General features: G+C 37.1%; 6 protein-coding genes across 8 annotated transcripts in view; 4 read left to right on the top strand and 2 right to left on the bottom strand.

Annotated features, from left to right (window-relative positions):
* Positions 1-5,341: 5,341 nt before the first annotated feature.
* Positions 5,342-11,892, top strand: LOC145787715 (uncharacterized). The gene is made up of 7 exons (XM_082599518.1): positions 5,342-5,502; positions 6,758-6,818; positions 6,940-7,013; positions 7,963-8,043; positions 9,205-9,344; positions 10,221-10,281; positions 10,917-11,892. The coding sequence occupies exons 1-7, from the start codon at positions 5,422-5,424 to the stop codon at positions 11,037-11,039; spliced, it is 621 nt and encodes a 206-aa protein (XP_082455644.1). The 5' UTR covers positions 5,342-5,421; the 3' UTR covers positions 11,040-11,892.
* A 3,632-nt stretch (positions 11,893-15,524) lies between these two features.
* Positions 15,525-16,677, top strand: LOC145787141 (exosome complex component RRP40-like). Its single transcript, XM_082598867.1, has one exon. It carries the CDS (start codon positions 15,583-15,585, stop codon positions 16,303-16,305), a length of 723 nt encoding a protein of 240 aa, XP_082454993.1. The 5' UTR covers positions 15,525-15,582; the 3' UTR covers positions 16,306-16,677.
* Positions 16,678-16,685: 8 nt separating this feature from the next.
* Positions 16,686-31,681, top strand: LOC145787139 (uncharacterized). The gene is made up of 12 exons (XM_082598864.1): positions 16,686-16,848; positions 21,976-22,069; positions 24,373-24,490; positions 24,699-24,777; positions 26,378-26,454; positions 27,159-27,329; positions 27,828-27,982; positions 28,543-28,659; positions 28,914-29,000; positions 29,840-29,980; positions 30,637-30,780; positions 31,050-31,681. Exons 1-12 carry the CDS (start codon positions 16,718-16,720, stop codon positions 31,173-31,175), a joined length of 1,440 nt encoding a protein of 479 aa, XP_082454990.1. The 5' UTR covers positions 16,686-16,717; the 3' UTR covers positions 31,176-31,681.
* Positions 31,682-31,982: 301 nt separating this feature from the next.
* On the bottom strand, positions 31,983-35,663 carry LOC145787140 (uncharacterized). Its single transcript, XM_082598866.1, has 2 exons — positions 35,452-35,663; positions 31,983-32,536 (listed from the first exon to the last, which is right to left on the bottom strand). Exons 1-2 carry the CDS (start codon positions 35,548-35,550, stop codon positions 32,129-32,131), a joined length of 507 nt encoding a protein of 168 aa, XP_082454992.1. The 5' UTR covers positions 35,551-35,663; the 3' UTR covers positions 31,983-32,128.
* Positions 35,664-49,600: 13,937 nt separating this feature from the next.
* On the top strand, positions 49,601-60,778 carry LOC145787454 (putative sodium-coupled neutral amino acid transporter 6). The gene is made up of 12 exons (XM_082599198.1): positions 49,601-49,722; positions 52,188-52,373; positions 54,051-54,217; positions 54,557-54,638; positions 55,308-55,449; positions 56,012-56,102; positions 56,575-56,756; positions 57,897-58,077; positions 58,477-58,601; positions 58,885-58,975; positions 59,616-59,764; positions 60,243-60,778. The coding sequence occupies exons 1-12, from the start codon at positions 49,691-49,693 to the stop codon at positions 60,321-60,323; spliced, it is 1,509 nt and encodes a 502-aa protein (XP_082455324.1). The 5' UTR covers positions 49,601-49,690; the 3' UTR covers positions 60,324-60,778.
* Positions 60,779-65,645: 4,867 nt separating this feature from the next.
* The window catches only part of LOC145787636 (ankyrin repeat domain-containing protein 40-like), an 8,870-nt gene continuing 8,493 nt past the window's right edge, over positions 65,646-66,022 (bottom strand). For all 3 annotated transcript variants that reach the window (XM_082599418.1, XM_082599417.1, XM_082599419.1), the window contains one exon: positions 65,646-66,022. This exon is cut by the window's right edge and continues 819 nt beyond it. The gene's annotated coding sequence lies outside the window, so the exon portion shown is untranslated.

Raw genomic sequence — 66,022 nt, 5'->3', positions numbered from 1 at the left:
GACATCTCCAATGTTTTCATGTATTGATGGTGTAATTCGGTCTTGGACCAGTGTTAGACGCATAGTGGATACAGCAGCTTATCACCGGTTCTTTGTGGCAAGTTTAAGCATGGGACGGCACCAAACTTCAAAGATTTAGCCTACTGCTACTTTTGGAATTTATTATTATGTCCTCTGCATTAAAGTGTTTCTCACAAATTCCAGCATTTCCTTTGTGAAGAACTTGTTTAATATTATCTCTTGGATCACGTTCATTTCTGTACTTAAGTATGACATTCTTCAAAACTTCATTATGCCACACTGTACTTCCCTTTCGCATAAACATTGACAGTTTAAATATGGAAAAACCTTTTACTTCTATCCGTGTGATACTGAGGGATTGGGCGATTCGAAGCTGGCATTTATAATCTAATAAATAACTGCAAATAAATAGCATAATGATAACATTCCTGAAATTATAAAACAAATATGAATGATTATAACAACAGAATTCATAACTGTAAAATACACCACAATTCATAACCTAATCTTGCAAATGGTGATAAGAACTACCATGCCCATGATTAAGTATTTAGCTAGTTAGTTTAAAAACTGAAACTCTTGCTAAACCTGCATGTTGCTTCCTACATATAGCCTACTCGCAAAATAATCAATAAATCCAAAAGGGCTACCGTAATCTGCTAGGTTTATTGCCGACTGGTCAATAATACATACGGTAACTTAGCTTGATAGCAATTAAGTTATCTACCATATTTAATTTTCCAATAGACGAATATTAATGCAAGCTCTACAAAACTGAATTGGAACCATCAAATTCCATGAAACTTCCTCACTAAACCTGTAATCCTCTGGTAAACTGCTTGAAATTATCACGTTTTGCAGTTTGCGGGCATCGAGAGCTGCCGCTTGATCCCTATCCAATCAACCGTGACCGCTTTTCAACATCGCCGCCTGTTTAAAGCGCACGCAGATTCTATTGCCTATCTCTTGTATTTATATCTCTGCTTCCACCTTGTGTACTAACGTTTTGTTGGCCCTACCCCAATTAATTATCGAATATTGAAGATTTGATTTAAATAATGAAAAGTAAATTAATCGTAATGTGGATAATGGGACATAGTATCTGATTTTGTAAGCAATGCCACATACTTTACTCAATTTTGTGCAAAGGTCAGAGATATGGGCGTTCCAGTTCAATCTGTGGTCCATCGTTACTCCAAGATATTTTACTTGATCAGTTTTGTTAATGCTTTGGCCGTTTAAGGTGAGAGAGAACGATTTTGCAACAGGAAGATTTCTACAAATGATCATAAAATTAGTTTTAGTGTAATTAATCGATAATTTATTGGTTCTCATCCATACATCAATCTTTTTTATTTCTTCATTGGCTTGTTGTTCTAGGCAAGTCAAATTATGGTGTGTCATGTTTAGGCTGGTGTCATCCGCAAAAAGAGTGGTCATGAAAGAGGACGCAGTAGGTAGATCGTTCACATATAATAAAAATAACAAAGGACCAAGGACTGACCCTTGGGGGATGCCGCATTTGACCGTCGAAAAGTTTGATGATAATGAGTTAAGTTTGGTGTATTGTTGTCTGTTGGTTAAATAAGACTTCATCAAGTTCCATATTTTTCCACGTAAACCATAACAATATAATTTGTTCAATAAAATTCCATGATCAACAGTGTCAAATGCTTTACTCAGGTCAAGAAAAATGGAGCACGTATAGTTATTGTTATTTAAGTTTTTGAGTAAATGATCATATATGTGAGTTATACTGAGTTCTGTCGAATCGTTTGTCCTAAAACCATGTTGACTGGGAGTTAATATATTATTTTTATCCAGAAATTTAATCATTCGTTCGTACAAAAGCTTTTCAAGAATTTTAGAGAAAGTGGGCAAAAGAGATATTGGCCTGAGATCGGTTAAAGCGGTGGGATTGGATACCTTTGGTATTGGGATGATTTTAGACAGCTTCAGTGGATCTGGATAGGTCTCTTGAGCAAAGCAGTTGTTGTATAATCGAGCAAGAATGGGTGAAATAATACAGTTTGCAAGTTTGATGAATTTTGTCGGGATATCGTGTATTCCAGGAGAAGTTTTTGTTTTCAATGTCATTATGATGTTTGAAACCTCACTGGGATTGATGTCTTCAAGTAAAAAACTGGATTGGCATGTTGTTGTTAAAAAATCTGAAGAGGATACGCCAGTTGGTTTAATTTTACTTGCCATATTAGTACCAATATTGGTGAAGTGCTCATTCAATAGGTTTGCAAAGTGGGTTGATTCAGTTTTGTGTAAAATGTTATTTATTACCATATTGGTGGGAAGCGATGACGTTGACTTGGATTTGCTAGTGATCAATTCGTTAATTACTTTCCATGTTTTCATTGCATCAGCTTTGTTTGTTTCAAATAAATAAGTGTAGTGTTGTCTTTTAGCTATTCTTTTTATATGCACCAAGCGGTTATTGTAAGCTTTATATTTCTTTATTTTCATGTCATCTTTGTGCTTATAGCACGCTCGATATAGTCTATTTTTTGTCTTTATGGATTTAAGAATTCCTTTTGTGATCCAGGGTTTGTTTTGCAATTTAACTTCTTTACGGGATAATTTCCTTACAGGTGCGTGTTTATTGAGTGTTTTTTGGAACGCATCTATGAATTTACAGAATTGTGTGTTGACGTTGTTTTTTGTGAAATCAAGGGAGTTCATAGCAACATGCATTTCAGATAAAAAGTTTTCATTGTCAAAATGCCGCATACATCGTGTCAATTTCGGAACTTTGGTTTTAAGGAAATTTAAATTAGTTACGCTCAAGAACACTGGTAAATGATCAGAAACATCATATAAACAGATACCGCTGGTTTTGTGTTGTTTTTCAATGTTTGTGTAAATATGGTCCAATAAAGATGGTTCACTAATTTTAGAAAATCTAGTTAGATGGCTTATTACGGAATTACAACCTATGGCCACAAGTGAGTCCAAATATTCTTTTACTTTAGGGGTTTTATTTTCATGCATAAGGTTGATGTTGATGTCTCCGCAAATGATATATTGTGATTTCGTCTTCTCAATTTCCGCAATAGTTGATATTATCCTGTTTTGAAAACTATCAATGTTTGGTCCAGGATGCCTGTAGATGACACCCACGACTGCGCTGTCTTGAGAATTACTTTTTATCTCGATCCAGAGGTCTTCACAATTTGGTACATTTAAGCTAATATCATTACGTATAGAATATGCAATATTATTTTTAATGTAAAGTGCAACGCCACCAGCATTTGTAGGAGAGTTTTTGTGTAAAAATTTGTATTCGATGAGGTTAAAGTTATCAACACAATTGGGTTTTATTTTAGTTTCAGAAATTGCAATAATATCTGGTTGGTGATTAATTTCGGCCAAAAATTCTTCGAGTTTGTCTTTGTTTTTACTTAGACTGCGGGTATTGAAGTGGAACAAGGAGAGCTTTGTTTTTTTACTTTCTTGAAAGAATTTTTTAGTATCTGATGTAGAGAGGTAGTTTTTGGAATCGAAATTGATGTTAGTAGTGGACATTACAACAAACACAATAAAAATGACTGACATATACATGTGCAATGAATAATTACAATATGACTGGTTAGCCTACGGAGTGACTTTCAGTTGATAGACGAAAAACTTTGAAAAATAAACACTATTATTGCGTTATGAAATATTTAATTTAGCAAGGATTTTACTACTAAACAAATAAGTAAATAAACCACCAACACGTGCATTTATATCTTATATATAGTCAAAATAACAGAACTGAGAAATTACTTATGGATGACAAGAGAAACAATTCAACGGAAGAACTTGTAATTAATTAAGACTAAATAAAACATATAACAAATCAAGTCGAAGTGGTGTGAGCAAAACCTGGAAATAAAAGCATTATTATTACGTCACAATAAAAATGTTTTACAAGAAAGTTGAAGATTAGCCTTGCACCGCACGCATTAAGTTAATTTTTTTTAAGTAGAAATTTACAACAAAAAGTTAGTGCAGAACTACAAACAATTGGCCAACAAAAGAAAATTAAATCAAAAGTGGAGTTGTAACATACAGTACTATGAACAGTCCAAATTCAATCCTTCTTTAGAAATTTGATTTAATAGTCATAAGAACCTTTTTCTGAGTCAATGGTTACTGTACCAAGCCTGGACAGGGTTTTATCTTGTTCGGGGTGGAAATGAAGGTTGACTACGGTTAGGTGGAATATAAAGAAGTCCAAAAAGATATCTTGTGACTTTTCTTCACTTTGTCTTCAAAATTCAATTATCTATGAGCGATCCAACTGAGAAATGCAAATTGCAAAATGGCTGTCAAATTCAATGAATAGCTTCTAGCTGGCCTAAATCAAGATTTCTTCGAATTGTTCTGTCTCTGCGAGTTTTTAATCAATTTTGAAAATTTTTGGACTGAAATGACCGCAATTAAATTTCTTTCTTAATTTGTCAAAATCTAGCTATTCTCCAGGCCTAAGTTTTTTTTCAGTCCAATTTATATATTTAGACCTGGAGAGCAAAATCTTTGCTGCTAACTTTTTCCCGCGCTTTTTTCGTGAGCGTCAGAGACTTAGCTTTATTTCCGAAAAATGCCGAAGAAAACATGATCTTATCCTTTTGCTATGCTACCAGACAGCACCATTTTACAGGAATATTCGTACCCACATTTTTGTTGAAAATGCTCTCAGAATGCACCAAATTCAAAGTAATTTTTCAAAATTTTCTGGGTGAGGCCCCCCAGACCCCCCACCGCTGGGTGGTCAAAACCCCTCCCTTTCAAAATTCCTGGCTACGCTACTGCCCCCTGCCATTAAATTTTATGTGGAGGAGGGGAAATGGTGCCCTTTTGAGGTCATGTATAGTAAGTTACTGTATATTTTGCAATATAACAATTTCTGCTATTCCATTTTAACCTAATTATAGGCCTAATCTTTTATTTGGCCTCAAAACAATATTCACGACACAAAATTCTATATCACAGTAGGCCTATAGGGGTTAGGCTACATCATTATAACATAGCATGATGCCCTTCCGTGCCATTGTTTTTTGTACATTACGTATGTAAATGATTGTGTATTTAGCCTATCATACTAGTGTTTTTTTTGTGAATCTAGTGTTTTTTTCAGTCAAATCTAGTACTTTTCCATAACAAGAGAGTGGCAACATTGCTTGCGGACTTTACTTCAGTTGCAATCTGTAATTTTATTATTAATTATTCACCGCTTCAAATTAAGAAAAAAGTCCTTAATCACTGTCCTAAAAGTAAATTTTTTGAGCCACCATACGTCTCATTCGTTTTCCTTTTTAGGTAGATCAGCAAGTAACCTATTGTAAACATTAGATCTGGTTAAACACTGCTGTGTGTCTGTTTGCTAATCTCAGCGATATCAATATGGCTGTTCATCCTATTCCTGCTGAAGTGGAAGATGGTGAACAGTTTTCTAATGTTGCTGTTCAAATCTTGCAACGAGAAGTATGTTAGATGTATATAATCGACTAACTGATCGTTTTACTTAGTATTTGATATGATGTAGAATTTTGGATTTTGACGCAACAAAGCAATATTGATGCATTTAAGCTGTATGTAGTTAACCGGTTTTATCTGTGCTTCTAGATAATTCTTGCCTATCTAAGTGTGTCAACAAATAAGGTGACAAGATTTCAATGTGTCAGTTGTTGATGTGTTATATTGTACTGTGTAAATCTTGTAACAAACCCACTTGGTCAGTTTCTTTTATGTTAACAATGATTTATGTCTTTCCTTTACTACTATACAATGCAAGTGGCAGCTAACAGTAACATGGCAGTCATGTTTGACTTTTTGTGATAATAATAAATTTTCTCCATTTGGCCAAATACCCAAAATTGAATTCCTAGTACACCCGAATGGATGATAACGATGAAAATCAATTTAATCACTTGAGGACGGTGGCTATTTTTATTTCGCTTAGCCTACGGGATGGGATTAATTTCAGAGAAATTTTCATTTTTACTGTAATTTTGTTTGTGAATAGTTTTTTGGCAGTGGCTATTTGACCGGCTCCGGTCTTTTAATCTGAAACACTATTTGACTGGTCATGACGTCACAATATAGGCAGTTAGGCACCTTTTTCTCTTTCAAAGCAATAATGTGCGTATAATACTCCATCCGTGCACGAGTGGTTAAGCACTAAGAAAATCTGCAATGAAAAGATAAACAACAATAACATTATTATTAGTGTGTTTATATGCAGCACAGTATTCATGGCAGATATGCATTGCCCTCAATGCCTCACAAAGCATACAGTGTTGAGTGCATGGAGGTGCAGTTTTGCTGAACATTAATTCTTTTGCAGAGTTTCAAGTAGGAATAAAATTAAGTATCAGCACCACTTTTAAAAGTCTTTGGTATGACCTAACAAGATGTTCAACTGATGCTTACCTGCACTCTCTAACCCCTAAGTTAATAACCCGACCAATATAAAATTGCTGTGTATAAAGCAACTTTAAATAAAACTATTCTGAATGTTAGTTAGGCTATTACCTGAAACTACTTTTTTGTGGAATGGCCCGTTTCGGTGAGTCCGATTCGGTGAGTCCGATCTCTTAACGGGGGATTTTTTCAATTTTTTTTTTAATTATTGGGTACCGTAGCCTAATTATCATTGCCATTTTAGGGTTAGGGTTAGAGGTTAGGAACTCACCGAATCGGACTCACCGAATAGTAGCAGACCCACTTTTTTGTGCAGAATATTAGAGCTACAATGGAAATATCCGAAATGGAGAAGCAATTGGCAGAGTTGATTGCAGGTATGTCCCTTTTTATTGGATCTTTTTGTGGTATACTGGTATAGCCTATGTTTTTAATTACTTGAAACTTTTAGTTTATTATCATGACTTGTTGTAAGATATTTTTGTATTATATTTGCAGAAGATGAAGCAAGTGGGAGCAATGCTGCTTTGATGTATAACGAACAAACCATGTTAAAGAAAGAAATTGATAAAGTAATCTACTGCCATGTTAAAATTTTTCAGTGTTGATAAGACTTCTTAACAAGCAGTATTTTAACTTTCAGAAATCTAAACAGTTATCTTATTTGATCAATTAGTTTAAACTATACTGCTGCTATGATATTCCAAGATTGTGTATGCAACTTATTATAATTTTTGATCCACAAGTAATAAAACGCTTGTTCGATCGTTTGTTATTTTAATCGATTGACATGCATGACCAATAATAATTTCTTGATGCTTGGGTGAGCTGTATAATCTACATTGTACTTTTTGCAAACTTTTTCACTGTATTAAGTGTACTGTATAACAATCTTTAATAGTGTAGCAAAGTCATTAGGTTAAATATAATATATATATTTTCCTGAAGAGGGCAGAAAGTTTTGCCGAAAACGTTTGAAATTATGTATCTATTTCATTTCTGTATTAATTTTGAATTATGCAATTCAATGTTATTAAGTTGTTATCGATTGTCTGTCTATGGTTTTTAAAAAGTACCTCTCTACCAAAGCTATACTAATATAATTATACAGTAAAGAATTTAACAAACACATTTTCATTTATAAATAGCCTTATTTAGAAATATAATCTTTTAGGCTAGATTTCTCACAAAACTACCTCAATTGAAAAAAGGTGAAAACTATAAGTTACATACTGTGTTTATTTTTTTATTTCACAAATTTTATATGATATTAGTTTTGTATGAGATGCCAAAGTTGATGTGGTCGTGCCATGTTTGGAAAAAAGCAATAGTCATTGAATTGCATGTATTTATTTAATTTATAGTCATACTCATATAAACATATTTTGGAATGGTAGAAATGTATAATGTCTCAATTCTAGTTGGAGAACTCATCTTGCTTGCATGCATGAAAATGCGAATGAAATGTGTCAAAAAAAATGTTTTCTTTCTCATTATTGTTGCTTTTTTTGTGCTTAAAAGATGAAAGCCGCCACAGGGACATTGACAGAGGAGCTCAATGGGTGGGATGGTTCTTTGCAAAAACCTTTGCATCATTACAAGGTAGAGTATCCAACGCATTAGGTTCTGAACTTTGTAAGCTGCACTGCAATACTAAATCTGTTTACTTTCGTGGACCTGCTTATCTTTATGCAATTAATTTCTTCTTGTGCTGTTTTATCATCATCATCATGTGCCGTCTCCGAGCCGAAGGTTGGCTGTCATTTGCTTCCACATGTCACGTTTCTCCTCTGTTATATAGTTTCACAATAATAAGATGCAATTGTACAATTTTTTTATGTACAACATTCATTTCACCTCCCATTGATATCAGCAGGTTTTTAAGTTTACATAAATGCAATGTAAGACATTTTTTATAATAACAGTAATTCTTTTGAGAAGGAGCGATCTTCCTGGCGTTAGCTCTACCTGACTACTCACTATAGAACAGCGAGCATTGTGTTTCGCTAACCATGCCTGTGTAGCCTCCCGGAATGGCCCGTTTCGGCGAGTCCGATTCGGCGAGTCCTATTCGGCTAGTCCGATTCGGCGAGTGCCCTATTCGGCGAGAGCCCTTTTCGGCGAGTTCCCTATTCAGCAATTTTTTGCATTTTTCTTTTAAATTATCGGGTACCGTAGCCTAATTATCATTGCCATTTTAGGGGTTAGGGTTGGAGTTAGGGGGTTAAGGGTTAGGGGGTTAAAGATTAGGGGGTTAAGGGTTAGGGGGTTAAGGATTAAGGGGTTAAGGATTAGGGGGTTAGAGGGTTAAGGGTTGGGGGTTAAGGGTTAGGGGGTTAAGGATTAGGGGGTTAAGGCCCAAGGGTTAGGGGGTTAAGGATTAGGGGGTTTAGGCCTAAGGGTTAGGGGGTTAAGGATTAGGGGGTTAAGGGTTAGGGGGTTATTTGAACGTTTAGCGACGTTAAAACGCTGTAAAAGCGGCAATGATAATTAGGCTACGGTACCCAATAATTTAAAAAAAAAATTCGAAAAATCGCCGAAAAGGGCTCTCGCCGAACAGGGCACTCGCTGAATCGCACTAGCCGAATTGGACTCGCCGAATAGTAGCAGACCCGTAGCCTCCACACTAATCATCAAGACTTTTCTGAGAAACAGTAATCCTTTTCTTAATGTTTATGTGACGTTAGTTTCATACCTCAAAAATGTATAGTTAGGTTTGGTCACATAGGTCTATGGTTTTACCACATTGTTGAATCATTGCAGGAAATGAAAACGGCCATTGAATGTTATTCTGCAGTTCGAGGAAACATTCAAAAAGTAACCTCCGAAGTTGACGCCGCTTTGGGTGAAATCGACAAATCAATGGATGCAGTTAAGAGGTCAATGGAAACAGCTTTGTCAACGTGAGTATTAGTGATATTGGTGTGCTGATGCTAATAATAAGCATCAATATCTTTCTTAGCCGGTAAAAATTGTCATTTTTATTCATTTCAGAATTTAGTGACGTTGAAAAGATGTAAAATAGCAGTTTTTGGTTTACTGGGTAGAACAATGTTATAGCCTACAACACTGCAAAGATAAAAATATTATTTCAAGTGCTACTTAGTGAAAAACTTTTGCTTACTTTGCTCCTCACTTTCGTTTTTGCATTCATCTTTTATATCTTATCATGCAATCACTTTATCAAAGTCATTGATGTCTTGATGATGATCACAATCATGATGATCACGATCATGTCAATGATGATGATCACGATCATGCAAATCACTTCGTTTTCAACTAAAATCACTGTCTTCCTCTTTGGTAAGATATCCAAATTGGAGCAAAGAAAAGTCAAATATCACATTGAATGTTTTGAGAAAAGACGTGACAAGATACTGACCTTGATGCAGCTCTGCTATGTAATGCTAATAAATCTCAAATGAGTCCGGTATTTATGAACTTGCTTAATTTTACAGTTACTTACAAGCACAATTACTTCGAATTGTCAGCCACACGTCACTCCCCAGACAACAAATTTACCGTTTTTATACATTGATTCAACGTCTGCAGACGTTGATGTAAAATGCAATGCAATATGATGGCAATATAAAAAAATGATTGATTTGTTGTCTGAATCTTGAATCTTTGCATGACAAGTTTTTGGTGTGAAAAGCTTTGAGATGCTGAAAATGAACTTTGATTTGTTTAGCGTCATAAAAGAATTGTTTTTCACTCTTCTGTATATATAAGTTATGCATACGCTTCAGGGGAGTTTTATCTTTTCTTTTATTTCTCAGGACACAAGAAGACCTGAAACAAGTGATGGTAGATTCAAAAACAGGAGTTTCAGGATTACAGGTAACGAAAGTGTTTTGTTTGTTTTCCAAACTTTTCCGAAACGGGTTCATCGCGAGAGAACGCCCTTGGTTTCTTTCGATTGATCGATATCGGTTTTAAATAAATTAACCACAAGCAAGCCACGGTATTTATTATGATACAAGGAATTATAAAATGCAAACATTTTCGGCGATGCATCTAGCCCTTTTCAGCTGGTTGAACAAGTGATTTGTATTCCACTAGAATAAAAATTGCCTGAAAATGAAATAAATGAAGCACGACGCGTTACATTGCTTGTTTCGTTTTTTTTTTATTCCAACAAGCTCATTTCTGCACTACCAATATTGATTTAATCCAAAAATATAGACTTAAATTGGAGATACTAAATTCATATTCAACAAACGCTTTGAACCATAGTTTTCGTTTTCAGTACTATACTGACTGAAAATGAAAACATGAAAATGAACATGAAAAAGTCTGGGTTTCGACACATTTCCTGACTTTAGTATCTACATTTTAGGCTCTTTATGTTTTGATTAGATTGACCAAGCGTTCTAACCATTTTGCTTCTACATATCAATTAGTTTGAGGCTTTCCTGACCGTTCAGAATGTATCAAGATAAATCTTAAAAGCTTTTTTTTTAAATTACTTCCAGACACAGCTGAAGATTGTTGAGACGAAAAAGAAAACATTGGAATCACAGCTGAGTCAAAAGACTGACGAAAACAAAGAACTGACTAAAATATGCGAAGAGCTTTTAACCCAACGCGGCCAGTGACAGATTTTTCCGGTATCAATAGATTTTCGTCTTTTAATTTAGAGCTATTGTGGTTAACATTTCTTTTAACTTTGTCGTGACCCTTTTACCAAATTGCTCCCATTTTTTTTCTTTGGTTTGTGTTAGTGTTACTCAGACTTTGTTCTTTTTTGTTTAGCAGATGTTGATTTGAAGTGTCGTGTAGCTGGTTCTTAAACTTTTTCTTATAGCCTCAAAATAAGTTCCAGTTTTCTATTTACACTTAGATTTAGAAAATGAAAACAGTAATGTCAAACTTATCAGATTAAAATATCACAGTTAATGCTTTTCAACTATTTAACAACTTGGTAAACATGCCAATAGCACCCAAGATAGCATCATAAAACCTTGTAGCTACACTTGTTAGCCGTCGTGTAGCGCTTGATGCGGCTATGCCAAGCCCCATTACTTTCCAAGTGTGTAGCTTGCGCGCCTATTGTACTGTATTAGTATTCCGTAGTGCGTCATAAGAACAATGACATCATTTGGTAACTTGTCATCTCTGATGCATGTCGTCAAATACGCAGTGCTGGGTCAATTGTAAAGTTTTAATTTTTGGTCTCGATTTTAAGGCACAGTAGCAAAGGTACATTTCAAGGCACAATAATAGGCTACTGCATTTGGTAGGTCATCTTAGAAGTGTGCTGCTTTGTTACGTGTAGTAAAAACATGCGCTAGCTACTGCACAAAGGCCCGTAACGCTTCCTCAACATATATGAACTTTTTGTTTATATTTTTACGTTTCTTATACTACACTGTGTAAGTAGGTTCATAGACTTTGATGCATTTTGATTTGATTTTTTATTATCACAATAAAGAGCCTGTGGAAATACACCACGAGCCAAACAAGGCAGAGCATGGTAGATAGCCTACAAGCAACCACATTACCACACGCAAACATTAAACAAATCTAAGTTACGAAACTCTCGCTGATGCTGTTACTACCATATTCGTCGTTTGAGTCTCTGGGATGTGGACTCCATCTCATGGGCTACCACTAAGACAATTACCTCCAATATTTTAACAAATTTTTTCAAGATTAAAATTAGTTGGGATCTGTTGCGAATCCAGATCTGAGATATCTAGAAATTGTCAGATCAGTATCTCAAAAATTCGGATTCGGGATCCTAAAAATCTTGGATCCGTGGTATAGCCTACTACACCAATCAATCGAGAGTGTATCTAGACTGGCTATCAAGACTTCGGTAGAGTAGGCTACTCGCGTTTTGTAATATAGTAACCTACACGGCATTTAAACAAAGCGGAATAGGTTCTAATAAGTAACCTGTGTCTTCAAAATATTATATTTTGGACGAGAAAACATAATGAAATTGTTTAAAACTAGACTGATGCAAAATAAGCACCAAGAAAGTTTGCCTCTAACTTAAACTTTGGATGCAAGGAATTTTATTTCGATTACTAGAAGCATATAAAAGTAAACTTAATACTTGAAGAACTAGATGAGTAAAAGAGCACTTGAGATGAGAACTTTGACCAAGGAAGGGAACCGGAAAGAGGGGAATAAAGACGTTCTTTATAGCTACCTTCGCAGAGAGAGTGTCGGTCTATTGGTGGTCGCACCTGGTAGCTTGGTTTTCTACAGCGTTACTCTCGCTGTGAGTGTTCCAGACAATTGTTCACCTAATCAAACGTCATAAAAAAAACCGTTCAAGTCTACTGAATATTACGTCATGGAAATTCCTAAAACATAAGCCAAAATTGCACCATCGTTTGTAAGACTTGTGTCAAACCTGTTTAAACCTGTTTCAGTTGAAACCTGTTTAAACATGAAATGTTGCGTCGCGCTAACTGCTGACGTGCCTTTGAGTTATCACAAATTTTTCTGACTCATTCTTGAAGTTGTTTGTTGGAAGTCGGTCGCACATTTAACTGGTTTATTTAGTGCTTGCTAGCTGGACAAATTCTCCGTCTTTTATCCAAGTAATCTGTATCGTAGTGACAGTTTTTAGAGGTGTAAGGCGTTGCATCTTGATTTCGATAGCCGCGGGCTAATTTTACAGGAATACACTTATTGAATAGACGTTTCAAGGAGTGTTTCTTTTTCGGTCACTACATGCAGACAAACGGATCCGGGAACTTTATGTTACAATTTTCCCACGAAGAGATTATGGTTTACCGCTGTGACCAGTGAGAGATCGAACAAAAATGATAAAATTGTTCCAAAGTAAACTGTACAGGGGATTGAACCGGATACCTTCGAATTGGAAGATTAATGAGCTTTCTACATCATCTTCCCAGTGAGCAGACTACAGTTGGAATAGGAACGACAAGTTGTTCATGTCAATTTCTTTTTGGTGCAGTTATTAAACGTTTATTTCAGACCTTGCGATCCATATGAAGCGAAGAGAACAATTAAAAAAATTCAGTTGGATACAACATGCACTACGAGACATAGGCCAGCCATGCCAGTATAAACAAGCAGACACATTTAAAGTAAGGTAAAACGAGATACATTGTTTGCTTGCACTGTTCATGAAGTAACGACAATACGATAGAATCCGATTTCATGAGCGAAGAAATTAAACTATAAGCTGAGATTTCGCAACGTTTGATAAACTAAAAAGAACCTTTCTCATCAGGCCCTCAAATTTGCTTATAGACCCACCACAAGAGATTTGAAGCTCACTGATGTTGATGTGACGAAGCAGTCCATATAAAATACGAAACAAATTGTTACACGCCACTCGAAACGACTACCAAAACACAAAATTTACTCCATAATTGGTTTCCGTAGCTTACATAATGCATACAATTCAATCGAAATAAGGTATTTTTGACCAGTTGAGAACAGCTAGAAAATCTAGTTCTTAATTTATTTGCAGAGCAATGAAAGGAACGAACTTGTTATGTCGGCTCTGGTCCATGCACAAATTTCGTTTCTCAAAAATATACGCCTGAGCGCGTAACGTCATGCTCGAGTGATGAAATATCACCACAGCCTCAGCAGCGCCTCACTGCTCCAGGCTTGCCAGATTGGCCCTTTTTAAAGGTAGTTGACCCCCAAAAAAATTGTTTGGCCCCTTGGCCCTTTGTTTTCAATATTTGGCTCTTTTTGGAAGCAGTTGGCACATACTATCAAACTAGCTATTTAAATAAATGTCTTTCGGAAATTGAGACTGAAAAGTGTTATTACGATTTTTTAGACAGTGTTTAGCTGACAATGTTTATGCCAATGCCAAAGATTCGAGTGGAAACACTGTAAAAGATGAAGATTTGGAATTGTTCTTGTAGTGTAGAATGTAGACTGTGTTGTTGCAATGTTGTAACGTTATTGACGTTGTTAACGTTATTATGTTTTATTAGCAACGTTATTAACATTATTGAACAATTTGGCTCTTTTTTACCCAGTTTGGCCATTTTTTCGACATTGTTTGGTTCTTTTTCTCAAAACCTGTCTGACAACCCTGCACTGCTCACTCAGTGATTCAAGTCAGCCTCAGAGTCGAGAACTTAGAGCCAAGTCAATTTAGATCGGTTTGTTTTTATATATTTCATACCATCACATCGAAAAACAATAATGCCGAACATAGCAGAGGTCAAAAAAGGTAGAAGTGACAAAACGCGGATGTAACGTGCATGATAGCAAAGCAGGAATGAAGGAATAATAATAGAAGGAATAGAATAGCAGGAATGAAGGAAAAGCAGGAATAGTTTAAAATATGGCACGGTCTTATCACCTTAAAGTCAATCTACAATAATAGTTGGTAGAAACTCATACAAGAATGATAAGAATTAAGAAGGACAGGTCACATGAATTGCAATAGATGAGGTGTAACTTGTGAATTAAAGTGAGTAAGGTGTAACCTCATGGAATTGGTAGGCCTAGATGATTTAACGAGATAGAAATACAGGAGAAATGTCGCCGACCATTGGACGTGGGCTGTTTAAACCTACAAGCAATTGTTATCATTACTAGGCTACTCCTGATGAGGGAACAGTGGTGTTTTAAACACATTTGATGTTTTATTACTGGTTCACGTGAAGTTTTTCATGTGAATACCGTAAGTATAATACTGTGTAGTATGTTTAAACTATTGATGTTACCGGTACTATAATCCTAACCTTCAATTGTAAATCTGTAGGATATTTCTAAGTAAATCCAAGACATTTTTCTTATTGAAATAAAATAAATTTGGTTTAATTTTAAATGTCTATGTGTGTTCTTTGAAATAAGAATCCGTAGCAAGGCAGGTTTACATTTTTGATGATTCTTATTTGGTCTATGTTGCTGCTCAATGTAATAATTAACTTTGCTTGATCACATTACAACAACTAGGGTCGATGTGTGTATTTACGACTGTGTTCAAGTTAAAAAGTATGATTTTCAGAACACCTTGAAAAAAATGGTCGCACATAATGCATTACGCACATAGACTATACCACTACCTAACTTTACCAATTTCATGATTGCAGAGCTTAAAGTAAACCTTATTTCTATTTAGGCTTACAAAATCTGACCATTAGTGAAGCTGGTTTTGTTTCATATTGTTGTAATAATTAAAACATGAATGCACAAGAAACAATCGAAACTGAAGGAATTGATGGCAAAGTTGTTATTCCTGGAGACATTATCACGTCTAAAATTGAAAATTTGAATAAAAAACAGCAAGTAAAGTTGGGTCCTGGACTACAGTACAATAAAAAACTTGACGTCACTGTAACCAAGTCTGGTATTTTAAGACATAAAAATCCAGATACTTATTGGGTTGATTGTCACCAAAAACGATATGTACCTTGTAGAGGTGAAAATGTTATTGGAGTTGTAACTGCTCGGCAAGGGGACTTTTACAAGGTTGACATTGGTTCTAGTGATCAAGCAGTTCTCAGCTATCTCTCCTTTGAAGGAGCTTCCAAAAGAAACAGACCTAATGTTTCAATTGGTGATGTTATATTTGCGAAAGTCATAGCCGCGAATAAAGATATGGAGCCCGAAATAAGTTGTGTTGATCCATCCAATAACAAAGCTAATGGAATGGGAGTTTTAACAGAGGATGGATTTCTTTTCACTGTTTCACTAAACTTAGGAAGAAAACTGCTATCATCTAACTGTGTTATACTTCCAGAGTTAGGTTCTCGTCATGCATTTGAAATTGTGGTTGGATTAAATGGAAAAATTGCATTGTTTTGTCGATCTATAAAGCTTTTAATCGCAATAATGAACATGATAACAGCATCAGAATTTATGACTAATCAAGAAATGTTAGATTCCATCAATAGTGTTTTTTAATGTTTGTAACTCAATTGTTTCCAAACTGCTGCTACTGTATTATCGTATTATAGTTTGTATTTTTACTGTAAAACTCAAATTTTATGTTTTTTAATATTAAAAACAGCTTTTGGATTTTGTTTTGCCAAATGGTATTGTATTCAAACATAACTCATTATTACGAAACACCGAAATAAACATAAGAATTATTCTTCTTTTTTGTTCTGACCATAAATTGTCTTGTCATCACGCAACAAGTCATATGCTTTTAACAAAATAGCTTGAACTACTGCCGCAAATCGTTGACACTGTCATGCATGCTTGTAGAATAATTCTGGATTACTTGGCAAATTTATCAATTTTGAAATTACAATGAATTTCTTAACTTTTTAGGGTTAAATTTTAAGTTTTTTCCACAAGTTATGTTCTAATCATGGAATTAAAAGGCAGAATAGTGATATTTTCAATCACTGGATGTCCGCATTGTAAAGCTGCAAAATCAAAGTTGGAATCACTAAATCTACCATACAATGACATTAACCTTGATGATCACCCCGATCAAAGGTGAGAAGTGGTTTACTTTGAATATTGGCGTTTTTTTTATTGATGACATATTTTTGTACTATGCAATATGCAATTATGCATGAATTCATTTTCAGATTAGCTAGATTAATCATGAACAGCTAAAAATCGATTTCGATCAGCTAGCTGCTAGATCATCTTTATTACAAAATATGTAGGCTAATGAGTCATTCATATCAAGCATTGTTGTGGGTTTGACACCTGTCAAAAGATATTTCATTTTTTTGATTTTTCTAATATGTTGTATACCAGTGCAGTGAAGTGGGGTTCAGTGAATTTTAAGGGTTCCGTGAGGGTTCCTCGTTTATTTAGGGAAATTGATTTCTTGCTTCAGCATTTTGATGCGTTATTCCAATTTCTTTAGATCACTTCTGTGTCAATTTCCAAATACATATTTGTGTGAAACAGCATTTTCTGCTTTAACCATTATTAAAAACAAAAACAGAAGTTGCTTGAAGGGTGTCGATATGTGTATGAGAATTGTATTAAGCAACGTTGAGCCTCAATTTAAGAAAATTGTAAAAGAAAAGCAACAACTACAGAGTCATTAAATGTCTGACTTTATAGCTTTTATAATAACTGTTTATGTTTTGAAACGTCTAATTATTTTTTGAAGTGTACCAGTGTAATAACGAAATATTTAATTTTTTGACCAAGCAATTTGTAATTTCTAAATTTTTGTTAGTGGGGTTCCGTGACAAAGGCGAAAGTACATGAGGGATTTCGTGTTGACAAAAAGGTTGAAGAGCACTGCCGTATATAGTATATATATACAATACATCCACTGGATCCAGAACATTATTCACAATTCATCTTTGTGATGGTTCTAATTTTAAGACATGCACTCCAACAGACGGGTCTGCTACTATTCGGCGAATCCGATTCGGCGAGTCCAATTCGGCTAATCCGATTCGGCGAGTTCCTTATTCGGCGAGAGCCTTTTTCGGCGAGTGCCCTTCTCGGCGAGTTTTTGAAATTTTATTTTTAAAGGGAATTATCGGGTACCGTAGCCTACCTAATTATAATTGCCATTTTTACATCGTTAAACGTTGATATCGTGCAGAAAGGAATAAAAATAAAATGTTTGAACTATTAAATTAAAATTCGTTATGTCAGTTCAGTTGAGTTGTTTTTATTTCTGACCATCATATGAAAAACAATACACGTCAACATAGCAAAGGTAGAAGCGACAAAACGCGAACGTTAAAATGTGCTTGTGACCGAAGTAAGTTATTGAGTTGAAAGAAATTTGGCATGGTCGCAACACCTTCAGAAAAATTTAAGAAATGAACGGAAAATAAAAAAAAGACAATGTTACAAAAAAAAATCATGTTTAATGTCTATAAGTTAGTACTTTTGAATAGTTAAAATGATTAGTTTGGATCAACAAATGTGTGGCCTACAGCTTGGATTGAAAGGAAATTATCGGGTACCGTAGCCTGGTTATCCCAACCAGCAGAAATTGCCGTTTTTACATCGTTTTAACGTCGCTAAACGTTGAAATCGTCTAGAAAAGATAACTTTGCTGACTAGGATACGTTGAAACTGGGAAACATTCACAGAAGCCCTTCGATTTGTTCCAAGAACCCATTTAGCCTAACAGTTCATTTGTACATTGATTCAACGTCTGAATACATTATGTATCTTAAAAATGCATAATCTTAAAAATGCAACGTAGCCTATCGAAGGGGTTCTGTGAATGTTTCTCAGTTTCAACGCAGGCCTTAAAACTCGTGTTTGTTTTTTCGGCAGCCATCGTGGCCTACCGAGAGCTCCTTCTCGGCGGCCAAATCTGCGTGCTTGGAGGCCAAAATACAATAACGATAGCACAAGTAAATAGCATTAAACTTGCAACAATGTTAAAATGATCACTTAGCGTTGTTGAAGTCTGGGCGGCATCCTGCAATAGAATCGTTGTGCCACGCATTAAATGCTTTATCAGGATTGTAATCTGGTATTGTGGGACCATCTAACGACCCTAAATTGTTTTAACTGCTCGCAGCTCAGTAAATTGTTTTAACTGCATACCGCCTTTCATAAAACCTGACCATTTATTCCGTTATGATGTTACCATTGAGGGTGTGAAGTCACTAACCCACAGCGTTCTCAACTATGAAGACACGTGTTTTACCCACGGATGTCAACTAACCTAGTTCTCCTTTTTAACAACGATTTAATATCCGACAACATTGAATCGATATAAAAACGACAATATTGCCAGCCGATGTAAATTAACACTTCGTTAAAATAAACATCGGGAATTGCAAACAAGACTTACAGCGCTGGTGATCGCAGCTGGATATATTCAATACAACAGTAGTGACTATGATGCGCTGACCTAATTCTGCGTCACTCTTTGATACTACATATTTTCGACATTTAATCCACGATCTTTCTATTGCGAAATTAAATAATTGGCTAGAAGAAACCGGAGGCCAAACTTGGCCGACGGAGGAGGTAGCACAGGCGGTCATTCAAGCACTACTTAGCGGCGATGGCCGCCGGCTGCTTTAAGGCTTGCAACGTATCCTAGTCATCAAAGTTCTCTATTCTACACGATTTCAACATTTAGCGACGTTAAAACGATAGGCCACACATTTGGTTAGCCTTTTCATTCTGTTACTACAATGCAAAAATGAACTGTTAGGCTAACTGGGTTCTTGGAACAAATTTTTGCTGGTAGGGATAACTAGGCTACAGTACCCGATAATTTCCTTTCAATCCAAGCTGTAGGCCACACATTTGTTGATCCAAACTAATCATTTTAACTATTCAAAAGTACTAACTTATAGATATAAACATGATTTTTTTTTTTGTAACATTTTCTTTTTTTCTATTTTCCCTTCACATCTTAAATTTTTCTGAAGGTGTTGCGACCATGCCAAATTTCTTTCAACTCAATAACTTACTTCGGTCACAAGCACGTTTTAACGTTCGCGTTTTGTCGCTTCTAACTTAAAAACAACTGAACGGACATGACGAATTCAAGCACGTTTCAGCGTTCGCGTTTTGTCGCTTCTACCTTTGCTATGTTGACGTGTATTGTTTTTCATATGATGGTCAGAAATAAAAACAACTGATCTGACATGACGAATTTTAATTTAATAGTTCAAACATTTTATTTTAATTCCTTTCTGCATGTTCAGCGACATTAAAACGATGTGAAAACAGTTAGGCTACGGTACCCGATAATTCCCTTTCAAAAATAAAATTTCAAAAACTCGCCGAAAAGGGCACTCGCCGAAAAAGGCTCTCGCCGAATAGGGAACTCGCTGAATCGGACTAGCCGAATCGGATTAGCCGAATCGGACTCGCCGAAACGGGCCATTCCGCCAACAGACAGTACCATTTTAAAATTTAAATCTTACAAAATATCAACAAAATAATAGCATAGCTTTTAATACTTTACAAATGGCATAGGCTACCGTACATGTTTGCTTCTTGGTTGCAGATGCATATGGTTTAAAGGCCTACTAAATGAAATTTTGAAATGGGAATTAAGCATTAAAATGCGTAAACTAAACATTCAAGAATATAATACATTTCAAAAAAAATTACCGAATAAAATTTGTTTTCAATGGCACTGGCAAAGTCCAATGTTTCATTTATTTTTTATTTTTTTAAAATGACCAAAAAGTGGAAAACTGCTCGAGAATACGTCACTATCGACAGCAATAACAAAAGCCACGTTACCATATCTGATGTTTTGAGCAAACTGTGTGATGTTTTGATGTTGAAATCTGATGTTTTGATGTACATACATACATAGCCTACAGTTAAATCGCCCGCAGTAACAACTATTGCGCGATCAGTTGATTACTAGTCTATAATAACGTAGACTGTACAGTCGCATGCTTCGCTGCTCACGCCCATTCCCGTTTTGAAAACTCTAACAAAAGCACGCGCGGAATGCTGATCAGACCGCAATGGGGCCAAATTTTATTGATATCGTTTTATGGTAGCATGTTAAACACAAAGAACGTGGAAAATCGCCGAGTCAGGTTTTTCCTTTAGTATGTATCCCTTTAAAGGCTCAATTTCTACTGGATATTACCTTCTTCTTCTTCGTTTGAACCTTGTTCTTCGCCACTTCAAGGGTCGAGGGGCTCTGCCTTTTACCACCCTTGGGCAGTGGCGGCGACGCGGTCTAGATGTTTGGGCAGGTGTCGAGCAGCCATTGAATTGATTCGTCATCCAATTCACGCAGACCACGCACACCATTTGGCGCATGGTAGATGGCGCAGTTACAGATGGTGTGGTCTACGGTTTGTTCCTCCATGCCACACTCACAGATCGCGGATGGAGCCATCCCCCATTTGTGCATGTTGAAGCGAAATAGTCCGACGCCAGTACGCAGGCGGTTGAGCCGCACCCAGGCCTTCCTTGGCAAATGCATTCCGGTTGGATGGTGGCTGGTATCGGAGATGAAACTTTGGAGTCTTGAGGAGTTCTTCTTCCACTCCGAGCTCCATTGGTGATCCGCCCACGTAGCCGCACTGATGGATTGGTCTTCAGCACTTTTCATCAGGAGTTGTGCGGCACGTACAAATGGGTGTCTCGATTTCAGTCGCTGAGGTTTGTCGTTCACAGACTCGTAGAGACTTGAGTAGAGCAAGTGGTTGGGGTTCGTAGCGCGACGAGAGAGAGACAGGATGGCTTCTTCGCGACGAAGCTCAGCTGGTTGGATGCCTGCAAGGACAGGGAGATTTTCCGATGGTGTAGGTCGCAGGCATCCTGTCACGATACGCAAGGCGTCGTTTATGGCAGTGTCGATTTGATGGCAGTGGGCACTGCGGCTCCAGACAGGTGCACAGTATTCTGCTGGAGCGTGAACTAGCGCGATGGTGGCAATGCGCAGGGTATCAACTGTATGTATCAACTGTATGTATGTATCAACTGTATCAACCTCATGAAATATTTAGTAAACTATATCACACTTCAATATTATAAAAACTTTATTTTTTATGTGTTGTTTTTCTAGAATATAACTTTTAGTTTGTATATAATATGTTTGTATTATATTAACTCTTGTACTCTGAGATCATGTGTATGCTCAGTTAAGATACTACAGTATTTGGCATTGTACTTCATACCAATTTTCATCTACAGAGCTGTAATGAACAAGCTGACAAACAGACTCACTGTCCCACAAATATTTTTTAATGAAAAGCATGTTGGAGGAAATGATGATTTTCAAGCATTGGTATGTGTGCTATTAGGGTTGGAAACCTACTTACATTTGAAGCCTGTGCAAGCGCTGTATGAAACCAGCCACGTATGAAATGCATTGGTCAGATTTTATAATAATATTTACAGATCTTTTCTGTATCTGCTATGTATTTGTGAGTTGATTTTAACATGGTATAATTGGTATATATATGGTTAAAAACGTTTTTTTTAATTGTTTTTTTGTACGTTTTTTTGTTTTGTTTTTTATTCATTTTATTTTTATTTTTTATACTATATCCCCAATCGTTTCATGCATTTTTTTAAGTAACAACTGTTTTCATTTATCATAACAAAGAACTGCAAAAGAAAGTGTTGAATTAAAGCTGCTCAATGACTTATTATTAGGGCAACCAAAAGTCAATAAAGTCAAAATTTTTCTGCCTTGCTCAAAGTTCATAAAACGTCCACAAACTAAATTTCAGGCTGACACGAAGAGAAGTTTCAAAGTTATTAAGTAAAAAAAAAGTCAAAATTCATGGTTAGGTCAAAATTTTCTTTTAATGTAGTTTTTTTTCTCTCTATTGATATTTTATTAAAAGCTACACAGATACTGATTTTTTGTTGCTATTCTGACGTAATAATCGATTTGTTGCAATTTCTGAGGTAATAATCTTGTTTCGCCCGCTACTGACGATTAAATATTATCCAACTACCCTGCTGTTGATCAGTTGGTTGCCAGGGTTAAAGCAGTGACCATTAAAAACAGGTCAAGAAGAGCTAGTTTTACTTCCATTGGCCAACCTCCACAGCCAAATGTAACTAGATGGGTTACTTGGTTGAAAGCTGCTTACTATTATTCAAGAAGTCTACCAGAAGTAAGGAATATTGCGGAAGACTTCCATGATGGTGGTGTCTTGCTGCGGCGTGCTTAAGATGCTGTAAAAGCTCCCAACTTAGCTACTCACCTTGTAGAAATAGAGGAGCAGTACAGCGCACTGTTCGATTCAATTCAGAAGATGGAAGACAGCCGATACACCATTCAAGAAGCTTACCAGAAAATGAGGTCCCTTAACTTTGGTGTTGATGACTGCCGAATTGGAAAATATATTCAAGCAAGAATCTCAAGGAATGACATCAAGTGCATTGTGAAAATGGGACAAGATGATATTTCACTACATTTTTATAGCCTACTGAGGAACTCCCAAGCAACTTCTGTAGCCTATTTCTCTACTTTAGGAAAAATTTTGGCGAGAGACAGGTACTTCAAAGGCGATAATGTGAAACATTAGTTGATGTTGAAGTATAATAGTGCAAAACCCTCTCAGTAATTTCGGGATATTTAAAGACACTCCATATTTATCTTTTGCAGTTTTTCGAGTGACTTTCTTTATACCTGTTCGCTGTTCGATAGATGTGGTGTCCTTGAGTCTTCCACATTTTTCTCATATTTCATTAGAAAAGAAAATATCCTTACCTAACGGTTTGATTTCTAATATGCTTTGTATTTCGCATTTGGGTTGCAAACGCAGAAAGCTATTGGTCAAAATTAGGTCAAAATTTGTAAATTATAAAGTCAAAATTTCAAGTTTTTAGGTCAAAAAATTGGTTGCCCTACTTATTATGAATTAGTTTGCTACAGTTTTTAAGTTCTGTAAGTCAGAAGTGTGGTCGCATGCTCAGCATATGGCACCAGTGAACCACCCAACTTCAAGTGCTACCAATGATGAGGATGAGGACTGTTCGATCCCAGCGGTGACCATGTCAATCTCCTTTGTTGTTTGTTTTAATCTTTTTTATTAGTTTGTTTATTTTTTTTTTATTCCTGTTATTTTCTTCATTCCATATAAGCCTATTATGATGAGTATTATAAGGAGTATTACGATGTTGTTTAAAGTCTATTGGCTGAATCTACAGTCTAGTCGACTGATACAGGTTAAAGGTTAACTTATTAATAAAAAAGTAGACACTGCCACACTAAATCGACAAATTTAAGTTTTTTCAATTTAAATGTAATAAACGTGAATTTGCCAATTATAGTGTGATACATTTTACTTTTTTTGATTATTTTATCACACTACGCATCTTTTCGGATCATTGGTGAAGTCAAAAGAAGATTTTAATGAAAAGTTTAGTGGCAAAGTTTTATTTTGGTAACTTACCGATGTCTTGATTATTTTTAAAAAACAAATATTTCAAAGAAGTAAAAGTACAAATTTTGTTCCAACATTTAAATTTTAAACAGATTGTTGGTGCAAAAAAAAGGCAATCGGTTTTTATTTTGGTTTCAAAAAAACGAGCACAAAAAAACGATTCACATCTCTAGGACTTCATTTTTAGAGCGAGGACGAATTATCAGAATTGATCAAATATGTTTCCGAAAATGCTGCTCCAGACAATGCACCTGAGCCACTTCAGTCTAATGGAGCTGCCGAAAGTAACAAAGACCATGACAATGGTATGTTCTTCCTGTTTGTGTGTTGAGGCATTTTGCATTGTCGAGGCATGGGTTATAAAAGTTTTTTATAAATCAATTTTTCCAAAACTTTACTTGATGGAAAAACTAGCTGCACAGAGCACAGTTCCATTATTTCAGTTCGTCGTAAATTTATTTTGGTTTTGTCTCATGACATGACATGTGATATTTTTTTCTCGTTTTGCTACAGGCGCTTGGGAGAAAATGGACGAACTGGCGACGTTTGTACAAGATTTGAAAGCAAAAAGTGGAATCATCGTAAATCATCGGTTAGTGGTTCAGCCATGGTCACCTGGAGATGCGGCCTGATTTGTCACATTTTCCAGATTTTGGTTACCGCTACTGCTAATGTTCGACTTACATTTTCTGAGATGTTTTTACTTTTTGAGTCTACTAATGATATAAAAGCTTTTTGTTGCCTTGGGGAAGCAGTAGCAAATGAGTAAAATAAGTTGAGAAACGCTCAATCAAACTGTCACTGAAAAATAAACAGTCTTACTAAAATCTTCGAAACCAAATTGTCTTTGTTTTTCAATATCTGATGATGTTAAAACATATTGTGTCATCTGGGCAAAAACAGTAAAGAAGGCGAAAAAATATAATTTTTAGAAAAATTGCTTTGAACAGTCGCCGAAACTTGGCAAAATCTGGAAATTTGTGCAAAATGTGACAAATCAGGCCGTATCTTTTGGCGGGTCTGCTACTATTCGGTGAGTCCGATTCGGTGAGTCCGATTCGGTGAGAGCCTTTTTCGGTGAGAGCCCTATTCGGTGATTTTTTTGAATTTTTTTTTGAAAATTATCGGGTACCGTAGCCTAATTAAAACCCTTAACCCCAAACCCCCTAACCCCTAACCCAAAAACCCAAACCCCCAAAAAAAAACCCCAAACCCCCAAAAAACCCCAACCCCTCAAAAAAACTCAAACCCCCAAAAAACCCCAAACCCCCAAAAAACCCCAAAACCCCAAACCCCCAAAAAACCCCAAAACCCCCCAAAAAAAAAAAAACCCTCCAAACCCCAAAAACCCCAAAACCGCAAACCTCAACCCTCAAACCCCCAAAAAATCCCAACTCCAAAAACCTCCAACCCCAAAAACCCCCAACCCCAAAACCGCAAACCCCAACCCCAAAAACCCCCCAACCCCCATACCCCCTAACCCCAAAAACCCCCAACCCCAAAAACCCCCTAACCCCCAACCCCAAAAACCCCCAACCCCCTAACCCCTATCCCCTAACCCCTATCCCCTAACCCTATAACGGCAATGATAATTAGGCTACGGCGCGCAATAATTTAAAAAAAAAAACTCACCGAATAGGGCTCTCACCGAAAAAGGCTCTCACCGAAAAAGGCTCTCACCGAATCGGACTCACCAAATCGGACTCACCGAATCGGGCCATTCCGTCTTTTGGCAGCTATAATTCAGCCTGTTTTTTATTCGTACCCTAGATCTGCAAGCTTATGCCCATACAGCAAATCAACAATTTTTACAATGATTCAACGTCTGCAGACGTTGAATTGTAAAAAAAGGTTAATTTGCTGTCTGCGTGGTTAGATCTTCAACATCAATTGTCGATTTATTTTTTTCATGTTTATTGAAACACCATTGCTCCTTAGCATTTAATCGCCAGCTTTTAGATTAGCTTTGTTTTAGTTCTGTTAAAATGTTCTTTTTTCCCTCCTAGTAGTTACAAACTGTATAACATGCGTGTACGCATGTATATCATACGCGCTGCGCACCCAACACAAAGCATCGACACAGCAACAAGATTGGCTTAAAGATGTTTAATCAATGGCGTCTTCACTTGCTTATTGCATTTGCTTATTAGTTTTCATTTATACGTTTATTAATACGACTAATGAATTTCCAGACAACTGTTTCATTCAAATCCGGATACTTTCACTGGAGAAGACGTCATAACATACGTCGCTCATAAGGATGGCACAGGTTGGTCCATACGCCGAGCTAAAGAATTACCACTTTTGACATTGATTTGACGTCCGTATAATTATCGTGTTATTGCGAGGAAAAGTGTTGTACTGCTGCATTTTAATTTCGATGGCCGGTTAATCAATGACAAGACTAAATCTAATTGCAACATCCTAGGACAGTAAACTATCCATATGTAATTATGTATATTTCTGCTTGCACCCGTAGGAAAAAAATTATGCCGCAGTATCTCGTCACCCGCCCTAAGCGACAGTGAGTTAGCAACCTTTACCCGGTACTCATCGCTGTGTCTTGTTGGTTTTGTGCCTTTGAAAGTGCCGTGCTTTATACCTTATTTATCAGAACATCGATTGCATAGATTGACATTATCGAACACAAATTGGCTTTAAAAGCTTTCAGCTTTTTTTCGATGTTAGACACATAACCTCGCTAAGCCGACCTTTCTCAAAATATGTACTCGATGTTATTCGGATTAATGGGTCTCGGTGTATGTACAGTAGATTCGAACTTGTATTTTTTGGTCGGTGATTAAAGTATAATCTCTTTTTGTCACCACTATTTTGAAGTGTATTCAGAGTCATTTAGCTTTTAATTCACATTCGGTTGTAACCTGCATTGCTTGTGCGACATCTAATTAATTCATTGAATCCCACCGTCAAGAACCGATTTGTCAAAAATGCACATATTATGTTCACTTCAAGACAGAACAGAAGCGACCGCCCGAGCCCAGCTGCTGATTGACAAGAAATTCGCCGTTTCGTTGAAAGGCGATCAACCCATCAAAGATGATAAGACTCTTTACCGCCTCCTGCAAGACATACCGTCAAAGGCACTTAACGCCGGCTTGCCTGCTTACAGATCTGTCACTACAGGTGGATTCTTGCAAATAAATTATTTGCATCTGATTACGTTACTCGGCTTCGTGTACTTCTGATACAACAAGACAAACTCTCCACCGAAATTCAATAAATTATGTACAAGCACAGCTGGCATTAAAAGGTCTACGTTTAGTGACTACGTGCAACAACTCATAGGCTGTTTTAATATTCTGTATTTTTAGTCAAGACTATTGGGCGCCTGAGCTGCGCTGTTGCATTGGATATTTAAAAGTTGGTTTAACATTTTTAAAATCTTGTATTTTCTTTAAAAAAAATTATAATTAAAATTAAAAAGATCAAATCATGGCATTCATGTATCTCGTACTTTTAGTCATAACATGCATTTGTTAAACAAAATGAGCAAATTAACCATTTTTTACATTGATTCAACGTCAGTAGACGTTTGAATCAACGTAAAAAATGGCTGATTTGCCGTTTGGGATAGCAAGAAGCTAAATTTAGGCAAAACTTTTCGCTTTTTGTCATCTGCAGCTTCGGAAGTATCCACTTTGCTACGAAAAAGCATCTTACAGTTGTACGGTAAGTACCTGTCATCTGACGGGAAATCTGTGGACTACACTGGTCTTGGGAAAAGCAACGAATTCGAAAGCTATGTGGAATTGACCGCTCAGCTTCAACGAGTAGAGGTGACGACATGATTTTATTGAAGTGTCACCAGACCTCTGAATCGTTTAGTGTTCATTGAGCATTACCTAACCGTTAAGTGCTGTCTGAGTACAAACTTAAACAACAAAATCCATTATTTTTACATTGATTCCACGTCTGCAGACATTGAATCAATGAAAAATAAGGGATTTTGCTGTCTGCTAATGAGTGTGAAGCAAGGAACTAAACTTAGACATGAATAGAAAAATTTTCCACGATAATCTATCTGTTGTACAAAATTAAAATTTTCTCCTTGTTTGCATATGTAAAGTTCAAGTGGCACTTGCCAAACCTCCTTATTCTACAGAAGCATAGCGACCAATATAGACAGTCCTCGCCAACTTGTGAACCTACAATAATGACCGGAGGCCGGTATAATCCGAGTTTCCATGTCTGAGCTACTTCTCTTTGAAATGATCTTCGTCTGCGGGTGTGATTCTTAATACTCCATTTTTAATTGTAACTGCATTGCTGTAACTAAACAGATGAAAATTGCAGTTTTTCTAAAAAGTCATTGGTTCTTAGATTTTTGTATTTTAAGTTGGAGAACTTATCCCGTGAAGAAAAGTTGGCGTTTTTCATCAACATCTACAACGCATTGGTGGTCCATGGAAATATTAAACTTGGCTTTCCAAAATCAACATTCCAGCGCTACAAGGTACCAGAGTTACTTGACTGATTTGGTTTGTTGGGCACTAAATTCTTACCGAAGGCCTAGAATCCTAGATTGGCGCCTTAAAATACCGTGATCTTGGTTTGCTATGTTCTGGCCACGCTTGCTTGTGTCTAAATTTTAAATACAGAGACATTCTGCAGATTCCTTTGACTGTTCAGTTTATTGTGTTCTGTTGGCTAATAAGCAAAAAAATACAATTTTAACAAAATCCTGTTTTAAATGTATGTATGTTCCAGTTCTTCAACAATGCAAAGTATATCATTGGCGGCCATTCGTATTCTCTGCAAGACATTGAAAACGGAGTTCTCCGCTCAAACAGACAGGCGAGTATGAGACTTTGCAATGAAGACGTTTACTTCCAGAGTGGAAGCTGTTACATTGGTGGCATAGTTCTCGCAGGAGCTATCTTCTTGTGGTTTAAATCATAGGCTACATGTCGTTCGTGACGTCATAATGATTGAAACAATTCTTTTCTACTTCCATTCTTGCCACATTTCACTGCTGTTATGCTCACTATGGTCAATTGGTCATGTATTAGTATTGCTCATAGTTGAGAGCTGGCCTTTTCGAAACTAATCTTAAGAATTACGTAACCCAATTTTAAGAACCAGTCTACAATAAAATCAAAAACTAATCTAAAACAAAACTTGATTTGAAGTCTCTGAAATACCGTCGAACGTAAAAATTCTCTAAATAAACCAAGTTCACTTCAAGCTTCCGAAGCAGCTCATTGCAAAGGGTTTAACATCCCCCCCCCCCCCCCCCGCATGTACATTTTCCCTTGCATGTAAAGAAATCCGACCTATTGGTTTAAGTAGCCCCAAAACACAAAGGACTAAAAACTTTGCACGAATCACTTCATGAAATATTTAACCCGTAGGGTAGATTATACGTTACAGCACAGAGAAGTATATGTTTTGTGTGCTTCCATAACTCTTACTACGTGCAATTGTGCACTTCAAGTTTCCAGCTTTGTTTGACATTATTTTAACCGGATAATTTTTCCACGCGAATCAAAAGTTTTGGTGCGCACATTTCGTTGAACTGTTGCTGGAAGACAAGTTATGCAATTACATAAAGTGGTCATTCACGTTTTCTGAAGATTTATTGCAAAACGTATTAATTGCGTAACATTACGTTGTTTCTTTGTTGATTGTTTCAGGGTGTAGGAATGCTAACGAAACCTTTCTCGAAATCAGACCCGAGGATAAAATATATCCTCTCTCCTCATGAGCCTCTCATCCACATGGCTCTTGTATGCGGAGCAAAGAGCTGTCCTCCAATAAAGACGTACTCAGCAAAAGTAATTTATATTGAGAATTACACTTATAGAATTCTTGTTTATAGCACTTATACTGTAAAATTCTTGTTTTAAAGCAAATCAAACGTTTGCTCTTTGTGGCAAAGTAATTAAATTGATTGATTGATTGAATCTTTATCCTCGGACTGGAAAAGCTTCTTGCAGAGCTTAATCCTGGCAGTTTCACATATTTGTAGCTGGCTTTGAATCACTGACGCAGGCCCGGTCACCGAGATTGACAGAGTGAAGTATCCGATTGTTGTTGAAGTCTTGTTGCCGGGGAATTATTCCATCCATTAGATGCCGCTGAATGGAGAGCAGTCCTTAACGTGCGTTGCTCAAGCGCACACCCAGAGAGTCGAACCAGCGCCGCTTGATCTTTAAGCTTCTTCGTTCCAGAAGTGATGCGCTAACCAACTGAGCTATCGGGGCGATTCACAATAAACTACTTTTAGTTTTATTTCCTACAATTGCTCACAAGCCATTGTTTTTTTTTCTGACGTATTTTTATTGCGTTTTGTTTTTTCGTTTGCTTTAAGTTCAGATCCTACTTTTAAATTGATGTCACGAGCAATGAATGATCATGCAAATTTTAATTGGAAAATAAAACTTTATAAACATCTTTGTGAAGATGGTTGTAAGGTCCTCATCTGTTTAAGGATATCATGGAGGAGCTCAAACTTTCAGCTGCATCCTTTTTGGAGAGCGATGACGGATGCTGTATTGATGCTGAGGACAACTTGATCGGGTTGAGCATGATATTCAAGTGGTATAAGGAGGATTTCGGCGCAACCCCGTACGAGGTGATCGTCTGTCTTGAAAGCCAAACCAACATAACACAGTGAAAGCATTTTAACTCGTTAGGAGAAGCTTCACAATTTCACATAGAAAAAGCTGATTTCTTAAATAATAATCAAAATCCGATCAAAAAATTATCATCGATAAAAAAAAAACAAACACTGGCAAAATAATTTAATCTTTCAGAACGATATGCCTGATAGGTAAAGACGGTCATCAGAAAGTTAACGTAAGTCAGTTCCACCAGTCACAGTTACTTTTTTTACTCATGCAGGTTTTGAAATGGGTGAGGAATCATATGAGCGAAGGCACGAAGAAGCAGCAATTGACAACCTTGATAGAGTCAAAGGTCTACAACCTTATCCATTTATCCTATGACTGGGGAACTAATGGTAAATAAGTCAGAGACTTTCCACCCAGCAAATCAGATTTGCAAACCTTGAATCAATGTAAAAAGGGACTAATTTACTGGCTGGACAAGCGACTTAACCTTTTTGATTACTGCCGTTTATGTCTACTGACTCCACACTGAATTGCTAGAAAATAATGTAGGCCTGCAAGATTTCTCAAAACGCGCATATGACCTAATGTCGATATTGCATTTCCAATCGCAACAATGTTTGAAAGTATATATTCCTGTGTTTGAGCAAAGCACTCCAGTGTTATCTTTTTGAGCTCCGTTTTTTCACCTTTGAGATCTTCGATGTTCAACTTTGTCTCTGTACCAACTGTTACTGACGTTCATTATGGGACTCGAAACCCGCTTATCCGGCCACATTAGAAGGGTCATTTCTCCCGTTGACAATTTTTTTACGCCTTGCTACAATCTTGCTTTTAATAAGAAGTCTTGAATTATTTTGAAATTAGCTTCCCTACTTATAAACAGTACAAACTAGAAACAAGCAACCCTCCTAGTGTGGTAGATAAATCAAAAACCGGTATGCTTTCACATCCCCTTGGTCTGAAATCTCTAAACTACTGTGCATGATTGGCATATTGTGGAAGTCGCACGATACATATCTAATCGGCTTGCTATTAGATACAGTTGCACTTGGTAAAAATCGACTGAAAATTATGTTTGAATGGCAGCGGTTATACCTGCGCCCTTACAGTGCACCCAGGGGCGCCGGAAGCGGGTGGGGGCGGATGCCCCCTGCCCTCAATTTTTCTGTGGATGGAGGGGCAATGGTGCCCTTTTAAGGCCATGTAGGCTACTGCATGTTTTGCAATATAACAATTTCTGCTATTCGCTTTTAGCCTAATTATAATCTTTCATTTTTGCCTCAAAATTGTATTCACGACACAAAATTCTGTATCACAGTAGGTTACATCATTATAAGATAGCAATTCACTTTACAATTCTCCCGGAGCGAGTCTTTCTAGACTGTGGCGAGAACGTCGGCTGTGGACTTGCATTAGCCGGGAGCTGTGTTGGCTCGGAGGAAGGATCGTCATTGCTGGAGTGTTCGCGAAGGTGCACGCGGTTACGCACAATCTCGTTGCCGTTTTCTGTAGCAACTCGGTACGATCGCTCACCCTCTTTGCGACAACTTGTGCTGGTTGCCATTCATTTGATCGATTGATGACTCGGACCGGTTGACCTTCATAAAGCATTGGCAATGGTTTCGTTCGCTTATCGGCATACTCCTTTTGCTTTTCTGACGATTTTGTCATTTGGTCCCGGTACATTTCCCCTTTTTCGTAGGTGCTATGGCTGGGCAAAGCTGTAGGGATCGGACGACCGAAGATGAGCTCTGCGGACTAGGTAGAACATTATCAAGTGGGGTAGCACGAATATTTAAAAGAGCACATGAAGCGTTTAGAACGAAAAGTGACTAGGTCACAAAATACTACTAAGGAGATATTGACATATACAGTTTTCAATTGCATTGTAAAATCAAGATTTAAAAGATTTTTTTCTTTTTACCATATGTCAGTGTCTACAACCCCAACCTAGTTCTGATTGCACTATTAATTGATTTTTTAGTTGAACTTGTCAAAAAATATTGATAATATTCTTTTTTGGACTTATGCACTTTTCTTCAAAATTGGGACTTAGGCACTTTTAAACACAAATGATGGACTTAAGCACTTTTGCAAAGAGCGACTGTACAAAATTTAGCAAATAAGCAAATAGCACTGCCCTTGAACAATATCATTGTTTAACCCTATTCGGACTAACGGGTGGATGGGTTCCGTCCATACTTAAAACTTTCATCGATTACATAAAAGTTACTGGCTCAAATTAGCTAAAGTTTTATGACTTTTCCTAAAAATTATTCATCTTTGTTTTAGTAATAAAATGACATTTTTATGTGGTATATTTTTTTAGTTATCAGCAGTTTTTGACACCCTACTCCTAAAATTGCCTGGTCATCTGAAAAACTTTATCATTTTGTACAAGCAAGTTAGCAAACATTTGTATTGTTTTGTGCCTTCCAAGATTTACTGCGTGACCTACATGACCACTGAAGTACAGGTAAAGTACAGAGACTTCCCCACCTTCATTGGCAATGTACAGTAGAATAATAATTGGGTTAGGCCTACTAGCCTACATAATAATAATTGGGTACACTTTCAAAACCTTCTTCTCTTCATTGGTAGTGTAGTATAGAAGTAAAGAAGACTGGTAGATAGGCTAGGACCTTTACAGAATAAGTTCTAAAAATAATAGTCCAATCTAATAGGCTACTTAATCTTCGGTTAAGTGTACTTCATTTCGTTATCTGCTGGCACCAACACTCCATCGAATAGCTTAATCTGTAATCATGTCCCATGAATATTGAAGTCTGCACTGCTAAACTTCTTGCAAACTGGACCTGTGGACTGCTGAATTTAATTCGAAAGCAGTAGGTCTATAAATACTATCGGTATTTGATCACATATTTGCAAATATCTACAATTAAAAGCTGATAAAAACGGTACCGTTTTTAACACTACCAATGATCCCAATCCTTCACCTACCCTACCTAAACCAGAGGCAGTGTCCCAGTCTAAATAACCGGTAACCAGCCAATGACTTTATATCAGGGTTACCAGATACTCAAGCTATAGTAAGGCCAAATTCATTATAAAATAAGACTAAATAAACGCTAACAACTTAATCAAAATATTTTTTTGTAAATGCCATTTAACGATCAAGCATAACAAAAAATAATTTAACTGTCAGAGCATAATGACCGGTTCGTTTGGTACAATATATTTGTACCGTATACTATTTTTCTCAGCAGACAAAATAAAAGGTTTCTCTCTCTCGTTTGCATAATCTGTTTAATAAAAAATTACTGTAGTAGCAGAAAAACTAGAAACCATTATCACTTTAATTTATCATCAGTATGTCTTACTTACTGTATACTTACTCATTTTCAATACTTGGGAATAGGCTATACCTTAACCTTTCAAAAAAATGATTAAAATAAAACTGTTTCTGATAAAATTGGTTCTTTAACCGGTCAAAATTTGCAGCCATAAAAAGGGCCAAATAAGGCCAGATTTTCTGGCCTTATTTGCATCAATTTTTTTAAGCCAACTGCAATTTAAAAAGGCCAGTTTTTTTGAATTTGGCCTAAAAAAAGCCATCTGGCAACTCTGCTTTATGTCCTCTAAAATGAAACCCGATCAAAAAGCAATATAAAAATCATGTCACGTGGTTAAATGACTCGACGCTATTGGTCAGAACTGACTTAGTTACTTTTAGAAGAAAAAATGACCTTTCCGCTCAAAACCTGTATTCGAAAATGATGACCTAGCAAACTTCATACCAAAATATTTTTGTGTCTGGTGACAAAGGACAATGAAAACAATACGTTTTTGTACTTAACTCAATTCGAGTGAAAATGTGACTTAGTCACTTTTCGTTCTAAACGCTTCACATTTTCTTGGAGCATCTGTAAATGGGGTTGCTCCAAACTTTAAGTAAAGGTTTTCCTCATCCTTGAAACAGCCAATCCCATCAAAGCATTCTGGAAATTCTTTGGTGAGTTGCTCTAATGATGTGACTTTGTGAAGGAATCTTCATGTCCGTTTCATCAATATTAAGTTTGACTAGATCTAACAACTGACTTGTAGGGAGACCAACAATTATAGGGCCTAAAACATCAACTACATAGAACTTTTGAAGGTTCAAAAGTATATAGAGCCTAAACAAGGTATGTTGTTACCGGAATATCCTGTGAGCTGAGCAGTAGGTTCAGGGTTTGCAATACTGTCTACTCTACAATTTCCAAACATTTTCCTAAATTCTTTAAATTCTTTACATTCTAAATTTTATAATACTTTACATTTTAAATTCTAAATTCCCTAAATTCTTTACTACTCCCTTGTTCATTTTTAATTCATTTTTAATATAAAATTTTCATTATGACATCATTATTGAAATGCATTTTTACTTTTAACCTATCGTTGCTATGCCAATGTCATTGCATCTCAATCTCAACATTCATCATAATTTTCCTAAATGTCTGCATTGGCAATGTGTTATCTCCAGCACCGGTATCAACTTTTATTCGCATTTTACCAAAAACATTAGGCTGTGAATGTTGAATACATAGGGTGGTAAATGCTTCTTTTGAAACAGCTACTGTACAATGTACATGTGATTTTAAATCATTGATGCAAAGTGGGTGAAATACGGGAGTAGTTTCTTCTAAGAACAACTCATTTTGCTTATTTCTAACCTTTGGGTATTTTTCCTTGTCATAAGGTCTTCTTCCCTGGTATGTTTGCTTCGGGGCTGGACATGACTGGATTGACTGTTGGGACTTCTTTCTACACATGTTTTTCCAGTGATTTCGTCCCCCACATGCATGACAGGTCGCTCCGTAGGCTGGATAGGCATTCTTTTGGTGGTTCCGTCCACAGCGCTGACATTTTCTGTTTGCTCTAATTACTAGGGCAACCAATTTTTTGACCTAAAAACTTGAAATTTTGACTTTATAATTTACAAAATTTGACCTAATTTTGACCAATCACTTTCTGCGTTTGCAACCCAAATGCGAAATACAAAGCACATTAGAAATCAAACCGTTAGGTAAGGATATCTTCTTTTTCTAATGAAATAAAAGAAAAATGTGGGAGACTCAACGACACCACAGCTAACGAACAGTTAAAAACTGCAAAAGATAAATATGGAGTGTCTTTAAATATCCCGAAATTACTAAGAGGGTTCTGCAGTATTATACTTCAACATCAAGTAATGTTTCACATTATCGCCTTTGAAGTTCCTGTCTCTCCCCAAAACAATGAAGAAGCTTCTCTCTGCTGATACAGAGGTTGCTTGGGAGTTCCCCAGCAGGCTATAGAAATGTGGTGAAATATCATCTCGTCCAATTTTCACAATGCACTTGATGTCATTCCTTCAGATTCTTGCTTTAATATATTGTTTAACTTTAGGCATAATTATAGGCTAGCTAAAGACAAATTTCAGAACATCAGGAAGCTAAAACTTCAATACTATATGTATAATAGTTTGAACATTCACCTAAGCAAGAACAAAGACCACGTTACCTGCCTTCCACGCCTAGCCTACTTAATATTCAATCGTCAGTAGTGGGCGAAACAAGGTTATTACCTCAGAAATTGCAACAAATGAATTATTACGTCAGAATAACAACAGAAATTGCAACAAAAAATCAGTATCTGTGTAGCTTTAATAAAATATCAATAGAGAGAATAAAAACTACGCTAAAAGAAGATTTTGACCTAACCATGAAATTTGACTTTTTTTTTACTTAATAACTTTGAAACCTCTCTTCGTGTCAGCCTGAAATTTAGTTTGTGAACGTTTTATAAACTTTGAACAAGGCAGAAAAATTTTGACTTTATTGACTTTTGGTTGCCCTACTAATTACATCAATGTTATTCATTTGTGAGCTTTTCATCTTTTGCAGGGAGGCATTGGAGGCTTCTACTGCTTCATATTGCAAGCTTCTTTGCTGAACTTCAACTATTGAATGTCCCTTGGGTTTGGTCATAAGTTCCTTTCTGAACTCTTCATACATGGTTGAGACAATGACCATTTCTATAAATTTTTCATCTAGTTCGTCATCGTTAAACTCACAACTTTTGGCTTTTTCTCTTAGGTGAGATAGATATGAGGTAATTGATTCATCTCTTTGTTGATGAAGCTGAGAGAATTCGAGCCTGTGAAATTCTGAAATTCACTTTGCTTGATACGTCGATTTGTGATTCGATTAGATTCCCAATGTGAGTTGGATCTCTCTGTTGCGCTGCTGTAAGTCCTGATGAAAGTATTCACCTCATACCTTCATCTCCTAGGGCTATGCGGATCTTCGTAGCTTTTCTATAAGGGTCGGTTATGTCATTATCTTAAAAAAACAGTTCGATTCTTGCTTTGAAAGCATTGTAAGACTAAGAGTCTATCAGTGGCTGGTGCTGCCAGTCCATCATTGGCATTTTTGAAGCCATGTTTAATGATAGCCCAGTTCTATGCCTTAATTCCAACAGGCTGCTTGAATGCAGGTTATTTGGTCTTCTTGACTTCTTATCTTGCTTTTACCGCTGCCACCATGTGGTATTTCCTGACCTCGTGTGGTCAGTAATTTAAACTAAAACGCAACATAAAACACTAACTTATAACAACTAAATGGTTTATTACATAACATCAGAATGGAGTAGTTCTGCTGTGCTGCTATCAGTTGTACCGCTGTAGCCTACCAGCAAATATATCATAATAGCAAGCAGTGTTGCCACTTGATTACAAATAGAATATATAATTCATATTACTACAGATGCCCTTCCATGCCATTGGTTTTTGTATACCGGACACTTGTATAATTACTCGATAATGAGCTGATAGAAGAGCATTATCGCTATATCTTATCTTAAAACTGCCAACCACGGTCGACCTGTTCGACCTGCCAACCACGGTCTCCGCAAAATACGCTTATGCGGACGATCTGGCAATTCTCCACTCCACAAAGTCGTGGGAAAATCTAGAAGACACCTTGAGCCAGGACATGCAAATCATCTCAGCTTATCTCCAGAACTGGCGACTGAAACTCAGCGAAACCAAAACTGTGGCGGCAGCTTTCCACCTATACAATCGGTAAGCTGATCGTGAGCTACATGTCCACAACAACGGAAAACCTCTGTCCTTCTGCCCCGAGCCATGGTATCTTGGGGTGACACTAGACAGATCGCTCACATACCGCCACCATTTGGTGTCACTGCGCAAGAAACTCACATCCCGCGCTGCACTACTGAAGCGCCTGGCAGGCTCTAGCTGGGGGGCGAGGGCTGACACTTTGCGAATAGCAGCCTTAGCCCTTGTCTACTCTTCTGCAGAGTACTGTGCACCTGTCTGGTGCCGCAGTGCTCACTGCCACAACATCGACACTGCCATAAACTGCGCACAGTGACCGGATGCCTGCGTCCCACACCATTGAACAATCTCCCCATTCTCGCTGGCATCCAACCTGCTGAGCTTCGTCGCGAAGAAGCCACTCTGTCCCTCGGTCGACGGGCACTGGAGCCTAACCATCTTCTCCACCACAAGATCTTTGCCTTCCCAAACGGGCACCCCCGCCGACTGAAATCAAGACACCCATTTGTGCCAGCCGCTCGGCTTCTGATCAACGAAGCTGATGAACAAGACATCTCTGCGGCTACTTGGGCGGACCATAAATGGAATTCTGAATGGAGGTCAAGCACCACCAGACTCCATTCATTCATCCCCGACGCCGACACACGCCCCATCGGCCTGACACTACAGAGACAGGCATGGGTGCGCCTCAACCGTCTCCGTACGAGCGTCAGGCTTTTCCGCTCAACCATGCACCAATGGGGGAATGGCTTCTTCCTCCTCCTGTGAATGTGGTGCCGAGGAACAGACCGCAGACCACATCATCAATGACTGTACCATCTTCAAGCCACCTAACGGAGTGGAAGGTCTGCGCGTCATGGATGATGAAACTAAAGACTGGCTGCTCTCTAGCAGCCTTCCAGTGTAGTCCGGGAACATCGTGAATCTGGGGTGGTAAAAGAATAGACCCTCGGCCCCAGAAGCTCAGACGACGACGACGATCTTAAAACTTTAAAAAATTTGGCCTTTCAGCAACAAAAGTGCCCTTTTTCAAAATCCTGCCCCCCAGTCAAAAATCGTTCCGGCGTCCCTGACTGCACCCGGTCTGGAATGAGTTTCTGTAATTTTACCGGAACAGGTTATTATTGTCACTTGCACTGCTCACTGTACGAGCTATCCACATCAGTTTTCGCTTCATTCACTCGCGTGTAATTATGGTTTCTTGTAGAACATTTTTTCCATATTGCATTTTTATGAGATTTATTTTGTTATGTTTTATTCTCTCAATTGCAACATTGTTGATAACAATATAATATTTTCATAAGCCTTAACCGTTTGCTGCAGCGACCTGCAGATTATAAATGCGCTAACCGCATTATTACACAGCATTTTTGTACAATTACAAAGCTGTTGTTTTATCCCAGACAGCAAGTCAGTCGTTTTTTACATTGATTCAACATCTGCAGACGTTAAATCAATGTAAAACACGACTGATTTTTTGTCTAGGTTTTCTGCCTTTCAACAAACAAACAATTTTCAGACTTAATTTTAAAAGCACAAAACTTATTCGCTACTCAGAATCAAAAAGTGCCGTCCATACTGTGTTTTTGTTCATATTTACTATTTTCTATTTACATATTTACTATTGTATTAGAATTGTAAATAAATGCAGTCTTGTCTTATCGCGATTGTAGCTGTCTGCCGTGGTTAGTTCCCAAGATACTTCGGTCAGGTTACGGCCCTTGTTTGACCAATATAATGCATTAAGGCACTGTGACATTCAGTAGCTTGACGTTACAGTTAAATCTTTTCATTATTTTTGAGAAAAAAAAATTTATAAGGTTGGCTTAAGAATTTTTCTGAATTATGAAATATCAGAGGTGCAAGGGTATGGGGTCGCCAGTCACTTAAATTGAGCAATTCATGCACTTGAAACTTTTCTGTTTTGAAAACTCGAATGCAATACAGGAAATAGCGATGACATTCCAAAAATACGTCATTAAAGAAGTATTGTTAACCAAGTATCACATACCCATTTTTGACATCATAATCGTCTTTTGGTTACATCATAGTTTAGATCGTTTTTTGTTAGCTGTAGTCAATCAGTTAAAAATTACCAGGGTTTTCTATGTGCAGATCATGACGACCTTTAGCATAGTGCATACTGCATATGCTTCGCTATGGTGCAGACCTATCTAATTTTAAGGAAATAGCATTTCTATGCCTTTCTGCATTACTAAAACCTTGGTAATGCGTTAATTGCATCCACTGAGAAGGATATCTGAACTTTTGTATCGTTTTATTGCCATAATGGCTTTCTTACATGATGTATTATCTATTTTTCTTTATCACTCATCAGCGCAAGTTATGAGCATAATCATTTTGTCTACATCGAGGTTAAGAATGCACAAGAATGATATAAATTTTTGTTCTGGTGACCCTAAAGTCAATACATTTTCTGTGACGGAATAAAAGTAAAAAATGCCTAGCTGGTATCGAAATTTTTTAACTTTTTGCCTACTTTAAGCTAGCTTTTGTTGTTGATAAGCCTAGTTGAGCTGTATTAAACAAAACTAGGCTATCATCAACCCAGGCAAACCTCCCGTTTGAATAATACTTTTCACTGACGTGGCTAATTTAATTTTTAGTAGGCTTAAGTATTCACGTAGGCTAGCCTATGTTGGGACTGCACATACCAAAACCAAATTGTTAAGATTTCGAAATAGAAGACAAAGACTTTTCCGTCAAAATGAAACGAACTTTTGAACATAAAAGCAATAGTTAATTCACCAAAATCGCTTTAATTTTAACATATCCAACTTGGCTTTTCAATGAGATTCGATTTTGTGAGTTAGCTAATGCTTTGATGTTAAAAAAGTTTTTAACAGAAAATTTCGACAGAAAAATCTCTGTTTTCCATTTCGAAATCTAAACAATTTGGTTTTATTATGCGCTTGAAAACAATATAAAATACAGGAAAATGTTACAACGCAGAAAGAATCATGAACTGTAAATTGAGCGATCATACAAATGAAGTGCCTGGTCAAGATATATAAATTAAATTATAGTTTTGTGTGGGAGTGTTTCAAGCAAAAAACGCTGTATTTCAGGATATTTCTTTAATTTTATTACACAATTCCTTTAGGACATTGATTTTCTTTTCGAGCTAAACTTCTCAAACGAAATATAGTCCATTGCCCGATTTGCTTCAAACACCCAGCTCCAGTTTATAGCGATTTTATTACGTTTCAGCAAAAGTAACCAAATTTTGTTTTCAACAAACTAGACTAGACGTATCGTAAAACTGTAGATCAGTGCGCTCCAAATTAATTTTGTCGGTGGTTATTTGTTGTTGTCGTGTCCAGGCTTACGCCCAGTGGTTGAAGATTTGGATTAAGTGGACGGCAAAGCAAGGAAGTCAATCTTCGTGTCCACCTTCAGGCATTCCTTTAAGTGTCCTGCCAAAGACACAGCCACATGTTCTTGAGCGGTGTCGAACCCACGTCCTTTCGAACGTCGTCTCAGGGCTCTCACCACTCGGCTGTGATTTATTGCGAGCCAATGACGATGCTAGTTCCAATTAGGCCTACTAACAAAAATTTTTGAAAAGGTTATTTTATAATGCTGGTTAACAATATGACATGAATAGTCGAAACGTTGCATCAACATGAGTGTAAGGATGCGAGATAATTTCAAAAGGTAATGTCACTAATCCCCATTGAACTACTTTGTTCTGGTGCAAAGCAAAAGTAAATCAATTGCAGCAAGTATTGTGATGTAATTTTATCGTAAATTCTGTTTGTAGGCTACTCTGCAGGAAAGATCGACCAAACACCGAGTGCGATACGTCATTTGTGGACAGTGAATTGTATTCATAGTACTCACATTGCTCACTAAAACAAAAAGTTTACGAATATCTGTTTACGTTAATACTGCGCCTTCAAAATTTGAATAAAAAAGCTGCGAGAATTGCTTTTATTGTGCCTGGAGTTGCTTCAGTTAACCTCAATTCAGAGAAGTCATTTGTATGGTTTGTAAAAGCGAGAAAATCTAAGCCAGGGGTGTGCAACCTTTGTTACAGGAGGGCCAGATATAAATAATTGGGTAAAACCGCGGGCCGCACGTTTATTTAACATATGATTTCTAGTAGTTGCAGGCACAAAAGAGTAGTTTTTCTTGTTATTCATGTTATTCTTATATTAGGGGTTATCTCCTTTCAGAAACAATAAGTTAGGACGCATAAATATCTGAAGAAAACTGCTATTCAAATTTATTGTCACACTGTCTTTAAACGAGCTCTGTGAGAAGTTTGCAGCTGGCTTCTTTTCCTGACGGCTTTTTCCAAATTTACTTTAATGGAAGTGATCGCAATTCGAAGTCCATTTTCCAAGTGTTGGTCTGTCAGAACCGATCAATAGGGAGATTTCATGACGCCCGTTTTAGAAAAAAATGTTCGCACAAATACGTTGAGCCAAAAAGTGCCATTTTTGAAGCCATGGATTTTTGAAATGTGGAAAGTCATCTTAGTTGAAATGTTTTCGGTAAAAATCGCCAAGATTCATTTTTAAATACTTTGCTTTCAAATCCTTTTTCTCTTGAAGATCAATCAGTTCAAGTTGGATATCAGCTGGTGCTTTGTCAATGTCCGTGTTGAATGGCGAAGAGAATATATCAAACAAATGTTCATGAGATTTGAAGTCCTTGAAACGAGCCAAAAATTCATACAACAATTTTTCAAATTTAGTTTTCTTCTCCGGATGCATTCCATAGTCTCTCAAAGTTGGAAAGTGGAAAAGATGTCATGTCTGTATGTGAGCTTTCCAAAGTCGTACTTTCTTCATAAAGCCTTTTATGTGACCATACATTTTTAGAAATAATTGATTAAACTACCATTCAACGTTTTATAGGCAGAGAAAACTTTTTCTCGAACCGTAGAAAATTTCATGATCAGATCACCGCTTCAATGCGTGATGGAAAGCTACAGATAAATCTGCATCTGGCATTACAGAGTGCAAAAAACAGTGTTGCAGAACGCGTTTTCGAATATTAAATTCTCATCAGTGCAACTACGTTTCTGAACGCAATAACAACGGTTAACTTTAAACTCAATACAATACATTACAAACATTATAAGGACATATTCTCAGTGTTCAATTGAATATAAATAAATCCAGAGACATCAGAATAGAAAATTAAATACAGTGGATTGGCGGTGGCCGGTGGGAGACTTCTAAAATGGTTAACAGAAGGTGCGAAATCTACAATATTCCACTTCACAATGAATTGTTCAAACGCACCAGACTAAACTAAATTACCGTATAAACATGTTTCGCGGGCCGCACACAATTCAAAATTAGCACATCTTCGCGGGCCACATAATTTTTCTTCGCGGGCCACATTTTGCCCGCGGGCCGCACGTTGCACACCCCTGATCTAAGCTGTTTGTTACATATTGCCTTCCCTGCGATATATACTTTTTATTGGTACCCGGTCATTTGGTCGACAGGACGTTAGGTGGACAAAACGATTCATTTTAGGGTTAGGGTTAGTTAAGTAACCCTAAAATGAATCGTTCTGTCGACCTAACGTCCTGTCGACCAAATGTCTTGTCGACCAAACGTTGCAACTACGTTGTTGAATTATTGCGGTGGCACCATTGTTTCGAAGAAACAAAATTTGTAATTGAGAATTAACAATTCAAAAGTTTAGGTCAGAAAGAGCAGAACAACCTGCCCTCTTCAAGCAAAATATAAAAATTTGGTCCTTTCTGTTAGGCGAAAGTATCACCAGTCTGGCCATTAATTTAGCTGCGTCTTTACTTTAGCTCAAAGCTACGTTGGCGAATGATGTTATTTTTTGTTCACAAGATGAAATTTGCATTTTATTTTCTCTAGGACTATGTTGAAAACGTTTGAGGTTCTAATTCTAACCTAATGCTTGCTTGTCCCATTTTTGAACAGTCCGTATCATCGTAAAACATATTTGGCACCGTCACTAAACAAGAAAGGTCCACAAAGGATTTCGAGGGGAAGGGGTGAGATGTTGTTCACACAGCACTGAGTGTATGGACAACAGCAATATTAAAAAAAAATTCACATTCTAAGTAGGCTAAACTTACTGGGTTTTCTTCACTTTATTCTCTAGTCTAGGTCTAGACCTATATCTTTTATTGTAAGCTATGACATCAAAACAGAAAAAATCGTATTTCTTGTTTTAAAGGTGTTGTTTTTTTTTACATATGCGTAATAATCAGTAGTCAAACGATAGAATAAAAGATTTAAATGGCCATTAACACGCAAGACACTTAGCAAATTCCCTTTGAAATAAATTATTATCTCTTGTATGCCACGTTTGAAAAGTAAACATTGGCTGCAAAACACACACGAAAGAAAATATTGAATTTGTGTTCTCTCATTACAGAAGAAATTGTAAGCAAATTGATTTCAATACAACTCTGATCTTATCATTTCTTGTATCAGAACAAATAATCATACGGGCAAGGGCGGAGGCAAAGGGGCGATTGCTCTCCTCCCCCTAAATATTTTGAATAAACATTTCACTTTCTGTTACAGCATCATTTGACAGAGTTTTACGCTACTATGGATTTAGGCTGAATGTACTCCCAGAATGCCCAATTTTATGGTATTTTTCTCAAAATTTTATGGGGGAGGCCCTCCAGACCCCCATCTGGGTGCTTCACCTTCGCCAACTTGTTGCCGGGATCACTGTGCAATAATACAATAGTCCATGTGCAATTATATTTTTAGACCCCTCCGAAATTATTTGCTGGCTACGCCATTGAATACAGGCCTACGTTTACTTGAAAAAGTTTGTTTACTTTACGGTCAATAATTGAAAGGTACTAACGACCTTTTTTCGTCGGCCTGGAAGAGCAAGACAGATCTGGCTTAAACCAGAAATAACTAACGTAAGGTGAAAGGTCATATTTTGCAACCGAAAAAAAACAACTTAGCATTTTGCTAAATTGAAACGGTAGCACAAGAACTGCTTGACCAAATTTCGCAGAGACAATGTTGCAAGTTAGAGGTTTTGTTTTCGCAAATGCGTACCTGCCTACAAATTAGCGGAAAAGAGAAAAGATACAAGTAAAAGCCTCATCAATTAGGTAAATTGCAGGGTAATTGTTTTTATGGTTAATAAAGAAAATAATTTCGCATCGCTTTTTTTGGACTTTGTAGCTCATTCGCATGCACTCTGTGAGTGGCGTAGGCTACTTCACGTATTGTTTTTCAAGATAAAAGACTCTACTGATCAAATACATCGATCGTGCTTTTTCTTGGTGAGCAACAGATTCTTCAAGGAGATCATGAAACTGCACTGACAACTTTTGCAGAGTAATGCCGACGTGACAATGGGAAGCAACAGCCTCGTAAAATCAAAAATATTGTTTGCGAGAGGTTTCCATATTTTTTTTTACAGAAATTGTTCAACAAATAAATAGCACGGCTATAGAATGGATTTAGCAAAATATTAAGGTTTTTAGCAAATAGGTGTTTCACCGTGTTTGTCCCAATTACAATTTTACTTACGTATCGGCTGCATATTTGTCCCTCGCAGAAGGAAAAAGAAGTCGCAATGCATCACTATATGCAAGTGCAATAGATTGGATCGAAATAGTTTTCTGGAGAATCTCTCTTCTTTGAAATTTTTAAGTCTAAGTTTATTGCATAAATTTATTACATTTATTTTTATCAATGAGCTATTTTCATGATGAGCCAACATGACAATTTAACGCGTCAGTGCTTCCAACTCTGATGACTCCACCTGCTTGCTTCCAACCGAAACGAAGGAACCTGATGATGATGATGAGTGACCTATAATAATTTGTTCATGTCTATTCTCCCCCTCCCCCCTTCATTCATGGAGGCTACATGCATACATTGGCATTCTTCTTTCATATCTTTGCAAGAAGTAAAGAAAAATCAAGTTTTAAAATCTGATAGAATACAATGCAGCGGACCTATCAATCGTAGCAATTATTACGCAAACGTTTAGTTTCTGTAAAAAAATCAAGAAACATTGATTAATTTATTTTTTTGATGCAAAATATTTTCTTGTTAATTTCATATCATGCTTGTTATGATCTAGTAACTAGTATTGTTTTTGGATATACGTCAATTGACACACCAGATGGAATTTTCTCGACGAGATCACGTGGGCACATGTTTAATGCAAACAAACTAAAGCACCCTTGCGGGCCTTACCCAATACCCATACAACAAAGTACGTTTGAAGACGTTAAATGACGGATTTTTCTGTATGGGTACTTACCTCTGTGAAGAAATGCGTAACTTCAAGTTAAAGTCTCCTAGGAATATTCCAGTCTGAGTGCGCAGCGTATTTGCGTTGTTTCAGCGCGTTTTTATGCAATCAAAGCAAATATCTAAAAAGAATTTGAACGTCTTAAATTACAATATAGGCCTAGACATGAAGAGTTTTACCATTGAATGAACATTCCTGAAAGCTTCGTTAAATAATAATTAGGATACTTACCGCTACCACTTACTACTACTATCTGGGCGCTTGAATGGGATTACGTTTCATGTCCATAGTAAAGAAAGTTAAACAATGTAAGACGAACAAGAGCTAACTCGTCTTAGTAGCGCTTAGTTCAGGTAATATTTTGGTAGTTAATTTTCCACTAAAGAGTTTTCTGAGTTGCAAGTGGGTAAGCTTTACCAATATGACGTCATATTTACCAATATGACGCGTTTCAAAAAAACTGTCAGTGGAAGTTGTTGGCGTTGCTTCTATGACGTTATTTGTAAATAAAACAAATCCGCTGCTTTCAAATATTGTTTAGACCAACCCAGCCAGCAAAATCTGTCAGTTTACATCTATTCAACGTCTGCAGACTGAATCAATGTAAAAATGATTTTGCTGGCTGAGAATAGAAACTGAAACAATAGGTGAAAGATAAATAAATTACAGCTCACCTAATAACCGCTGAAAAAAAAAAATACTGTTTTGGTCTCTGTTTAACTAAACCGGTTAACAGAGGTGTGATAAAAATTAATCCTTTATTTTTATCAGTTGGTTTCGTATCTGAACACATGGTAGAGTAGATGTAGATTAAATATACTGCTAGCAATGTTTAAAATATTTTTTTCGTATCTGAACACATGGTAGAGTAGATGTAGATTAAATATACTGCTAGCAATGTTTAAAATATTTTTACGTCTTGTAAGCTTTCATATTAATCATCAACATAAAAAGCTTACATTTTTCAACCAAATTTTGTGGCAAGTTTTTTTTTCAGGCAGTTGTAAACTTGTAAAACCTTCGGAAATGCAAACGTCAGTTTTGTGCTTGTGATCACTGATCACCAAGTGACGTCCATGACGTCATATGCTATGCCGAACCGTTGCATTGAAAAGCGTGTTTTTTGTCAATCTGATTTGAATGCATAATATTTGTATTTACGATTTGAAATATTTACGTTGCAGTTTGACAGACAACTTTCATGATGACGTTACTTTTTTCGTGATGATGTCACACTGTTCGTTTCGCTTAGTCACCAGAACTAGACATTTTGCACAGCTTAGCGGAAGCAATATTGCCAGCAGTTTGCAGGTTGGTCAGGAAATCGCAGTCATTTACATAAACTATTAAGACTCAAAAGCCTTGCACACGGAAAAACAATTGATGCAGCAAAATGCTTATGCATAGTGACTGAGTTTGCCGATTTGCAGTGTCATTAGGGTATGACGAATTGCTTATTTATAGCGGTCAGCTTTTTATTCGCTTAAACTTTCTTGAAAAGTGCAAGGGTCAAGGGATTCTGTCTTTCGCCACTTTTGAGACAGTTAGACTAAATATAAGAACTGGTATCGAGCAACCATAAGTTAGTTCGTTATCCAAATTACGCAGACCACGAGTCGCCTTTGGAACGCGGTTAATCGTGCTGCTAAAAATGTGGTCTCCTGTCTGTTTTTCCATGTCATCACTCACAGATCATAGAAGCAGGTGCAATCCACCAGTTGTATAGGGCCTATTTTGGCGGAACAATACGATACAATTGCGAGCTGCATCCAGGCTTTTCTTCATGTGCATTGTGTAGTTGTGCACTCCGATCAGCAGCTGTTTACGTTGATACTGCGCATTCAAAATTTAAATAAGAAGAATTGCTTTTATTGTACCTGAAGTTGCTTCAGTTAACCTCAATTTAGAGAAGTCATTTGTCTGGTTTGTAAAAGCGAGAAAATCTAATCTAAGCTGTTACAAATTTTAAACCAAATCGTTTCATTTAAAACTGAATAAATACTTAAGTTTGGGGCCAAATGGTATGCGTGCCTGTGGCAAAAAGCTTTGTAGCTGGAATGCCTACAAAGTGTTATTCTAACTAAGCAACCTTAGTATAGATTTTTTTTTCATTCAACTTTGATGTAGGCCTAATGTAAGTTGTAGAAAAATTAGAAAAAAAGAAAAAGGTGTACGCAGAGAGGAAACGACAACGCGTGTTTCATACGAAGCATGAAAATCTACAACTCGTCACACTTCGATAGTTGTTTGAAGATACTCGTTTGTAAAAATGTGTGTCACTGTCAATATCAGACCAAATATATATGTGTGTTGTGTATTTCTGTCAATCTCTTTGAAAATGATAAGAAACTACGAATAAGAGAATTTACTACTTTTGATCTGAAATTAGGATTAGGAAGTCTTTTCATTTGGCAGCTCATAAACTCAATAGAAAGCGATGCAGCCTATTTGAGCCAAGGTTGTTTCAGCAGCATTTTCTCAATTTATCTTAAAACACTTTTATCATATGATTTCATATCGAATGTTCTATTTAAACGCACTACTACGAAAAAAATGATTATCCAGGTCTGCCGCTCTGCAGTATAAACAAATAGTTGCAGGAAAAAATGATGAGTGCGTTCAAACTTCAAACGCCTTCAGGGGATTCGGTAGAATGAGTATGGCCTACTTGCGTTGGCAAAGATTGTGCATTAACCCTGAGCGATAAAGCGTGTCGATTTTTAAGATGTAGGATTGTAGGTTGTAGAACTGGGTTGCCAATTTAGCGTTAGTTAGTGAAACATACAGCAGGTGTGCACCTGGATCAGCAACGAAAGCAGGGGCTCTATCCGCTGTTAAAATTTGGGGGGTGATTTTTGGACAGTGGGCTAAAATCGTCATAGTAATTTCAAAAACTCCAATGAGTGGGGGGGGTGATCACCCCCCTCACCCCCCCTTGGATAGAGCCAATGAATGAAAGCATTGTTGTAGTTGCTCTATTTGCGGTCATATGTTTGTTGCAGCAAATCAATCTGCTTGTTGAATCTTTCTCTGGGCTACGCTTAATTTCCAGCTCACAAAGTTTGTCATTTTTACATTTGCAGACGTGGAATCACTGTACAAAAGAATTAATTTTGTTTTAAATTCAGTATTTGCGTCGCGCAGCCTGTTGCAAAAATAGCTGACTACCTTTTTGTCTTCAGAAACTTAAATTTGAAATGCAAGATTATTGCAACGTGTTTTTAAGCCAGCCCTGTGGCAACGCATCATCGGCATCATATTGTTTATACTGATCAATGGTCATTGTTTGAAGACGTAGAATAAACGCAAAAACTTAACCTTTCCTGTGGATTGGGTTGCTTGATTAGAAAGTTGGTTTCCGAATAGCGGGGGTGTAGTTTTTCAGCAAACAACGAAAAAAACACATTGTCACTAGGATTTGGTTTTCAGCCATCATGCACCGAATTTGCTAAAATGAGATGTCAAGAAAGAACACTACTTACAAAAAACCTGTATGTTTCAGAAAAGTAGATGTAATTTTAGAAGATTTTCTCCCAGAGACTAGTTTTCTACGGTGATTTGTAAAGAACTTGTTAAAGATAATCTTCACAATGAGCAAAATGGAGATGAAGTATACTAAAGGGTAAGTTGTCTGTTGTGTTATGCACCGTTTTACTTTGCAGTTAAGCTTTTTTTTTAAACCAGAAGCAAATTCTAGAAGCAGAAGAAAAAATTATGAAAACTTTACAATTTTTAACAATCAAATGTGTAAATACGATAAGAAAATAAGTATCCGTATTCTTTTGCAGCAGAAATAATGAGAAAAATTGAGGCCTCTAAATCTGATGCTTCTACTTCGTGTGTGTCTTTTGATCAAGCCTACAACAAAGTTGTTTTTGCCTTATTCTCACTTTCATTCAGTCGAATACAGTTTTACTTAACTTGCAAAAGTTGGCCCTTTAACATCATTTAAACCTCGCTAGACGCAAAACGATGCAAAAATAGCACCACCGATAACTCGGTGGACAGTAAGTTGATGATCCGCATCTTTTCAGTCATGCGTTTCGTTCAGGTTGTGATACATGTTGCTTACAAGATTGAATTGATTGTGTCGGGTGCGTCGTAAAAAATAACAATTTCACATCACACTATTAGCCTACAACTATTGCACACCTCAAGTAATAAAAGGTTATTTATACAATGAGTGGGTATTGTGTTAATGGGTTGAGATGACGACTTAATTTTACGAGAACGTTTGCTCGCATTAAAATTGGCATTTTTATGTTGTAGCATGACCTGACAACAAATTCAGATTTATCATAAACGTTTCAAAAAATTAGGCCACTTTGTGTGGTTGCTTAACATAGAAATTTTGTTAATAAGTTATTTGGTGTTGAGTTTTCCAATCGGTGTTGCCCACTAGCAAGTACAATCTGTTTGTTTAACAAATAATTTCCCAACTTATCTCAATTGGAGCAAATTTTCAACAAGATTTTACTCCCAACAATTGTTGCCTTTGCGTTTTTGCTGCGTTATAAAATGTTAACTGATGACAAAACCCCTCGAAAAGTTCATTTTCAAAGTACGACAATGCCGTTATCTCCAGCACGTTCTGCAAATTTTCGATAAGACCAAAGCCAAATCATAAACAAACACATGAATGTCATGCCGACGGTACAAGACAAGAGTTTTTTCAAGATAAGAAAACAAAGCCCGCCCCTATTTTTTGTGTGAAATTCCCTTTGTATAAGCTTGCACGATTTGGAAACGTCGTTGGCGCTTATGAGCTAAAAGGCATAAAGCATCCTTGCCCGAACCAATAGCGTAGTCAGAAGGGGGAGAGTCGAATCTCCGCCTTTAAGACGCAACCCCTTTAAGTCAAAGAAATTCCTTATTATTGATCCAATTAATGTGACGTCACCATATTTAATAGGGGGTTTTAACACTTAAAACCCTCTTTAACGGCTGTGGTACTAGCCCGTCGACGTCATGTTCCGCCACTTAGAAGGACAACGACGAATGGCGAATCAAAACATTGTGTGCTTCACTGCTTAACAAGCGAAACGAAAAAGTCTTGTCTTTTCCTTGAGTTTGGCAATAGAAATCAAAAGTATACAAGCAAGCGTTTTTGTGTTTTATAGTAGCCTATGCTTTCAACTGCATTCGCACGCTTCAAAAACGTTTGCAGCCCTTCAGCATAGAAAAGAATTTTCTTGAGAACATTTTGTAAATATAGTTTGTTTACTATTAGACCTTCATGTTTTTCTTGTTTGCTACGTTATTTCATAAATACGGTAGGTGGTACCAAGCGACACGTGTTTTAAACTTTTAGAATCACCAAGTGTTTCTATCCACAAGACACCTTTACATTAAACAAGTGAAAGCTGCAAAAAACAATTGTCATTCCTAAGCAATGTGTGGTCCTCCGTGCTACCCTTAGGGCATTGCTGTCTATACCAAGATGACACCGCCTGTTCTTTTCATTCTTTTCTCCATTTGCACCTGTGACTTGCGAGCGAGATAAGAGATTTTCTACTTAAATCCTGGTTGCGTCTGACCGAGATACAGAACAGTATGAAATCCGCTTGCCGCGAACAGTTCATTCTCCGCACAGTTCTCTACATAGTACATTGCACATTGTTCTCTGCACCGCAACGAGTTTATTCTATACACAAGACTGTTTGATATCACCTTCTGAAGTAAAACTTTCGAGTTTCGATATTCAAAATAGTTTTCAGGCTATGAACAGTATCGCATTGATATATTTATTGGAAATTATTGCTAGCTACTCCAGCCACCAGGCAACTAATAAACACAAATAATATAACCAAAAAAACCCGGATAGGAATGTCGAACGGAAGACCTTTCTATTTGGATTCCAACTATGACCCAGACAGCAAAATCCGTCCTTTTTGCATTGACTTAGCTTCTGCAGACGATGAATCTGATGGCTTTTGTTGTCTGGGGATGCTGTTACCTATTTAGTTTTTGAAGCTTTTCTAAATTTTTCTTCTGTGCTTGCACATGGTTTGAACCATCAACTCAAGTCTAGATACCAAAACTGACACCTTAAAATCTCTTAATCTTCCATAATGTTTTTTTCGGCAGTTCCTTTTCAAAAGGCCGGAAAAGTCAAGAGGAAATTGCAGCTTTGAAGGAACGACGGATGAGTCAATACGAAGGAAAAACGGCGAGCATGCCTCTCTGTGTCTTCAATCTTATGAACGCAATCCTTGGAAGTGGGATTCTTGGCCTGGCCAATGCTGTTGCTAACCTTGGGATCGCCTTGTTTTCGTAAGAGCAGTTTTATTGAATGTTCTTACCATAGCCGTAGGAGACTAAAACATTTTGGGGGTGCGAACAAAATTTTCCCAAATTTTGTCTGCCAATATATATTGACAAGCGCAACAATTTACCATTTGCCTAAATAACTAGACATTTTTGCCAACAAAATTTGCAACTTTTTTTCTGCAGGGGTGCGACTTCCCCCTCCCCCCTGCAACTTCTGCTCTTACGGCTATGATTCTTATCAATTACGGTTTTGTAGGTTTAAAACAATATAAATCAGAAACTAAAAATTGAATGAGGCAGTTGACCAGGCATTTAGTTCAATAGGCCTAACATAAGACGCTCTTCTGGTGAAAACTGAGCTAAAACTTGTAGCCTACCCCGTAATTCTCTAAAGTCTAAACCAGAGGTGTGCAACCTGTGGCCAGTAAAGGGAAAATACGTGGCCCGCGGCACGCTTTGGTTTTTGGCCCGCGCTAAGAATACTTTGAAAATCCAGTAAATCTGTCAAGCTTTTTAATCGTATTACCGTAATTACGTTTTTGGGTGATCTGAGTTCTGCATATCAAGAGGCCGGTTGTGCTTTACCAAAGAGCGTTGGCTAAGCGAGGACCACATGCTCAGATGATTTTGTCACCTGAGGATAAAAGTCATGGATGTTTGTAAATCAAAGGGTAACCTATCCATGAAATGGAAAACGAAAGCTGGTTATATGATCTACTTGTCTTTAGTTTTGGCTGTCTCAAAACAAACTAAATCGCTTTTTTTTCGTGGTATGGAAAGTCGATGAGAAATGCAAGTTTGGTTCGCGGTCTAACCGGAATGCGTAGATTGTATTTGGCCCGGCAGTATGAGAGATTGTACACCCCTACTTTAAAACAAGAAAAGATGCTTCTAACATAACTAGATAGTTCAGGCTAACATTGCTCTTTCGAACTATTTCGCATTGACTTTTGATTGATTTTATTCCTTCAATGTGAGTTAGTTTCTACTTATACAAGATACAGTACTGTAGCCTATATTCGATCGTAACATTCCGGTCTCTGTTTCTCTTGCTTTGTTTGTGTGTTTTTGTTACGACATCTTCATAATATCTTACTCTATTTACACGAAACGACTACAAAGAAAAATTTCCATCTGGGTTATTATTTTTGTTCTGAGACAGGACTTTTACTTAGATATAAGCCCACAAACCAAAGTTTATTTCATTGTACTTTTTTTATCTCTGTTGCGTAGAGAATACAGATGACGTAAAGTTGGTGTAAAATGTAAAAAGTATCTTTTTTCAAACTTTCAAAATGATGTAGTAAAACCCAAAAAACTAGACTAAACCTACGTTGTACGAAAGTGACCCACTGCAAAACATTTTTTTCATGATATTACAACATAAATGACTAATATACTACTAAGCTTGTATAGCACATTACATCAACACAATGTAAGTACCGCCACCAACTGCCCCCTTAGCCCTTTCTGTGACGACAATGATCTAAAAAACACTATAAAAAATGCTCTTACCTGGCTTCGACGCTGGCGTGACAAGATATGATGAATAAACGTAAGTAAGAATGTTATATTCTAGAAATCTCTAAAGCGGTATGATCCTTTATAAGCTTTTGCTTCAGTTTTAACTTTTTATTTTTGTGACGTGAAAGCTTTTTATTTCATTTTTGTCTTTTGCAGGGTTATGTTAGTTGCTGTGGCCGTACTTGCTTTCAACAGCATTCGCTTGTTGATTGAAATGTGCGACTACACAGGGAGTGCTTCTTATGAGTCAATAGGAAAAGCTGCGTTCGGTCTGGTTGGAAAAGTTGTCACCGTCCTTAACATTTTTATTCATACACTTGGAGGTGAGCACTTTAAATTTGCAATGTCTTATTTGACAGATTTTTTATCAAGCCGTTACTGAAAAAGGACGTAGGAAAACCTATCCCTTGAAAGTAAATAGTGACAAGTAACAGTAAACACTTAATACCGATATTTTGCATTATGGCATGTGATTGAAAGTGAAATCATGTTTACAGTGTTTGGCTTGCTTGACATAAACCATTTACGCCTTTTGTTTCTGCGTCTTTTTTCATGCTTTCAGGTTTCAATAAAGTATCCTACATGCCTTAGTATTCTGACAAGCTTGTGTTTTCAAATACGAATTTCTGAAATCAAACATTTCTGTTTTTGCATGTTTTCAGCAATGTGCAGCTTTCTCTTCATCGTCAAATACGAACTTCCAGAGGTTATAAGAGTGATTGTAGGAGCTGGACCTTGCGACCCGTGAGTAGCGAGCTTGCGTTGACATTTTTGCTTGGCCTGTCGAAATTATTCCTTGCACAGCAAATCACTTTTTTAAACGAGTCGACTTGCAATATTTGTCAAACTGTTGTCCATGAAAATGTGAACCTAATCCATCATAGCTGGCACCGATGCTGCATCTCTAAATAACTTGCAGAACTTATTGGATAAACAAAAATGTTAGGTGCATCTAGCCAAGCCATGGGTGCATCATGCCGACAATAATCGCAACCTAACTTGTTCAAAAAACTATACAAAAAAATTAATGTAACTCGGACTTTTATTGGGAGGATGTTTTTAAATGTTGGCCTAAATAAAAGGCTTCCTAAAACTGCTAAATATAAATATAGTTTGTAACTTTCATTTGAAGAAAGTCTTTTTTTATGATAAAGAAAAAAGATAGGCCTAGTAGGCTGCTTATAACATGCTTTGTAGTGTAGCCTAGGCTTCGTCTTAGGACTAGTATATCACCTTTCCCACTCTCAAATGTGATGTTTTTGGAGTTGGTTCAGTAAATGTGTGTAGATGGCAAAAATGAGTTATTGACTTCTTGTAGTAACCGACAGCGTATACAACTTTTACCTTAATCAAGATAACGACTACAAAACGTTGCATGCCCATTGTTTTCAATTGATCATCTTCCATTTCCAGGGCGTGGTATTTGAATGGAGATATCCTAACAATAATGGTGACAGTTATCATCATAATGCCCCTTGCTGCAGCAAGGAATATTGGATTTTTGGGCTACACTAGTGGATTTGCAATGGCTTGTATGATATTTTTCACTGCAGTGGTATGTAAATTCGTTATGAGTTTGAAATTTAAACTCTAACTGTGATTCTTAGGCTATCTTGAAAATACTGCTTTTAGACGATTTTTTCTTTGGTGCTTTAGCTCTTGTTATTTTGTAATATAACTAACTATAAAACGCGTTTCAACTCAAAAAGAAAATGGAAATTATTTAGCTAGTTTTTAACCTTGTGACCATGTACCAGTCATGCAGAAAGTTGTCAATAAATTCACTGAATCTCAAAATTATTTTGCATATACAGTAACTTAGGCCTACTTGCAGAAAACCTGCATCAGCCTACATGTTTACTGGCCAATTTGATATCTATTTATGATAAACTATATGCGGCCGTTTAGTTTTTTAAACTTAACCTCATTAAATTTATTTGCTTACCCTACTTTATTTTTTTGTCCCAATCTACGTCTTTAATCGCGGTCGGTAGCCTTTAGGCCACCAAGCTTAGATTTGGCTACATCTCTTTTCAAAACTCTATGCATTCGTACCTTGCATCTTGTTACCGTATTTTCATCATCACCGTATTTCATAATAAATTTTTATTTGTCAGATCGTCGTAGAACATTGGATCATCCCATGTCCCATTAGAGGTCATGAAGTCTCAGACGATGCAGTTAACGAAACAATGGTGGAAACCACAGGTTGTCATTTAACTGTTAACACCCCTGCTCCAAATATTTTATGAACTTCTGCTCGGTTGTAGGCTAATTAAACTAGTGTAGTGGTTGAAGATTTTTATTTGAGTGAGAGCAAAGAAGTTAGTCTTCTCGTCCACTATAAAATATTGTATGATTCTAGTTGTGAAAACTATAATACAACGAATCTCGATTGTTGGCCTTGTGCAATTTGTGACTTTGTGACCTGACCTTGTGGTTTTGAAGTTAAAAATTTAATTTTTTGACTCGACAGTTATCACAAATCTTTCAATTGTTCCTAAAAAAATAATAGCCTCCATTTAATTAATCCAGAGAATGGAATTGTGGGTCCGCGGGAGTTGGTCTAAAACGCGCTGGATTGATAATGGAACAACCCTCCGAAAGTTGTTGATTAGGAAATTAAGCGGTGGTCCTATGGCGGTCTTCATTAACTGACATGTTTTGTGTCTGTTTTCAGACGCTGTATTGCGGAGCTTGTCCTCTCAAGTGACGTCAACAATGCTGCCAACTGTGTCGACAGTAGAAGACCACAATCACACAGGAGGATGTGAATCCAAGACCTCCAGCATTTATCAAGAATTTGAAGAAGGGTTAGCTCACCAGACGTGCGATGCCAAAATAGTTACATGGAATTCCAAAGTAAGCCAAAGGAAATAAGTCTTGAATTTAATTTCAATTTTAGCTTCCATATAGTCTAACTAAAGCTTAGGGGAAGGTGGGGCAGGACGGGACACTTAACTTTAATCGATGTTTTGCAGAATTCTATTTTATCAATATCGGTAACTTTGGTATCATATTATTTCTATTGTACACCACTACCAACCAGCAAGATACAAAGACTCAGTTAGTATCGCATGACCTTATAATTAACAAAAACAAAAAAAATTAAATTGTCCCATCTTGCCCCACACCTGGGGCAGGACGGGACGCGTATTGTTCATATGAGGAATCACCTGTAAAACCACAAATCTACTGATAATATCTTGTAATTTCAAAAATGACTTGCATTTACAGCACACGTAATTACATCAGGGCAAAATGACAGACGACTTTTTTCCATAAAAATCACATACAAAATTGCCACGCCCATTATAAGCAGAACAGATGTCCCATCCTGCCCCAAGCAGCTCTGTCCCGTTTTGCCCCAATGACTGACATTTTGAAATTTTCTGTTTGTTTATTATATATGCAACTCACATCTAAAAAGTCAGATACCCCAAAAAGCACTTTTATTACTGTATCTCCAGACCACGTATCATCTTCCAGATTTTTCTGAAATCATGCTAAAATGTGAAAAGTTTTGATAAGATTTCTTATAGCAACTAGCCTCTAATCAGTTATCTTGTTGCCACGACCACGTTTTTTCTCTGAACATCTCTTTTTTTTTGCAAGTCATCGAGAATCATGGTGTCCTTTAACATCTAAATGGGTAGAGGACGCTAAAGCTAATACTTTTAAAAATATCCACGGTGTCCCGTCCTGCCCCACGTCCCATCTTGCCCCATCTTCCCCCTATAGAGAGCACGGGAAAACTGGGCCCCGTAGCAAGAAAAATTGGTTTCTTTATACTTGTGTTTAGCATATAAAATGCAATATTTGAATTGAGAATTAACCAGTAGACCTGATATCAGCTCTGTACAGCCTACCTCACAATAAAAACGCTGACTAACACAGCTGCTCCGTTTTTCACGTAAGCAAACTTTTTTCGAGGTAAACAATTGTACAGGCTTATGGTTTTTAGCGCATCATTTCAATTTAAAAGTTTATTTCACATTCTAGAGTGCCTATGCTATTCCTACCATGGTGTTTGCTTTTCAATGCCACGCTTCAGTGCTTCCAATCTACACTGAATTGTCCAACCCGACGGCATCCCGGATGCACAAAGTGGCAATAGTATCCATTTTGAATGTTTTCTCATTGTACTTTCTCGCCGCAGTCTTCGGATATCTCACATTTTACAGTAAGTTTTTTATTCTTATGTGATTCCCCTACTGAGCTTATTGTGACTGTGAAGTGTTTGCCAACGTTCTGCTTCTTTTTCAGACGTTGCTGTCTTTCAATTATTCCTTTCACTAGGTGAAGTAAATGGAGCAATTTTAGCTAAATGAAAGCATCGTAATTTTGGATTCACCAAGTGATAGTTCTCAGTTGGCTATTCGTCATCAGCTTAAACTGTGTCCGTACTAGAATTTTATTTAAAAAAGAGTAGATTGAATTAATAAGCGCAAGCTCATGATATTGCTGGAGCTATTAAAATTAGCTTTGTCAGCGTTTTTTGCTGGAGAGTTGTAATGCGGTCATTTTGTACCTGTTATTTATTTATTTTAAATTGTTGACATGCAATGAACTGTTCTTGTAGGCGCTGTGGGTCCCGAACTGCTTCTAATGTACAGCGCTTATGATCCTAAAAACATCGTGATCCTCATATCACGAATCACTGTGCTGATCTGTGTCATATTTTCTACACCTCTTCTCCATTATCCGGTAAGAAAATTTACAGAACTACTGCAAAGTGAAGTTGTTGCAGCATGCACAATTCATGCAAAGTAGGCTACACGCTAAAAACTCGAAAAATGTATGCTACCACTATAAGCTACATAGCCCACATACACAGTGCACAGTGCACACATATGTGTTATTGGAAAAATGAAGAACTTTTCAACCTCAAAAACGTCTGTTTTAGGCTACGATCTCAAACTAGGCCGTACAAAAATCAATAAGTATGTTGTAGGTTATTTCATGTAAATCATCATATTTTCTTGTTCAGGCAAGAAAATCCCTCATCATGCTGTTTTTCGAAGACAAACCATTCTCGTGGATTCGTCATCTTGTCATCATGCTTATACTTTTGACCATAAGTGAGAATGAAAGTTAACAAAAATATAGCTCGGCCTATTTTCAGTGGTGTATAGCCAACAAAAATTTTGGAAGAGAGAAATAAGTATTTTTTGCACATGTGAATGATCCCGGAAACAAGTCACCGAAAATGGAACACACACAAGCGGGTCTGAGTGGCCTCCCCTAGAAAATTTTAATAAAATAAACTTTTAACATTGTCCATTCTGGGGGTACTTTCAGGCTTAATCAATAGTAATACTTTGTCAAAAGATGCAGTAACAGAGTGTGAAATTTTTATTTAAAACATTCATGGGGAGGAATTTCCCCCTTTGCTCTCCCCCTGACTACAGCTCTGCCTACGTTCATAGAAACTAGCAGGAGTAGGCTACGGATATTGTTTCAATATATATTTGAAAACCTCAAAAATTTAGCAAAAAAGTGTCCTGCAATAGACTGTGGTAGTCCTTTTATTGATATCGGTTTCTGCAAACCTAGTCGTAGTATTATTACAGATACGCGAACCGGTTGTTGGAAGTCGATATAGGCGATTACAACTAAAGGTCTTATATAGGTTTGGAAGCATGTGAGACAACACCGCTGGTGATAGATAAACTGCTGAATAAGTGACGTCAAAACAAATCACATTTTTTATATTTCCAGCTAATGTATTAGTGATTTACGTTCCTACTATACGAGAGGTGTTTGGATTCGCTGGAGCGACTTGTGCGTCTATGCTGGTTATCATCCTTCCCTCTCTGTTTTATTTACGTCTGGGTCCTGGATCATTGCTCTCCATGAAAAAGCTTGTGGTAAATAAATGTTTTAAATTACAGTGTTTGCACCACTGAGTTTTCAAGACCATTTTAAATTTTCTAAGGCTATGCAAAAATTCATATAAGGCGTCTTTGGGATAACCAAAACTCGCATACTGTGCTATATTGGTTGGACAAACGTCATCTACTTGTCATCATGTGATATTCAAACAGTCCCTGATAATTATTGTCCACATGCTCTTCCATCAAGCATTACACCCCACTGGCAATTTGTTATAAAGTGACTTACGGTAGTTATGTTAAGCTATTTACTGTAGATGTGTATTGTGTATAGACTATAAGCCTATTAAGTAGCTTAGGTAAACCCCTCAAAAACAGCATAAGGAAAACTTTATCATTATGATATCGTAAATAGGGAGGAGCTATTTAACGTCATTAGCCTAGTAGCCTATCGGAGGTTTTTAGAAGGTTAAAGTCTAATTAAGTTTTAATGAAACTAATCTTGTATTTTTAGCCTCTTTTCTTGGTGATAATGGGATTTGCGTTCATGATTCTCAGCATGGCTCTCATCATTATGTCTTGGATCCAAGGATAAGTTTTCCTCCACATCAAAATATGATATCATAGTCAAATATGAGCATGCAGATTACCGACGTTAGTTTCACGCATCAAATAATGAGTTCTTAATGAAAGGAATATACGTCTTTACTTCGTTTCGGGAGTGGAGTGTATAATGGTTAGGCCTACCTCTCCGACAGGCCTGCAATGAAGATAAAGCCCCGCGACTTGTGCAGTACTCTAGGCAAAATTTTCCTTTGGCTTTACATGTGAATATGTTTTTTTTTTAAACCGGATTATGTTAAAACAGCAACTACTAAGTTCCACAAATTCATCTTCGTAGGCTTACGAAATACTAGTTGCAGGCCTGGATCCCACTGTAATTACGTTGTTCGCAAAATTCTCGTTCAGAGGAAGTGTTCATGTAGGAGTTGTAAGCTGTAGTATTTTGCTTTGTCAATAATGAACGAATAAACAATCTAGAAACAATAATTCAAGTTGATGTTACAACTCAGAGGCAATCAATGTAAAAAAGAAACGCTTGCTCAGTGAATTTAGTTTTGTCGTATCTAGGCTTAGGCTACACCCGGGGGTTGAAGATTTAGATTAAGTGGACGGGAAGGCAAGGAAGCCAATCTTCGTGTCCACCTTCAGGCATGCCTTTAAGTGTCCTGCCAAAGACACAGCCGCATGCTCTTGAGCGGTGTCGACCCGGCGACCTTTCGATTGCCGTTCCAGGGCTCTCACCACTCGGCTATGCAGCCGACAGTGAATTTAGTTAGGCTACTTGTGTGCCTGGTAGGCTATCTCTGGCCGGCCTACGATAGGCACTTTAACGTATTCTTCTGTGCCAAAAGCAGTAGGCTACTGTAGCACAATCACGTGTGTTATTTTCAGCTTCACGCTTAGTTCAGTTTGTTTTATTTCTGACCATCACAACGAAAAACAATATTTGACAAACACAGCAGAGGTCTAGAAAAAACAAGTAGAAGCTACTGATTCATGATTCATTTAAAAATCGTCATTCTCCGACTAAGAAATTTGGAATTTTAATTCTGGCAGAGACTAAAGCCGACTTCGACGTTTTGTTTCGCAAACTGCGCCACTTAGGCATGGGCGCCGATCGCTCTCTAAGATTGGTGGGGACATTTGCTAGGAAAAGTAGGAAAAAAAGGGGAAACGAGCGAAGCGAACTGAAAGATCGGGTCTGTTCAACAAACAAACAAATACAGTAGATACAAGTCCAATGCGATGTATTTTAATTGTCAGTGTCAGCATTGGACAGCAGACGTCCAAACACTGCAACTCGGCAAAGAGTCTCCGGCGAATTAAAAACGAAGGAGAGGTAATAGAAGTTGTCCTTGGAGAGGTAATAGAAGTTGATCGAATTCCAAACTTTGTTGTGCACATGGCAGACCATTGCATGATTTGGCCGTTTCTGTATCATGGTAGCCTAGATCGTAACCAAGTTTAGACACGTTGCAAAGTTGAAAATGTCCATTCAGCTGAACACGAGCTGGCTGGTGAAATGAGTAAAAGTTCCACAGGAAACATTTGCCGAACAGCGGATGGCATCTTCTTGAATATCATTCGAAAATCTTGTACAAGGAACTCTGTGTCAAAGAACTCAGGGTAATCGTCTACCACATGTGATTGTATAGCTTTCCACTAAAGAGTGATTCTTGTAGAATTTTGTAGTGCTCAAGATCGGTCGACTTGAAATAGTCAGTAAGATTTTGCTGCGCGCTGTCAATGACTGCAAAATACTCTGACCGATATTTCGTCTCTGATGTTTGAAGTTTAGGAGGTTGACCATGGCCATGTCCATACTGAAGACGATTTGGAACGTAACAAGTCTTTTAAAAATTGGGTAGGGTAAGAGTTTTTTCAATTGAAAAAAAGCTGCCTGCCAGCCTTCCAACTGCTGAATTGGGCTATATACAATTTTTTGCCAAACCGACAAAGTCGTTTCAGCAGCTTTGGCAACTCTATTTGGCTCAAAAAACTACCAGCAACCTCCAGCCGATAATGAATAAAGAATTATGTAAACTCTACACTTGGCTTGATAACAATCAGTTGACACTCAACTTGAGTAAAACTAACTACATACTCTTTAACAATAAAAAGACTACACTCTCCGATATGCCAATAAATTTAAATGATACAATAATTAAAGAAGTTGACCACACGCGCTACTTAGGAATCACAATAGATAACAAACTCAACTGGAATAAACACATTGATAGCCTCTCGAAAAAACTATCCTCTTCTTCAGGCGTACTCAGCAAACTTAGAAAATTCACTACTAGAAAAGTTCTAATCAATATTTATTATAGCATTGTACACTCGCACCTACAATATGGAATTATCAACTGGGGATGCGCACCCACAAAATACTTGAATAGAATTCAGGTTAGACAAAATAAGATAATTAAAATCGTTACAGGAGCATTTGAAATGAAAACTAAATTACTGCCACTCTATCAAGAAAATAAAATACTAACTGTTAATTCTACTTATAAACTAGAAATAAGCAAATTTATGTACAAATTGTATAATAATAAACTACCGGAAAACTTCAAAACTTTCTTTACACATGTATCATCTATTCATTCGTATAACACCCGACGTTCAAGTTCCAATTCACTTTATACTAAACTGGCAAATACCCAATTATTTCAAAAAAGTTTAAAATGCATGGGAATCAAGGTATGGGACAGTTTACCCCAAAATATGAAAAAAAACATGAACAAAGGCTTCAAATATTTCAGTAAAATGTGCAAAATACACTTCTTCAATAATCAAGAGCTATAAAAACGACATCCACTACCTGACTATGTTAATTGTTATTATTGTTTGTAGTATCTGTATTTGTTTTTTCTGTTCTTCCTTCCTTCTTCTTTTTTGTGTCAATTTGCAACAATATTAACAACGCAATACTTTCTTTTGTGTAACTATTTGAATGAGAGAGTGCAGACTCGACGACCTCCTACGCCTTCAGGGCTACGGTCTTTCGCACTCTCTCATTGGATGCACACTGTCAGTTTTTGTTTTATGTGTGTTTCGGCGTTTCGCATCCAAACAAAAATAAAATGACCATCCATCCAACCTCAAGGCTCAATGTAGCCTATCGGTAACTGAAAAAACAGCTTTTTTCTTAAAAGAAACACACAAAAGTAACACAAGCTAAACTTTCTGCATTACTGCTTGTACGACTCTTTCTAAGTAATTCTAAAACTCTGCACTGTCTGGCCCTGGCGTAACCTAAACAAATACAATTTGCGAGTTGTAGCCTACGAGGGTTTCTCCGCTTAATAAAACATTTCTACTAAGGTTGGGGCTTCCTCGCATAAAAAAAATGTTGTTCTCTCCTTTCAATATATTTCAAACGTCTGACTGATAAAATTCTGACATTCGGTTAATATTTTCCCTTTTACGTTACAACAACAGTATCATAGCCGATGCGGTCTTTGATGAACTAGATGCTCAGTTCGTAAATTTTTCCAGTGTTCCCTTTGTCGCGCAGTGTCCCAAAGTGTTCTTGGTTGGCTGATTGATGTATTGAAATTAGATATAAATGTTGTTCTTTGTCTGCCACGAGCACGTTTCCCGAGAAGGCGGCCGCTTAGACAGAGATTTTCGAAATCTTCTTTTCTGATAATGTGGCCGAGAAATTTGAGTTGCCTTTGAGTTATGTTGTTCAATAGTTCCTTATCTTGATGTACCTGGTTTAAAACTTCTGCATTTGTGATGTGATCAGTATATGAAATCCTGAGCATTCTTCTGTAAAACCACATTTCAGCTGCTTCAATGTTACGCCTAGTTTCTGTGTTGAAGGTCCATGTTTCACAACCGTACTGGAGAACAGACCACACTAACACTTTGAGAAGTCGCACCTTCAGAAGAATAGAAAGCTTGCGATCCAATAGAATAGGTCGTAGTCTATTAAAAGCGTCTTTAGCTAGGCCTATTCTTCTTCGTATCTCTTTCTTACATCGTGCGTCCGCTGTTAAGAGAGAACCAAGATAGTTGAAAGAAGACACCCGTTCAATTGTGTTGCCTCTCTGGTGAAGTACAAAGTGGGGTTCAGGACTTTGTTTGGAGATAGTCATGCATTTTGTTTTTTTGTCATTAATTTCAATTCCATATTTTGCACTGATGTCTGAAGTTTTGTTAATTAGTGTTTGTAAACCATCCGGGGATGTCGCTATGAGCACAGTGTCATCAGCATAGCGAATATTGTTTAATGAGATGCCGTTCACTAAAACTCCCTCATCAATACCTTCTATTTCTCTGAGAATCATTTCACTATACAAGTTAAACAGATCTGGTGACATCACACAGCCTTGTCTGACCCCACGTTGAATTTCAAAATATCTAGACAGACTTTCCGGTAGGCGAACTGCAGCTTGTTGTTGGTAATACACATTCTTAATTATGCGCAGGTCCTTGTCATCAACGTTAATGTTGTTCAGCATCTCAAAAAGCTGTTCGTGACGAACTTTATCGAAGGCTTTTTTAAAATCTACAAATGCTAGATATAGGTCTTGCTGGACTTCGATTGCTCTTTCACCAAGCATTCTCATCGTGAAGATTGCGTTGGTTGTTCCTCTGTCTTTCATGAAGCCAAATTGATTGCCCCCTATTTCTGGAAGCAATTGCCTTCTTAAGCGTTGGAGGATGTTACAAAAATTTACGTTACAAAAAGAATGTAAAAAGATGGTGGGGACATGTCCCGCTGTCCTATAGGGATCGGCGCCGATGCAGTTAGGCTATCTATACTAGACTATATCTAACTATATCGTTGTTTGGTCCCATGGAAAAAAAAAAAAAAATCCAGGGTAATGTCCAAACAAAGGAAACTAACGCAAACCCGGTCTCCGAGATTAACAAAGTGAAGTTTCCGGTTGTTGTCTGAATATTTTTTTTTTTTCTTTTTTTAATACCAGGTGCCGTACAGTGAACACATATCCTTGAAATGCATCACTCAAGTGCAGAGTCGAACTAGCGTTTCTTATCTTGCCGTTCCTTTGCGCACTGAGATGAAAGCTTCACCGACTGAGCTATCGATGAAAACAAATGTTTAGCTCAATCGGCTCCCGTCGTCTGAGCTATTTTTACTCTACTTACAGGTAGCCTACATGAATTCTATGAATAAAATCTTTAAATAACCCTAACCTTTGGTTGTTTGGAAAAATAAGCACCACTTTCCCGCGATAGCGCACACCATACTACTCCGCTATTAGCAGCCTATGCATTGTGCATCGATGGCTAACCTGTGCAAAGTCGGTGCAACAGTTATTTAAAATTTTCTATCACACAGCGACGATTCCATTGGGAAATAAACACATGCTCCACGGAAGATTTGACAATTTATTTGAAGTCTCGCAATAAAAATAACCAAGTCTTGATTGCAACATTGATTTTCCAAACTAGGTTAGAATAATCGAACCGACAGAAAAAGAAACACCAAGGCGTCTTTAAAACTGCAAAAACGTCTTTTAAACTTTAAAACGTCTTTGAAACGCCAAAAGCGTCATATCGTGTTAAGGTTGGAGAAAACGTAAAATTTGGGTAGCCTAATGTGAGAAGTCGACAAAATGGCGTGATGCGATATTTGAACAGTATCCAAGGAGAAGATTGAAGATCAGAACTTTGGAGTCGGAGGGATTTTTCCGAGTCCGAAGTCGTTAAAAAAAAGGCATGCTGAGACTTGACACAAAAACGATGAATAAT

The sequence above is a fragment of the Aplidium turbinatum genome, chromosome 18 (assembly GCF_918807975.1).
Source record: "Aplidium turbinatum chromosome 18, kaAplTurb1.1, whole genome shotgun sequence".
In the NCBI taxonomy this organism is placed as follows: domain Eukaryota; kingdom Metazoa; phylum Chordata; class Ascidiacea; order Aplousobranchia; family Polyclinidae; genus Aplidium; species Aplidium turbinatum.
The sequence above is the reverse complement of the archived record's forward strand: the minus strand, read 5'-3'. Positions and strand labels throughout refer to the sequence as shown.

Excerpts from the sequence above, each read along its gene's own strand:
- LOC145787454 (XM_082599198.1), top strand. The coding sequence starts at position 49,691 with ATGAGCAAAATGGAGATGAAGTATACTAAAGG. Across the intron at positions 54,218-54,556 it reads TTTTATTCATACACTTGGAG|CAATGTGCAGCTTTCTCTTC; the intron begins GTGAGCACTTTA and ends GCATGTTTTCAG. Across the intron at positions 59,765-60,242 it reads TCTCCATGAAAAAGCTTGTG|CCTCTTTTCTTGGTGATAAT; the intron begins GTAAATAAATGT and ends TTGTATTTTTAG.
- LOC145787715 (XM_082599518.1), top strand. The coding sequence starts at position 5,422 with ATGGCTGTTCATCCTATTCCTGCTGAAGTGGAAGATGGTGAACAGTTT. Across the intron at positions 6,819-6,939 it reads ATTGGCAGAGTTGATTGCAG|AAGATGAAGCAAGTGGGAGC; the intron begins GTATGTCCCTTT and ends TTATATTTGCAG. Across the intron at positions 8,044-9,204 it reads AACCTTTGCATCATTACAAG|GAAATGAAAACGGCCATTGA; the intron begins GTAGAGTATCCA and ends GAATCATTGCAG.
- LOC145787141 (XM_082598867.1), top strand. The coding sequence starts at position 15,583 with ATGAATGCACAAGAAACAATCGAAACTGAAGGAATTGATGGCAAAGTT.
- LOC145787140 (XM_082598866.1), bottom strand. The coding sequence starts at position 35,550 with ATGTGTAGAAAGAAGTCCCAACAGTCAATCCAGTCATGTCCAGCCCCG. Across the intron at positions 32,537-35,451 it reads ACAAGGAAAAATACCCAAAG|TCCGCAGAGCTCATCTTCGG; the intron begins GTTAGAAATAAG and ends TGTTCTACCTAG.
- LOC145787139 (XM_082598864.1), top strand. The coding sequence starts at position 16,718 with ATGGAATTAAAAGGCAGAATAGTGATATTTTCAATCACTGGATGTCCG. Across the intron at positions 24,491-24,698 it reads TAACAAAGACCATGACAATG|GCGCTTGGGAGAAAATGGAC; the intron begins GTATGTTCTTCC and ends GTTTTGCTACAG. Across the intron at positions 27,330-27,827 it reads TTACAGATCTGTCACTACAG|CTTCGGAAGTATCCACTTTG; the intron begins GTGGATTCTTGC and ends TGTCATCTGCAG.